This window comes from Danio rerio, chromosome 13 (genome assembly GCF_052040795.2).
Source record: "Danio rerio strain M-AB ecotype USA chromosome 13, GRCz13ab, whole genome shotgun sequence".
NCBI lineage: Eukaryota > Metazoa > Chordata > Actinopteri > Cypriniformes > Danionidae > Danio > Danio rerio.
This window is the reverse complement of record NC_141033.1, coordinates 22,067,920-22,140,008: the sequence shown is the minus strand read 5'-3', so window position 1 is coordinate 22,140,008 and position 72,089 is coordinate 22,067,920. Positions and strand designations below refer to the sequence as shown.

Genomic DNA, 72,089 nt, shown 5'->3' with positions numbered 1-72,089 from the left:
CATTCACACACATACACCACAGACAATTTAGCTTACCCAATTCACCTGTACCACATGTTTTTGCACTTGTGGGGGAAACGTTCGAGGTTACTAAAGTAACCCTTCGTTCCCCGAGGAGGGGAACGGAAGCACTATAAGTGGATTTGATTGTAAAATCCACGCATTGGGAGGTTCGGTTCAGAAGCTACTCGTCTGAAAGAGTATTGAACGGGCCAATTAAGAATGAATTGGCAGCGCAAGCCTGCGCAGGTGAGCGGCATAAGCAATCAACTGAGTATATAAGCTCACCTGGCGCCAGCAGACGCTATCCTTTTTAAGCTGAAGAGACTTTTAACAGCTAAGGGACAGTCATTATGGCGACGGAGTATAGTGCTTCCGTTCCCCTCCTCGGGGAACGAAGGGTTACTTTAGTAACCTCGAACGTTCCCCTTCGGGGGGAACTCCAGCACTATAAGTGGATTTGATTGTAAAATCCACGCATTGGGAGCCCATTGAAAGCGCCATAATGACTGCACCTTACCAACACCCACCATGAGAGAGCGGTCAGGCAAGCGTGACGCACCCAGATCACGAGAGGCGTGGTCCTCCAACGTGCCCTTGGCCCTAACTTATCCTACTTCAAAAGAAGTTTTACGGAATAGGTATCTTTTTTGGGAGTCGCTAGCGTCTAGATAATTCTAGGAATACACGACAGTACGTTGGGAAGCGTGCCATCCCAGTAGGGAGGACGCTGCGGAGACCATCCGCACCCAATAGGGGGAACAATGGAATTACATATGGACTAACCCTGAAAGGGGGAGTGCGCATAAGAAGGTGGTTAGCAGATAGGGAAAGCACGGGTCCGCCCAGGGGGGAACTTAACCGTGGCGGAAAAGCATATGGGGATCACCAGCGGGGATCGGTCATAGCAGGCACCTATACCCAAAACGCGGGCTGATCAGCGGGCAGACCTACTACGTAATGGGCCAGCAAGTGACTCCTCCGCTGAGTCAGTGCTGGGGGCCTCGGAGGAATCTGCAGGGCTCACCGAATGGGGAACTTTACTGACAGACAGGAGGGTGCACATCTCCCCGTGTTAGGGAAAAAAAGGCACCGCAAGCGTGTACAACACCTACCGAGTTGTTTCCTCAATCACCAAAGGTACCTAACACCCTTGAGGAAACCGGCTCCACTCGCAGATTATAAAATCTTGCAAATGTGTTGGGTGTCGCCCAGCCCGCAGCTCTACAAATGTCTGCTAAAGAGGCGCCACGCGCACACGCCCAAGAGGATGCAACGCTCCGAGTGGAGTGCGCATGCACTCCTGGGGGGCGCGGCTGGCCTCTGCTCAAATAAGCACAAGAAATGGCCTCCACAATCCAGTGGGATAAACGTTGTTTAGACACGGCACTTCCCTGCTGCCGTCCGCCATAACAGACAAAGAGCTGCTCAGAAGATCTAAAGTTCTGAGTACGGTCCACATAAATGCGCAGAGCGCGAACTGGACAAAGTAATGACAGGGCTGGGTCTGCCTCCTCCGGGGGCAGCGCTTGCAGGGTTACTACCTGATCTCTAAAAGGAGTGGTAGGAACTTTGGGCACATAACCCGGGCGGGGTCTCAGAATAACGTGAGAAAATCCCGGCCCGAATTCCAGGCACGAGTCACTGACCGAAAATGCCTCCAGGTCCCCGACCCTCTTAATGGAGGCCAACGCGACCAGCAGAGCTGTCTTCAGGGACAGAAATCTTAAAGATACTGTATCGAGTGGCTCGAAGGGATCAAATCGCAGGCTCGTAAGAACGAGGGCGAGATCCCAAGAGGGCGTGAGAGGGGGGCGAGTTGGATTAATTCGCCTAGCGCCTCTGAGGAACCGGATGATGAGGTTATGCTTTCCCACGGTGCTGCCAGCCACCGCGTCATGGTGAGCGGAGATGGCAGCAACATAAACCTTGAGAGTGGAGGGCGACAGCCTGCTGTCCAGCTTCTCTTGAAGGAAAGAGAGCACAACACTGATCTGGCAAGATCGGGGGTCTTCTCTGCGAGAGACACACCACTCAGTGAATAGACTCCACTTCAGGGCGTAGGCGCGCCTCGTGGAGGGGGCTCTAGCCTGAGTGATGGTATCAACCACCGCGGGCGGCAGGTTACCTAAGTCTTCCTCGCGTCTATGGACCACACGTGGAGGTTCCAGAGATCGGGACGAGGGTGCCAGACGGTGCCTTGTCCCTGAGAAAGTAGGTCCTCTCTCAAAGGGATCTGCCAAGGGAGGGCCGTCGCGAGGAGGGAGAGCTCTGATATCCAGGTTCGGTTGGGCCAGAGGGGCGCAACTAACAAAACCTGCTCCTCGTCCTCCCTGACCTTGCACATTAACTGCGCGATCCGGCTCACTGGGGGAAACGCATACTTGCGTATGCCCCGAGGCCAGCTGTGGGCCAGTGCATCCGTGCCGAGAGAGCCCTCGGTCAGGGAATAAAACAACTGGCAATGAGCGTTCTCGGGGGAAGCAAACAGATCGATCTGGGCCTCCCCGAATCGCGCCCATATCAGCTGGACAGACTCGGGGTGGAGTCTCCATTCTCCAGAGTGAATCTGCTGCCGTGAGAGCACATCGGCTGCACGGTTGAGCATACCTGGGATGTGAATGGCGCGCAGCGACTTCAGCCGCGGGTGACTCCAGAGGAGCAGACGGCGGGCGAGCTGAGACATGCGGCGAGAGCGCATACCCCCCATGCGGTTGATATACGCCGCCGCCGCCGTACTGTCCGTCCTGACCAGCACGTGTTGCTGCCCCAGCACCGGAGAAAAACGGCGGAGAGCAAGGAACACTGCCAACAGCTCTAGGCGATTGATGTGCCAATGCAGCTGGGCACCTACCCACAGGCCCGCAGCTGCATGCCCGCGACACACGGCTCCCCAGCCTGTGCTGGAAGCATCTGTCGAAACAACAACATGACTGGACGCCTGTCCCAGAGGCACACCGGCCTGCAGGAACGAGGGGTCGTTCCAGGGGCTGAGGGTGCGGCGACACAGCGCAGTAACAGAGACTCGGTGTGTGCCCGCATGCCATGCGCGTCTCGGAACTCGATCTTGAAGCCAGTGCTGAAGTGGTCTCATATGGAGCAATCCGAGCGGCGTGACGGCCGCAGCGGAAGCCATATGCCCCAGGAGCCTCTGAAAATATTTCAGTGGGACCACTAACTTGCTGTCGAGCTCCCTCAGACAGTTCAGCAGCAGGCGAGCGCGCTCTCCGGAGAGGCGCGCTACCATGGTGACCGAGTCCAGCTCCATCCCGAGAAAAGAGATCCTCTGCACCGGGGCGAGTTTGCTCTTTTCCCAGTTGACCTGCAACCCCAATAGGCGGAGATGCCGGAGCACCTCGTCTCTGTGCGCAGTCAATTGCTCCCGAGAGTGGGCTAAAATCAGCCAGTCGTCGAGATAATTGAGTACGCGGATGCCCGCAAGCCGCAGAGGCGCTAGGGCCCCCTCCGCGAGTTTGGTGAAGACCCGCGGAGACAGAGAGAGCCCGAAGGGGAGGACCTTGTACTGCCATGCTCGACCTTCGAACGCAAACCGCAGAAACTGACGGTGGCGTGGAAGAATGGAGACATGAAAATACGCGTCCTTCAGGTCTATGGCTGCAAACCAATCCTGAGGACGAACGCATCGGAGGATGCGCCTCTGCGTAAGCATTCTGAACGGCAGCTTGTGAAGGCAGCGATTCAAAACGCGAAGATCTAGGATTGGCCATGACCCACCGCTCTTTTTGGGTACGATGAAGTACGGGCTGTAAAACCCGCTCTCCATCTCGGCTGGAGGCACCGGCTCGATTGCACCCTTCGCCAGGAGGGCAGCAATCTCCTCTCACAAGACAGGGGCGGACAGGGGATTGACCCTGGTGAAATACACGCCCGTAAACCTGGGAGGCCGTTTGGAGAACTGTAGTTCGTAGCCGAGTCTGATCGTGCGTATGAGCCACCGCGAGGGGCTGGCCCGCGCTAACCAAGCAGGCAGAGCCCTCGCTAATGACGTCATCGCAGCAATCGTTGACGTACCCGCGGAGGGGCAGCAAGGAGCGGGTGTGCTGATCCGGGGAGCGCGAGGGTCCCACAGAAGAGCTGGAGGAGAGCGTTTCGCTCTGGCTCCGCACCCTGACTCCTGAGAGGGGGCTTGGGGGCTGGGAGAAGGGAGACCGTCCCCCCAGCGCCCGAGAGCCGCTGGCGGAGCATGCAAGCCCTGCGAGCTGAGAGGCAGCGCGTCCCAGACTGGCGGGGCTTGAGCTGTCACATCCGGGGAAGGGAGAAAATGCTCTTTGATCGAAACTTTGGTGGCACTGAAAAGTACCGTTGGATTTTGGGCCCCGCCCTCCAGCGGGGAAAGAGCAAGTCTCCTCTTCTCCGGATGGCCTGTCTCAGGGACGCTTCGCGGTCCGTTTACCGGACTTAGCGGCGCCCTGGGCAGGAGGGGCTACCGGCTTTCGGCGTGCTCGACGCGCTCGCTTCGCCGGAGGCGGAGGCGGGGGCGGGGCATCGGCCGTTGGCGGGCGCCCTCGGCGAGGAACAGCGGAGGTGGATGGCTCGGCCGGGGATGGAGCGGGCTTACGGCCCCGCCGATAGATGACTCTGCCCATCGCATCCGACTGCTCGCTCACCGCCTTGAACTCCTGGGTGAATTCACCGACGGTGTCGCCGAACAGGCCAGCCTGGGATATGGGCGCGTCAAGAAAGCGAACTTTGTCGACATCGCGCATATCTGCCAGGTTTAGCCAGAGGTGGCGTTCCTGGACCACAAGTGTGGACATCGTCCTCCCCAGTGCGCAGGCGGCGGACTTAGTGGTCCGGAGAGCATAGTCGGTCGCCGTACGCAGCTCGTGTAACAAGCCTGGGTTAGACCCACCCTCGTGCAGCTCAGCCAGCGCCTGCGCTTGGTAGCGCTGGTAGGTGGCCATCGCATGCAAGGCGGAAGCTGCCTGGCCCGCAGCCTTGTAAGCTCTAGCTCCGAGGGAGGCAGAAAACTTACAGGCTTTGGACGGGAGACGGGGCGGACCACGCAAAGCGGGGGCGCCACGCGGACAAAGATTGACCGCAATGGCGCGCTCCACCTGCGGGATCGCCTCATACCCCCTGGCAGCTCCACCATCCAGGGTGGTGAGGGCGGAGGCGGACGCAGCGCGGGCAGAGAAAGGTGCCCTCCAGGACTGCGTAAGCCTACTGTGCACTTCCGGGAAGAAGGGGACGAGAGGCTTCGAAGGCTTCGCCTTCTGATCCTCTACGTAACACCCATCTAGTCGGTCCGGCCGCAGGGCTGGGGGATAAACCATCGCCAACCCGACGGCCGAAGCAGCCCGAGAAAGCACGGCCAACATGTCCGCTTCAGGATCCGTTTTGACGGCGCTCGCTTGCCCAGAGGGGGCGAGCGGGTCCGGATCATCGTCGGACAATGAAAGCCCGCCCTCCGATGCCGCGGAGGACATCTGATCTCCGGTGTCAGCGAGCGTGAGAGCTACCATCTGATTAGACGGATCACTCTCAGTACCCGAAGCTTGGATGGAGCGCTTGGAGGAGCGAGAGGTCCGCGAGCCCGTGGGCGGCGGATTGTCTTTCGCTGAAGCCCTCAGATCTGCCCGAGCGCCCGCTGCAGAACAGGAGGCAACTGGGGTGGCTCGCTCTCTTACGAAAGCTAACCGCGATCTCAACTGCGCAACGGTCATGGCATCGCAGTGACGACATGAACCGCCCCCGAGCACCACATTAACATGCTGGACCGCCAAACATGTAATGCAGTGATCGTGTCCATCATCCGGAGCCAGGAAACCCCCGCAACCAGAAACGCACAGTCGGAGCGCCATCCTGAAAAGGACGTGCTGCACGACTGTGTTGCTCTTTTAGGATTTGCAACAATACGCACCGCTCTTGGAGGACCGGACCCAAAGGGACGCCAGGCAAGGGAGATACCCAGCTCGACCGTCTGCCGCTGCGTGGACTCGCTCTGGACCGGGATGAAAATCGTTCTCTCGAATGGCTGTAGATCAGCAGGAGGAACCCTCATAAGCTCGATCAGAAAAGGCTCTGAAGCGAAAAGGATAGCGTCTGCTGGCGCCAGGTGAGCTTATATACTCAGTTGATTGCTTATGCCGCTCACCTGCGCAGGCTTGCGCTGCCAATTCATTCTTAATTGGCCCGTTCAATACTCTTTCAGACGAGTAGCTTCTGAACCGAACCTCCCAATGCGTGGATTTTACAATCAAATCCACTTATAGTGCTGGAGTTCCCCCCGAAGGGGAACCGGAGCACCCGGAGAAAACCCACGCAAACATGGGAGTACATGCAAACTCCACACAGAAGTGCCACCTGACCCAGCCAGGGCTCGAACCAGTAACCTTCTTGCTGTGAGGCGAATCTGCTACCCACTTCACCACTGTGCTGCCCTACATCCCAATTTGTATAGAAAATAACACTAGTGTGTGTACAAAACAAATTAAATGTTCTTAAAGGGTCCATATTGCTACCTAAAGAATCCATACTGGTACTTTAAAACTATACATAATAGAAAAGACTGTAGAATACAGCCTTAAATGCGCTTTGATATTAGCTACAGGGGTCTTATTGTACCATAAAGGTACATATTATTACCTAAAAAAAAAAACAAAGTTTGAAAAGGTACCACCTTCATTTATAACAGTAAATGTATTACTGTATTCCTCCTCAACAGTGTGATAATCATACTGAAATAATCATAAATGATACTTTAAAATATACATAGTATGCATAAACGTACTTTAAAACTCTGTACATCTGTTTATAAGAGCAGCCATCATACATAACACTGCAAATAAGGTTATAACATCAAACTTAAAAAAAAGTAAACGTCATCATTCTGAAAAGGAGACACTGGTGCTGCTTAACGTGGGTAAATACTTTACTAATTGCATAATTTACAGTGTATTGCTAAATTATTTCATCCGTTGGTACTTTAGAGGTGTGTTCACGTTTCTACTGTGAAGCCAACACTAAGCTAATGCAAATGAAACTCGTCGAAAGTTTTCCGAGGTCTGCATATAATTTAGGATGGCATTTAAGCTTCTTACCCTCGATCTTATCTCTTAAATTAATTCATCAGGTAATATTTCCCATTATTCAAAGGCATTATTTTATGTCAAAGAAAGTAATGGCATGATTACAGAGCCATGCACACAAATTAGCAGTGGAACGTGAAGCTTTTCTCTTAGAAAATGATAGTTAGAACAGCCGGAAATTAATGCAGAGAAAAAAGAAGGGGGAATAAATCCTTTAAAAGATATTGAAAGTGAAATTCGACACAGTATATCTGGTCCAGAAGGCCAATTCAATTTGTGATTCTTTTTCATCTTTAATGATATATATACTCTTCTGTTCAGATTCGTTTCTCTACTGATGAAGAAAAGGGCTACGATTAACTATTCAAGTTTGGAGGCAAAATTGCGCCGGTGAAAAAAAAGAGGCAAAGAATGAGAGTTACCTGCTATCTCCCGCTTCATAATCAGGCATGTAAGTGAAGTTATGAATATGAGGTGTGTTTCATCTGGGCAGCCCCTCACGGGTGGGATGGACGATTCACTCTGATTAAATCTGCGCTCATCTGATTGGAGCGTGTAAGAGATTCTAACTGGGGTACATTTCACACTAATCTATAAGCCAGTGAAGCTGTCCAAAAGGCAAGGAAGTGTGATTAAAATAAAGAAACAGACAACAGATAAATGTGTTGGAAGTCCTGGACTAAAAAAAGGAATAAATGATTCAATTTAAATGTACGATTTTATCTGGGAATGGTCTGGTTGTGCAACTTTGTGCTTAAACTAATTACAGATGAATGGTGGCAAACTCAGCCTGCCTGAAAACCGTGTCTTTGACACAGCATGGAATTTGAAATCCATCACATTCATAAAATACACCGCACTGATTACACTACTGTACGTTCTGTAGCGTTTTTTGTTTTAGCAATAGAGTAAGTTTGGGTTTCAGTTTCAATGTAATGGCAAAAATCTAAATTAAAAACAGTTACAAATATTATATAAATACCATATATATTATTATATAAATAAATAAATTACAAATAATTTGTATATGCACATAACATATTTCACAGTTATAGAGCTGCACGATTCTGGCTAAAATGAGAATCACAATTTTTTTGCTTAAAATAAAGATCACGATTATCTCACGATTCTGTAGATGTAAAATAAAGGTATGGTAAAAACAAAAATATATGGCACAACATCAATAATAACATGTGTAGGTCTACTGGTTTCTATAAGTAGTTCTATTCTATATTAATCTATTCTTATAATTCTGATGCTGAATTATTATGTTTGAGATATATGCTTGCAATCTGTCATATTAGACAATTTAATTCACTAGTAAAATCAGACATTTGCCATTATCAGATTATATTCAACAATATATAGGCTAGAGTTATACTGACATTGTAAACAATTATTTTCATGCAAAACTGTGTGTTCGCTATGAAAGAAAAAAATATCAAATGCTTGTTGCATAACTCTAAAATGCGACATGATCATTTAAATGAAGTGGACACTTTCGATTTCATTTTGACTGCTAAGTGCTTGTTCATATTTTGCGCGCGGCTCCTAAACGATCACTCTGTGCCACAAACTGAATATTTTTTACAACTGTATTAGGCTACCTGTTACTCGCAACATACGCAGGTTCTGTTCACTAAAGTAGACGTGCGCGCGTCTATCACTAAGTAGAGCGCGCGCGCCCGCCCTCTCTGTGATAACAGCTCACGGTCAGCAGCTCACGTCACGTGTGATTTCCCGATCATCTAAACATCATTATATTAAGACAAAAATTACATTTTTAGGTGAATTATACCTTATAAATACAGTATGTGACTCATTCAACATCATTTGGAGGTGTCAATGTCACTGAGCAACGTGTGTGAAACAATGAAAAGACTCATGCAGCCGCCTTTTCTTCTCTCCTGAACTTGAAAATATGATTGGCAGAATCAAAGAAATGCTGGATTAAGGTCGTCTAGGGGGTCAAATCGAGATCACAATCTTTTAACGATTAGTTGTGCAGCTCTAGCCTGGTGATAAATGGTGTCTTGTTTTCTCCAAATGTAACGCCTGACATTCACTCCAAAGAGTTTAATTTTAGTTTCATCAGACTAGAAAATTTCAGGCGGGGAGTAGCTTCCATCTGACCACTCTACCATAGATTGCTGCACAGATGGTTGTCCTTCTGTAAGGTTCTCTGCTCTTCACAGAAGAATGCTGGAGCTCAGACAGAGTGACCATCAGGTTATTGATCACCTCCCTGACTAAGGACGTACTCACACTGTACAGTTGCCTTAAACTGAGCCAAAGCACGCTTGTCCCCCCCTACCGTTTCCCCTCAATGGCCCGCACTCACATTACATTTGGGCCTGGGCAAACTCATCGATGAGGCACTGGTCAGAAGCGCTCTCGCTCAGCACAGTGGAGATTTCTTTAGTTATGTCGTTTGATATGCAGTGACACGCAGTCAAATATTTCGCCAAACAGATCAGCTGGTTTTGACGCTCATAAACAATCATAAAGTCCTCATGCTGCAGGAATTAGGAGGTTTGCTGAAGGTGCGCAGCTTTCGTGCCAAGTGAGGGGTTTACGTCTTTAATAACCTACGACAGTTTGCATTCATTATACAGTAAGAATGATTAATAAATCCATATGAAACAGTCCCTCATAAGTCACGTCTCACTTTCAGTTTCGGGCTTAGGCGCATTTTGCACTCACATACAAGCGTACCGCGGCAAAGCCCAAGTGAAGCGCATTTAGGCACACCTCTTCCAACCGGACCAGGGCCGGCCAAGTTAACCATACCTGAGCCCGATTCAGCGCACTCACACTTCTCAAACGATCTGGGAAATGGGCCTAGGCATGGTTCGGATAGCATAGTGTGAGTAGGCCCTAAGGCCTTTCTCACCCGATCACTCAGCTTAGATGGCCAACCAGCTCTAGGAAGAGTCCTAGTGGCTCCAAACATCTTCCACTTACAGATAATGTAGGCCACTGTGCTCACTGGAACTTTCAGAGTAAGAGATTTTTTTCTATAACCTTCCCCAGCCTTGTGCCTCAAGGTCTACAGACAATTCTTTTGTCTTGATGCTTGGTTTGTGCTTTGACATGCACTGTCAACTCTGAGACCTTATATAGACTCATATAAATTAAAGGGTCATGAAACACCAAAACACGTTTTTTGAGCTGTTGACAGTCCTATATGTGTCCCACACTGCTAAAAACACTATTAGGACACCTATATTTCATTAAAAAGTGTAAATTGGTTGTTTTTGCGTTATTTCAAGCAAATTCGTACTTCCAGTTTAAAACGAATCTTTGAAGCTGCGTCACGGTCATGACATAATAGCGTTGTATTCCAGCGTGCAGACTGGACATCTGTGCCAGAGTGAGGCTTATTACGTCTCCGAGTGTGCTGCATTAATGCATGAGTAAGGCATGGTTCAAACCAATCAGTGCGCTCTATTGTGCAGCTTCATTAATATTCATTACTGTCACAGTGTTTAGACGACAGAGACACCACGTTGTATTGGCAAAACAAGCGTGAAGTGTTGCTTTTATAGTTTGCTGCAGTTAAGTTTTGTTTTCATTTTCTCTCTGTGAGAGCGCAGCTGGACTCACGTGTGGATTAACAGTGTACGCGACGCTCGACAACAATAACTTATGTGTGTAAGGAGGAACATTGTTTACCTGAAAGCTGTTCTCATCTGCAAACGCTGAAATCCGGATTCGCTTGTAGTCTCCTCTTAATAAAGTCGCGGCTCTAGTTGCTGGAGATTGTCCTGTCTCTACAGATTTGGTAAGTGAGCAACCAGTGCTCTTTGTTTATTCAGTTTGTTCTTATCGAACTAACTATTGCACCGAATGTAAACACATTAGCACCACAACCAAACTTTAACCTTGTGTAGGATTTTCACCGCATTTTGTGATCAGAATCAAGGCCGTGCAGTGACTGTCCAAAGGGCATGTGCAGGTAAAAATTTTTAAGGGGGGGTTGTTGTTGTTGTTGCAGTCGCGCACGTATTCAAGAGCGGTGTTGTTGTGCGCCTACTGAAGGGCAGTAGGGGGGAGGGGGGGTGTCGCGGGGGCACTTTTGATCATTTTGGAACGGCACTTTCTATCCAAGACTAAAAAGGGCATGTGCACTGCACAGGTTGAGCCCTATGTGTGCATGTGCCTAATCGGAAGAACACACGTGGCTTTCTGACGCTATACCTGCAGTGTGCATCTAAGTTTCCAGGAAATGCTGAGGTTTTTTTTCTCTCATACGCCATGCGGTATCAAGCATTGCATAAAAAATACACGCTTAGAGTAGTTCCTTGAATCAAATATCTGGTTTGTCGCGAGGGACATGAATGAATTCCCTGAATGAAAGAACCAATGCAGTTAAAGTCCACCATTTAATAATTTGGCAAATAATTCGACTACAGATGTCCATGTAAACACCATCACTTTCTCCCCTGTGTGTGTGTTTTGACTCTGAAAGTCAGCGCGCCCAAATAGACACTCTCACACCATCCCTCTTTTCTTCCTCCGACACTCCCCCTAAACAGAGCTGGACACGCCCACTTTTCTGACTTTTTCCAAAGTAGAGTTGTGAAAACACCCTGCTGAAACGAGTGGGTTTCATGGCCATTTAATTTAATCCATTTTGAAATAAGGCTGTGACATAAAAAAATGTGGAAAAGGTGAAGTGCTATGAATACTTTGCGTATACATTGTATGATAAAATAATAAAAGAAAAGTATAATACAGTACATATTAAAAAATGTATCATCATTATAAATTGTAATTTAAATGGTTAAACTTTCTAGCTGACAAATGGATAAAGTGGGTTGAAGGATAGTAGAACTTTGGGAAAGGGTTTGGCTGCAGACCAGATGCAGATGCAAGCTGAGACTGCATGCAATGCTTTTAATGCACACGCCTAACCCCACCCATAACCATATGCCTCACAGTAGAGATCTGCGCGGGACTAAATTTTGAATACTGCTCCCGCCCGCTCTGCCAGGTTTTAACCCGAACCCGACTGCTCTCACTTATATTCAGCATTTGTTGTCCCGCATCCCGATACAGAGTCTAGACAGCCTATAACAAGCTGTCTGTATAAACACACACACACACACACACACAGACAGCACAATGGTCTCTCTCATTCATGCGCGCACACACACATGCACACACACACACACACACACACACACACACACACACACACACACACACAGCAACAAAACAGCTAAACGAAGGATCCCGCTGTATCATTCACACACATACATACTCATTTTCGCTCGCTCGGGAGTCGGGAGCGATACTGCGAATGCAGACCTCAACCTCACAGTTATATCACTAGGTCAGACAATTCATCAAGGATCCACCACTGGACCCTCATCTCACTATATTTGTGAAACGTGATATTTAATTCATCCTGTCTCTATCAAACGACTCTTCTTTATTTTGAATCCATTACTTGTTTTCAGGTAACGTGTTTTGGCTGAGCTCAAAGATAAGTTAATATATTCATTTATGTATCCGCCCACACTGATTCTGCATTTGACTGATTGTTTGCCTTTATTTACTATAATGTATAAACTTATTGTATTTTTATTAAAACTGAGATTCAGCAATAGAGAGGGTGTGTGTTATATTTTTCAATGAAAATGAAAGGAGGCAGTAACGATATATATACTCCAATTTGGTATTAAAATGTACACAGTGAAGATGATGGTCATATTAACAGCTACACATACATTTTTGGTGTTTGTTAAGTTGTTAATATCAAAATAGGCAGTTCCTTATATCATGTTTTCATTTTATTGTTAAGATAGTGAAACAATGTAGCCAGGGTGATGTGAATGACGTTATAAAGTACTCTGACCCCTTTGAAGATTTACCCAACGTGCCCTCTGGAGTTTGTTTTCCATATCAAACTTGTGGAGTCTTAACTTAAAAGGAAAGGATGAAAGATTTTTGTGCACTTAATATTGAGGGAAAAGCCCCACGCCTCCATTTTCAGATATCTCCGTTTTCAAAATGCTTTGTTTTCAGCGCTCGAAAACTCCAGAGTAGTGTGGACGGAAGGCGTAGCCATAGCAAAACTTATGATTTTAAAAACTAAAACGAGTGTGAGCGGGGCCTGAGTCTCAGCTTGCACGTGCCAAGCTACATACAGATACTATTGGAGATTTCAAATATTTCTTCATTCATTCATTCTGCTTCGGCTTAGTTCCTTAGCCATTCCAGCTGCAACCCAGTACTGGGAAACATCCATACACACTCATTCACACACATATATTATGGCCAGTTTAGTTTATTCCCCTAAAGCACATGTCTTTGAACTGTGAGGGAAACCAGAACACCCAGGGGAAACCAATGCCAATATGGGGAGAACATGCAAACTCCACACAGAAATGCCAACTGGCCCAGCCAGGACTCGAACCAGCAACCTTCTTGCTGTGAGGCAACAGTACTAACCACTGAGCCACCGTGTCGCCTTCATATATTTAAAATGATGGATATTTTCTATTTAGGAGCTTAAATAGTATTTCAATGAGTCTTTAAAGTGATTTTTTTTTAAACAAGTCAATGCCTGAATTTTTTTTTTTATAAATTATGGATTTGCATAGAATGATAGTTCAGTGGGTAAATTTGGTAAATATAAGTGTATTTATAAGCACATAAACAAGCACATTTCCACTATGTGTAACACTTTGAGGGCAGATTAGATTTTTGTCATGTTACACTGGTTTTCAGAAATTGCCTTTGGGCAGTGAGGATTTGACACTGGAGAACTGATGAATCTCATCTGCTTAATGTGTTTATGCTAGCTTAGCCCCGTAAACCTTGTTTCTGTTCAATGGAGTGTTTAAAATGTACCTCTCTCTCTCTCTTACTTTGTCTTTGTCTCTCATCCCATCTCCCAGTCATCTTTTAACCATTGTTTGTCAACTCTCTAATGAATACTCCAATTGTTTCTTTATCTTTAGTATACAAATACTAAAGCTTGCACACTTCATGAGTTAGCAAAACATGAATATTAATCGCATGAATCCTTTGATATAAACCTTCTTCCCCACAGTATAATTACAGCTACATCTGAACAAAGAAAGTTCCATATACAGTATGTTACTTATTTTGTCATTTACTAGGGTATTCTGTGGGATAAGACGCACGTAAAAAAAAAAAAAAGTATGAATAATTTTTAGACAGCTTTCCCCCCCTGTATAGCCACACATAGTCGTGGATTAATGAAATATAATGTTGACAAATAAGAATTTTCTCCCTTTTGCCAACCTAGCGTCTACTTAAACCCCCTGTAGTGGCTGAAGTATTATCTTGCCAATCACATTAGTTTGTTTTAGCACTAACCGTCTAATCCCAGTAACACTGCCATCCTCTTCAAACTCTTTATATGAATTAAAATGTCAAGCAAGCGAATCATTAAAGCTTAATGGTTCAAATACAGCTCACTATTACTGCCGTAATAAGTAGTTCGAGGTGGCAGGTGAAACTAGGAAATAAAATAAATGAGAATGGCATGATCGAATTATCCGGTGCGAATATGTAACATTAAAATGTATGACGCACCAGGAGATGTCTCCCGCTGCACAATAACACATTAGGAGAACTGTCATATTTAGTGCAAAATGTAAGTTATAACCGTTCTGCGGTATCACTAGGATTATTTGAGCTACAGAACGACTGGGGGTCTCGTGAATGATTCCACTACTACAGTAAGCCTGGTTCACTTGGTCATTTTTTAACAAACAGCTTTTAGTGATGCAGAAGCTATTGTAAGCAGATTTTATACAAAATAAAGCATTTCGAGATGATAGCTTACTACTTCACGTTGCATGTCAACAGTTACATTTCCACTCCTGTCGACTTCGACAAACAAATCCATTAATTTACCGCGTAACGAAAATCGTGTGGGGTTCCTGCCAGTGCCAACTTAAACAAAGCCATAGCACTAAAGATACCCTAATATGGCTATCCTTGAATATTATATGAATAATAATGATTGCATATTATATTATATTATATTATATTATATTATATTATATTATATTATATTATATTATATTATATTATATTATATTGACAATTCTGATTCTGAAAACCTGTCAAATTTTAAAAAATTGAGATTCATACATGATCTTAAGAAAAGAAAATCCTCATTGATGTATGCATGTTAAGATAGGACAACATTTGACCAATATACAGCTATTTTAAAGTCTAGCATTTGTGGGTTTTAAAAATAGACTTAACATTTTGATTTAAATGTAAAAATTAAGCTCGTTACAATGCAATTTATTAATAAAAAATATTAAATATTGTATACTGTCAAATTAGAATTTGTTCATTATATAAAAAATATGATTTTATATATTTACAGTTGAAAATTTACAAAATAACTAATTTACCTTTACTTAATAACATTACCTTTACTTAATATCCTATTAATTTTTGACATTAAAGAAAAATCAATAGTATTGTATTTTTGGCTATTGCTTTTTTTACATAAGACTGGTTTAGAGGTCCAAGGTCATAATTGATAAGTTATGACATACACATACACCAATTGTTAATTGTTAGTATTTCAATAAAGATTTCAAAGTTTTGTCGAATTACCTCTTGTGTGAAATGGAATGATTCCAAAGGATATTTTACAGCTGAGGTCATGTAATCAGACTGTGTTGATCGATAGTGCCTAGCAATCTCCAATAATGGTGAAATCATATTTTAGTGATGAGGTTGCAGGGCAGCACCGATTAGATGTGTCTGAGTAAACTGATGACCCATTGTATTTCTGATGCAGCTCAAGCACTCTTTCCAACAGTATCAGGATGCAGCCTTTATAGGCTGACTTTGCATGTTGTCACTGTGAGAGGTAGGATTAGGGGTGCACTGTAAACCCTGCTGTTGTCATTGCCAAAGATTTAAGGTTAATATGACTTAACATTACTTAAAATACCAAGTTTGGCAGCAAAACTTAAACAGCTGTTTAGCTTACTTATTAGGCAGCAAAACATTTTTTTAAATTAACATTTTAAGTTCCCTGAAACTTTAAGTTTTTTTTAAATGATTAACTATTTCTCTGTCTAAAATGATTGGTTGCACTTGAAATTCTGCCTTGACAACCGTGCTGATTGGTCGATATATGTTATATGACAAATGAGGTGACTCATTTTAATTGTGATGCTCAATTTTGCTGAAACGCAGCAGGACAGAGGCACTACCTGAACCCATCTCACAAAAACGAGAAGTTAAATTAGTAAGTACATATTTAAATGCTTATATACATTTTTCTTAATTGATATACATGCAGAGACGACACGGTGGCGGAGTGGCTGTCGCCTCACAGCTAGATGGTCGCTGGTTCGAGCCCCGGCAGGTTCAGTTGGCATTTCTGTGTGGAGTTTTCTCCCCATGTTTGCATTGCTTTCCATTTGGTGCTCTGGCTTTCCCCACAGTCCAAAGACAAGTGCTATATGTGAATTGGGTAGGCTAATATGTCTGTACTATATGTGTGTATGTCCTGGTCCTCCAAGTGTGGGGTTGAGCTGTGGGCTAACAACCCACCTCATAAAAATTATATGTCACAAAACACTAACATGGTGCAGCTAAATATCAACTTGGATATAAACGGCCCTGAGAGTAAGTTTAAATCACATAAAAGCTGAAAGATTTGGAAGTTTGGTCTATTAGCCATTTTAAGTTATCTGTACTTAAACATTTAAGTTAGTTCAATGAAGAGACCACATTTGGTCAACTCAATTAATTGAGTTGTGGATTTCCCATGACTCAAACAAACTGAGGGAATTGCTTTTCTCAAATTATTTGAGTAGTCTCAACTTATTAGGGTTTACAGTGTGGGGTTAGGTGAGCCCATTAAAAAGCATTGCATGCAGCTCAGATTGCACAGCACCAAATCTGCAGCCAGACCCCTCTTGTTATTTCTGACGTGAAAGACAAATGGACTTATTTTGTTGCATCCAGTGTACCCTCTAACCACTGCAAGATGAGCAACAACAGTCACACATACGGTAGCACAAAAAAACTTCTGAATATGTAGAGCATTGTTATAAAATTCAGTACACTCCTCCATGCTATCATATAATCCTTCAAGCACAAATTATAACACACATATAAACATACAACTACAGTATAAACATGTATTCCAGCTATCACCTTCCCAATTTGTTTAAAAAACTGTCTCTCTAAAGTTTATTTTTCATTACATCCCATCCCACCAACAGCAGCTGAGCCTTGATATAAGACAAAGCCACTCTCTGCTTTCTCATTCACAGCGGAATTTAAAACAGAAAATGTGTTAAAACCATCATTAAAGGCGTCATTCTGGACGATGGACACAATGTGACATTCTGTCTGCGTAAATATGGTTTAATAAATGAATTAACTCCATAAATAATGGCTGTAATGACATTTTAGGGGACAATAAGCCTGAGCATTGTCAGAAAATAGTTGATGTATGAGTTTCATGCCTCAGCAGTTCCTCAAAATGAATCGGCACAGGAAGATAGCCGGGGCCTTGCAACTCGCCCATTTCCCAGAATTATCTACTTGTTGTCAATTTGCACAGTGGAATTACACATGCAAATTGCACTGCCTGCACAAACACCACTTGGAGATGATAAAAACAAATTAACAAAGGCTATAGAAGAAGGATTTATTTCACTGGCTCACCCAGGTCAAGCAATACATGTATTTGATGATTGTGTGTACCCAATTTTGGTGTAATTATATCTGCAAATTATTCTTTGTAATCTTATTTTTTTTTTCCCTTCAACCTTCTTCTTAAACTCATAATTAGCTTCCCTCGCTTCTCTCTCTCAAAAACAATTCAGCTGACTGCCCTGTCAGGCTAACAGTGAATAATCTCATCTGGTGTCACCCTTTCTTTTTCTCCTCCCTAGTGCGCCGCAACATTGGACGATTTTCATCGTTGGCTTGAAAACTGTAGACATGTAGGCGAAAAAGTCAAGGGTCATTAAATGTGAGAGCACAACATCATGCCAAATGCACAGGAAAACCAGCGGTCTAGAAGTCAAGCTATATGCATAATCGCCTCTTAACATGGTTTCTCATATTCAGAGCTAAATGAGGAATCCCTGGACCTCCGTGTTGGCTAGTATTAGATACCTCATTTACTTTGTACACACTCAGCTAATCTGCTCTAATGAATTCTGCCACCCCAAGCCAGATCCAGATGACTTTAAATTATTACTATTTCCTCAGACACACATTTGCTCGCTCATTTGAGGCTCAAATCGGCTGGCTTGAAAGAAAAAAAAAGAAAAAAAAGCAGCCTGTCACTGTAAGATACTAATAATTAAGGCTTTGAGATGATTAGTTTATCTCACCACACTTACCACCTCTTTTCTGTTGTAACCAAAACTAATAAGGGTTTCCAAGTTTTAAAAAACAAACTCTAAATAAGTAATAAATGACAGAAATAATGAACAATTGAACAAAATTGCTGGTGTAGGAGGATAAGTGTGTCTTTTGATGAAATAACGATCATCACGATTTTGACATTAGTAACTCGGCGTGCTGCTTAGTGATATATTACACCACTAAATTATACCTTTAAAAGTTCCAGTTGTCTTTGACATGGAGTTGTCACATATATAATTAAATTGGTATTAACTGTAGGGTGGGTGATATTGCTTTGCAGCGAAGAGGATGTGGGTGACGTTTAATATATCTTGGTGACTTAAGCCCAGTCATATCATATTTACTGAAAGTTATTGATGTTAGACGAAATTGATGTTTTTAGGACATCAAGAATTACAACATACTTAACTCTATAAAACCTACAGTATCATATGATACAGGCGTTTCCTAACTTATTATTATGAATAATACTTCTTGCACAAAATCATCTGGATTGTACTTGTAATTGTACTGTTGCTGGGAAATCATAAGACTAAACATACAGTTTAGCAGCATTCAGGTAATAACTGATCACATGTAAATAGTTTACAGAAGATTTCAAAAGTTTTGTTCTTGATTTAGTTAACAGTAAACTGTTCATAATTTATTGATTCTTTTTTATACTTAAATTTCTCTTTCAAAATGTCATTCTTTTATTTTTTAAATTGTGCTGTGTGCTATCATTTAGCTTTAAATATTCACAATATAGAAGGGCCTTGTAAATATCAGGGAACTTCTCAGTTAGTTGACATAAGTACTGTGCATGTTATCACTGGTGATGGCAATGTCATTGCTGTTTTCATGTTTATTCTGAATTAATTCATTAAATTGTCATAAACAAATAAGGCCAAAAGAAACCTAAAGGCAACCCAACAGTAGTAATATAAAATCATCTATTAATAGATAACATTGTAATTTATAATGTTTTGTGTATGGTGATATACTGACATTTTTACTGACAGTTACATAATTTGTCTTGGTATTCTCCTGTCCAGAAGAGCAGATGAAATTTAGCTCAGTAGCTAATTATATTGCAGTTTTCCATAGTCAAAAAACTAATAATAACATCAATACTAATACTACTACTGCAACTACTACTACTACTACTACAACAACTACTTCTACTACTACTACTACTACAACTACAACAACAACAACAACAACAACTACTACTACTACTACTACTACTACTACTACTACAACTACAACAACAACAACAACAACAACAACTACAACAACAACAACAACTACTACTACTACTACTACTACTACTAATACAACAACAACAACAACAACAACAACTAACACTACTACTATTACTACTACTACTAATACAACAACAATTACTACAACTACTACTACTACTACTACTAATAATAATAATAATAATAAAAATATTAATATTGGGCAGCACGGTGGCGCAGTGGGTAGCACAATGATCACACAGCAAGAAGGTTGCTGGTTTGAGCTCCGGCTGGGTCAGTTGGCATTTCTGTGTGGAGTTGTTGTTCATGTTCTTCCCATGTTTGCGTGAGTTGCCTCTTGGTGCTCCAGTTTCCCCCACAGTCCATGTGGTATAGGTGAATTGGGTGTGTGTATGGTATAGTGTGTATGGATGTTTCCCAGTGATGGGTTGCAGCTGGAATGGCATCCCCTGCGTAAAACATATGCTGGATAAGTTGGTGGTTCATTCTACTGTGTCGACCCCTGATTAATAAAGAGATTATGATGAGTTCAGACTGCATGATCAAAGTAGTCATTCACAGATGTTTTCACACTGCATGACTATCTGGGCTAGCGTTTTGTTGCTGCTTTGTTTACACTGCAAGATGGATTGGCGACAGGGGCTTTCACATTGCATGACTTTACAATTTGAAGAATCGCTGACAACTTCATCCAAACTACGTCCAACAGCCAAAAATACGTATATCTTTTGTTATTAACTACATAACGAGAAAGGAGCCTTTAATGGGGAGAAAATGTACATATTTGCTCACCTGAAGGGAATTAGCCATTTCTCCTCAACTTTCCTTTTTAACTTTCTGTATGAAACATCAAACAGACACGGGTGCTCCTGTCAAACCTCAACTCCACTTTCCTGGGTCTAAATAAACCGAAAATGAGCGATTTTAACTTCTCCCTCAACCTCCCGCCGGCCTATAGGTAAACACACACACACACACACACACACACACACACACACACACACACACAAGTGGATGCTGCTCTCTCATTGGCTGTAAGCGATCGCCTATGTTATTTTAAGTTAAAACTCATTTCACATGGCATGATTTAAATCGCAGACAGCTCCAGATATTTAGCATGCCAAATATCTCACAGGCACTGGCGACTCATCAGCTATTCTCTCAGGCTTTGGTAGTTCACACTGTGTGATTGTCACTCATGTGCACAAGCACTGATTTGCCTGTGATTTCAGACATTTGTCGGCAATTTCTCAAAACCTGTCGGCGAATCAAAATTGGGGCTAAAATCATGCAGTCTGAACTCTGAACTGTGTGGAGTTTGCAGGTTTTCCCCATGTTTGTGCGGGTTTCCTCCGTGTGCTCCAGTTTCCCCCACTAGTCCAAAGATATGCTATAGGTGAACTTAATATACTAAATTGGTTGTAGTGAATGTGTGTAAATGATTGTGTTTGGGGGTTTCCCAGTGATAGGTTGCAGCTGGTAGGGCATCAGCTGCGTAAAACATATGCTGGAAAAGTTGGTGGTTCGTTCCGCTCTGGAGACCCATGATTAATAAAGAGACTAAGAAGAAAAAAAATAGCATTACAGACAACAATTCCACATGCAAGTTGTAATCAGTGACAAGCTACATTTTGTAATCTACCCGGTTTGATTTGTAAAAAATATTAAAATGTACTGGATTAAAGCAATTTAGATTTTTCTTGATTATCCATGTACAGTATCAGTTTTAGATGAATGTGACAATGTAAACATCTCAGAATAATAATTGTTTTGTATTGCATCTTAAATGATCAACTTATTTAGCTATACTGTATTGGGCTTATTGATTTACTTAAACTATTAGAACTTCATTTTACATTTTGGCCATAGAAATAACGTCTGCACAAAATATAGTTGCTCAGTTTGGACCTTTGAATATATTGTAGGTGGGTTTTTTTCATTGAGTATGAGCACATCATTTCACAGCCCACTAAAGCTTGGTGTATCAAATATGTACAAAAATATTCTCATATAGCAGTTTTTAAAGGGTTATAAAGGCAAAGAAGGTCAATATACACTTAATAAAGGTCAATGCAAAAAAAATCTCAATTAAAAGGGCAGAGAACATTAACATTATTCGCTCACTACAGCTAACAGAACTACAAATTGAGAGAGAGAGAGAGAGAGAGAGAGAGAGAGAGGGAGCAAATGAGAAAAAGCCAGAGAGATAAATTGCTGAGCACATTCAGTACTAGTGGCACCCCCGCTGGAGGCATAATAAGCAGAAATTATATTGATGAAATTTCCTGACATTATGACAATACAAATGAGCTTGTTGCCTCAGAATCTGTGCACACTAAATAAATCATTTAAGTAAATAGGTGGTTTTGCAATTAGGCACAAAGCCCACCCCTATTTAGCAACAAAACAGAAAACTGATGTTATTTGATATAAATAAGCAATTTAGGCATCAGTGTTTCTCGTCTGCCAGTGCCACAGGCTAAACAAGATTAGCATGCTAATCATTTGAATGATAATGTGGTGATGCCCTCAGCTGTTGGAATAAATTGGGAGACATTGCTCATATAAGAGCATTCTTATCACCCTGGAAAACATGAGCAATTGTGTTTTAGTTTGCCATTTGTAAAAGAAAAAAAAAAAAAAAGAATGGAACTGCCATGCAATAATGTTTGAATAAGTTTGCTCATTCTAACCTTGGTACTCTATGTAAAGTATCAAAGTATCAGAGTCTCAAAATCTTTTTGACCATAATATTTGTTAAGTTACCTTATTCGGACTTGACACCATATTTTAAAATAATTAGTTATAGAAGTTCAGTCCATTTAATAGGTTGTGTTTATTTCAATTTTTTAAAAATAAATGTAAATATTAAAAAAAAAGTTTTTAACAAAATAAGGTATAACAAAGACGGGTACTTTATACAGTATTTATAGTGCTCACAAAATAAGGAACGGTTCATTCTATTTTTTGAGCAACAATAGTTTATTTTCTAATTATTCATTCATTCATTTTCTTTTCAACTTAATCCCTTTATTTATTGACGTTGCCACAGCGGACTGAACCGCCAACTTATCCAGCATATGTTTTACGCAGTGGATGCCTTCCAGTCACAACTCAACACTGGGAAACAAACATACACATTCTTTCACACACATACACTACAGCCAATTGAGCTTATTCAATTCACTTATGCCACGTCTTTGGACTGGAGCACCCAAAGGAAACACATACGGACATGTGGTGAACATGCAAACTCCATACAGAAATGCCCCAGAATGCTAACCACTGTGCCACCGTTTTTACTTTAAACAATCTGTATTATAATAATAATAATAATAATAATAATAATGTATTAATAAAATAAATTACATAAATATACATCACATTATTATTAATATTATTATTGTTATTAAAATTTTTGTTGTTGTTATTATTATTATTATTAGTATTAGTAGTAGTAGTAGTAGTAGTTGTTGTATTTTACTTTAAATATTCTGTATTATTTTAATGATAATAAGAATGATAACAAAAAAACAACAACAACAATGATAATAATAATATTAATAATAATAATAATATATTAATAAAGATACATTAAATTAATATACATATTATTATTATTATTATTATTATTACATTTACATTTACATTTAGTCATTTAGCAGACGCTTTTATCCAAAGCGACTTACAAATGAGGACAAGGAAGCAACTTACACAACTATAAGAGCAACAATGAATAAGTGCTATAGGTAAGTTTCACGTCTGTAAAGTCTAAGAAGGGAAGTATTAGTAGTATTAGTATTTTTTATTTTTTTTGGGGGTACAGTTGGTGTGATATTCAGAGAGGCAATTGCAGATTAGGAAGTGAAGTGGAGACTAAATAGTTGAGTTTTTAGTCGTTTCTTGAAAATAGCGAGTGACTCTGCTGTTCTGATGCAGTTAGGGAGTTCATTCCACCAACTGGGCAAATTGAGCGTGAGCGTGAGCGAAAGTGATTTCTTCCCTCTTTGGGATGGAACCACGAGGCGACGTTCATTCACAGAACGCAAGTTTCTGGAGGGCACATAGATCTGCAGAAGTGAGAGCAGATAAGAAGGAGCAATGCCAGAAGTCATTTGTAAGCAAACATCAGAGCTTTGAATTTGATGCGAGCAGCAACTGGCAGCCAGTGCAAACGGACTAGCAGCGGAGTGATATGTGCTCGTTTAGGTTCATTGAAGACCACTCGTGCTGCTGCGTTCTGGAGCAGTTGAAGAGGCTTGACAGAGTTAGCTAGAAGCCCAGCTAGTAGAGAGTTGCAGTAATCCAGTTTGGAGAGAACAAGAGCTTGAACAAGGAGTTGAGCTGCATGTTCAGATAAGAAGGGTCGGATCTTTCTGATGTTATAGAGTGCGAATCTGCATGATCGAGCAGTTCTAGAAATGTGGTCAGAGAAGTTTAGTTGGTCATCAATCGTTACTCCAAGGCTTTTCACCATTTTGGATGCAGTAATGGTTGCCCCGTCCATCTGGATTGAAAAGTTATGGTGTAGAGTCGGGTTGGCAGAAACTACAAGCATTTCCGTTTTTGCGAGGTTCAGCTGAAGATGATGATCTTTCATCCAGTGTGAAATATCCAACAGGCAGATTATTATTATTATTATTATTATTATTATTATTATTATTATTATTATTATTAGTAGTAGTAGTAGTAGTAGTAGTAGTAGTAGTTGTTGTTGATATTATTAGCAGTAGTAGTTGTTGTATTTTACTTTAAACATTTTGTATAATATTAATAATAATCATTTATTAATAAAGATATATTACAGTAAAATACATTACATTATTATTAATATTATTATTATTATTATTATTATTATTATTATTATTGTTGTTGTTGTTGTTAGCAGCAGCAGCAGCAGCAGTAGTAGCAGTAGTAGTAGAATTTGTTGTTGTAATTTATTTAAGCATTGTTTTAATAATAATAATAATAATAATAATAATAATAACAATAATAATAATTTAGTAATAACGATACATTATAGTAAAATACACAATAATAATAATAATAATAATAATAATAATTATTATTATTATTATTATTATTATTATTATTATTATTATTATTATTATAATTACTACTACTACTACTGAACAAATTGGTTATTTAAATACACGGTCATGTAAATTATACAAATTTGTTATTCACTACACAGAGCAGCCTCTGCTATTTTGTAAAAGGGCAGAGTCCCATTTCTTTCTCTAATTAAATTGACCAATCGGTGTTTCTGTTACCACCGAAGTGGCTTCGTCGACCCAATAATGAGGCTCTATGTTCAAAATGCGGAAATGCAGAAGACAACGCAGTACCGTCATGCTTTCACTTGTTTTGTTCGCTAAAATAATAGTTTTTCCAATGTCGTCCGTCGCGTCTTACGATATGTTGCTTTAAGCTTTTATATTGTGGCAGAGAATTATGCGGTCCGCCAGAATCGCGATTTTGTTGACTGACTAACGTTAGCTTTAATATGTACAGTGGACTTCTGCCGTCGGGTCTCACCGAGGCTGATCTGAGCTCTGATGATGCTGATGAAGGAGAAACAGCAGAAAAGACAGACGAACACCAGACGCATCAGTCAGGCACCGAGCCTCATTCAGCTTCTGCACAGGTTGAATGTAATAACCGGAAATCTGACGTTCATGATGATGCATTAGAGGAAGATTGTCTTCCTGGAGTCTCCTTGGATATGTGGAAAGTACGTTAACTGACTAACGTTAGTATACCTAGTATAATCACAAAAAAAGCAAGTCACCACTTATATTTTATTATCATTATTTATGCCAACAACACTGCTGACAGCTGTGTGTGCGTTTGTGTTTATCACCACAGAAGTTCAAAGATCTCCAAAGAGCAAAACATGACCAGAGTTTGAGGCCACCACAAATCAAACGGCAAAGGAAAAGGCGCCATAAGAAAGGTGATTATAGCAGGGTTTCTTCTTACTACCCGCTAATGTTCTTCTTTTATACTATTTTTATTTCACTGTTGTTTCATTCAGTCCTTTCATATTCTTGTCGGCTTAGTCCTTTTATTAAACTGGGGTCGCCACAGCGGAATGAACCGCCAACTTATCCAGAATATGTTTTACGCAGGGATGCCCTTCCAGCTACAACCCATCACTGGGAAATACCTACATACTCATTCTCACAATCACTATGGACAATTTTAGCATACCCAATTAACCTATACCACATGTCTTTGGACATGTGGGGGAAACCAGAGCACCTGCACTCTCAGAAGGTACGCTGTACGCGAGCTGTCACTGGGATGGTACCTTTTCAAAAGGTACACATTTGTATCTAAAAGGTCTTAATACATCAAGGGCACATATCTGTACCTAAAAAGTACAAAAGTGTTCCTCTTAAAATTTTTAGGTACTAATATATAGTTTTGAGGTACCATTTTGGATACAAATATGTACCTTTTGAAAAGGTACCATCCTAGTGACAGCTCGCGTACCTTTATTTCTGAGAGTGGGAAGGAAACCCACGCGATCACGGGGAAAACATGCAATCTCCACACAGAAATGCAAACTGACCCAGCCGAGGCTCGAACCACCCACCTTCTAGCTGTGAGGCTATCGTGCTGCCCACTGCACCACCCCGTCACCTCACTGTTGTTCATAGTTTTCAGGTTTTGAAACATTTACATTCAAGAATAACGTCTTAATAGAAGTGTGTTAATTTGTATTGCACATACACTCAGTGATGCCAAATATGTACCATGATTGTCCAGATTAAGGGTAAAGTTGTTTTTTTTATTCGCACATTCGTTCAATGTCAACTAGTGACATGCTCTTTATATTGTTTATTGTGTACTTTGAATATTCAAACTGAAATCACGTGTAAATATGACTTCGAAACAACATGAGTGCTATTTAATTGACTTTAAACAATGTTGTTCTTTGATAGCTGTTTGTTGCTAATATAATTGCACTATTAGAAATTTGCAAACAATACTACTTTTCTGAAATTATATTATCAAGGAGAAAGTCTGAATGAAAATAAAACCCCTGTTACCTCAATGCTGTTTAGTAGTCTTTATAACAGTACTAACATCGTCAACATACAGTGCTATTACTTTTGAAGAACAACATGATTTTACTCTGTCAGATATAAAGTAATGCCTATGCATGTGTTCTTAGAAACATTGTTTTGATATATTTTGTTTTCATGTCTCTAACAGGTGGGACAGAGAATTGCAGCTCTGAACAGAAAAGGTATGATGTTCAATGAGGATTTCCAAACCAGAGCAGTCATTTAGATAATCACCAATTATTCAGAAGTTCATATGAGAGAGAGAATGAAATGTATTACTCTAAACAGCCTTTAGAAAATGGTATCCATTATTTCAGCACTGATGTGAATTGACTGAAATCTTCATATTGATGTCAGGACATTCAATTCTCTGTACATTTTAGCCTATACAAAATGTACAGGCTAAAGATGATCTCAGGTGTTTTCAGTCTTTAGATCCTATGAACCCTCAAACAGAATCATACTTGTTTAAAGATCCTTGTTCTAAAATGTAAAGTATCTTACAAAAAGCTTCAGTTTACTATGAATATACATGTTTTTATTGATTTACACATTTATTGTTATTTTATTTTATCTTTTCATTTTATTTTATTTCATTTATTTCATTAAATCTAATTTGTTTGTTTATTGTAATTACATTTTACATTATTTATTTATTAGATTTGTTTTATAATTATACATTTATCACAATTATGACTTTATTTAAATACATTTTTTTATTCCTATTGATTATTCCTATTATTTAAGTTTTATTTGAAAATTTTTTTAAAGCTTTTTTTTTCTCCAAACATTTCCATTGATAAACTTGCACTTAGCTCCGTGGGGTTTTCTTGGGGACCCTTGTTTTAAAAATAGCATTATATATTTTATTCTAATGATTTGTTTAAAGTGACTTTTTTATTTAAAGGATCTTTGAATCATTATTTGATGATTTGATTTGTTCTGAAATGTAATTATATACTTTTTCTAGTTTGATCTGTTGCACAATCTGTTGTTTGTTTTGTTGAACTGTTGTATAAAATAAAGATCACATTAGAGATCACATGCACATGCAGACTTTTTAGTTGTTGTTTGTGTATGTGTGTGGTATAACATACGTTTGTTTTATAGTCTGAGTCTGATAGGCTGTAATTTCCAACACAGTGAGTGACATTTACAATATCACCATAGAATATTATCATATTATCATCAGAACAGCTTGAAATATCTAGTAGTATGGGATCTTTATTTCCTTCCTTTTGCAAAAAAGTTCATTAAAGTTGCTTACACAACGTACAAACTTTTTAATTTATCTTGAACTGCTGTAACTTTTTATTTTTTAAAAATTGTTATATAAAATAAACATCACATTAGGGATCGCATTCACATGCACATGCGTTCAATGTAACTTAAATATTCATTCATTTATTCATTCATTTTCTTTTCAGCTTAGTCCTTTTATTAATCAGGGTTCCCCACAGCGGTATGAGCTGCCAACTTATCCAGCATATGTTTTACGCAGTGCATGCCCTTCCATCTGCAACCCATCACTGAGAAACACCCATAGACTCTTGCATTCACATCCACACATACACTACGGCCAATTTAGCTTATTCAGTTCACCTGTAGTGCAGGTTTTTGGACTTTGGGGAAAACCCATGCAAACATGAGGACAACATGCAAACTCCACACAGAAATGCCAACTGACTTAACCGGGACTCGAATCAGTGGCCTTCTTGCTGTGAGGCGACATCGCTAATCACTGTGTCACTGTGTCGCTATACCTTAAATATGTCTATATATAAAATATGAGTGAGTGAGAGGCAATCTCAGCAATGTCAAATCACATATTATTTGAACAACATTTTCAATATTACCACAGACACTCAAATATTGCACACTCCTAGTTTGTAATTGCTTGAGATTTGGCACCGGTATATGATTCTGACGGTATGAAAATATCACGGTATGATGATGTTGTGATTACTGCTCTAAAATATATCATTTTAAAATGTCTGGGTAAAAAACAAAAACTTTTGTACCCCTTTAAACACAATGTATTTTATTTTGAGAAATTTTTAAAATATTTTGGAGCAATAAACATATCAGGCTCAATAATTCAAATGAATTATTGACTTTTGCTGTGTTTCAAACAGCACTTTTGGATAGCTTTTCTGCTGGAGATACTGTTATGCTATAAAGAACAACAAATCTTACACATACCTTAGGAATGGTATAGCAAATAATTTAGACAGTTCTAAAATTTTGATTTTCCAAACCGCTGTATACCTTGAAAACGGTTATTGTCCCATGCCTAATTAAAATATTTGGTATGGTGTGATCTGTAGTTTTGTCTTACTGTATGATATTTTTCTTATATACAAAGTTCACAACTATATGTTGCTAAGTGTTTTAGTTTTTAATTTAAATGTTGGATTGTAAAAATCCTGTATTCCAGAACAAATAGAACATGTTGAGTACCAGAGTCTTCATATTCGACACCTCCTGCCTACCTATTTCACTAAGCACACATATACTGTATATACTGTTTCCATAATCCACCTGTTCTAGCAAAAAGGATGTGTACAGAAATAATTGAATCTCCCAAAGTATACATGGTATGCGTTCGAGTGAATGGTAATAATAAACAGAAGGACTTGTCATTCTGTGTCTTTGCCCAGGGAGCCTGAAGAGAAACGGAAGGAGCACTGGAAGGAGCTCACGCAGTATTTTGGCATCAGTGATAGATTCAAGCCGCCTTCATGTAGCAAACCTCCTCTCATGGTAACAATGATTTCCACCATCTTCCTCTGCCACTCTGTGGGTGTCCTAATTCCACTCAGATGCTGAACGTGTTTTTATCCCACTGCCTCTCTCTCTTTTTCTTTCTGTGTTCTCTGACTACTGTATGTGTAACTCGTAATTGTTTCCTCTATCAAATGTGGAAGACAGAGTGAGGAGGCGTCTTTTCTTCTGCGTGACACTGAGCATAACAGAATAGATCATATTATATTTAATGATGAGATTACCTTAATCTTGACATGAGGATGTAGCTGCTCTGTCTGTTCTGGTTGGTGTTTAATATCTCTTATGTGAGGTGGATTTTTCTGCATTGAAAGCCACAGCACAATGGACTCCAGAGCTCTCTGTAATGCTGTAATTCAGTGATAGGGAGGGGAATGTTCGCAAATCAAATACACCGGACAGCTTGTGTAACAAATATGACATTAGGATTTTTTATCCCACTCAGAAGCTGAAAAGGCATGGTGTAAACAGTGTAATGAACAGCATATGCCTTTATTTGTCTTTTGTAAATGGACCTGCTTTTTATGATTTAATGTTAACTTCTTTTTAGATTCACATTTTGATGGAGATGTTGCCGTACAATTATGGTTATGTGGACTTGTTTGTTTAATAGTGCTGGCTTTGTTATAAATGAATACATCATTTAATGTTAGTTTTTGAATATTCAACTTTTTCTAACTGTGCTTAAGCATTTATCCTATTAGATGTAAAAATAGATGTAAAAATGTGATCATTTTTAACAAGGTTAACTTATGTTTAATGACCACTTAAATTTATGAATTATAGTTAAGTAAAACATCAATTTTGTTTAATTTTTTGAAATGCCACTGACATTTCTTTCTATTCCTTCTATTAAGTGCCATGCTTTCAGTAGGGCTGGGCGATTTGGCCTAAAATCAAAATCTTGATTAATTGAACATTTTAACTCGATTACGATTATTGAATGATTAGTTTATTTATTTTGCCTTCCCAGTTCACTGATAAGTTTTGTACAGAAAATATGCTCTCATAGTAAAAGTGAGTTTTTTGAATGAAAGTTGCATTACTTGATTTTAAAATAATTGAAGGAAACGCACACTATCATACACCCGGTGCAATAAGGTGTAAGACCTGTGCAACCCTAATTTTCCCATTTTCCACAACGTTGTTTAAATAGCAAATCCATTTGCGCCACTCTGTGGATTTATGGGTGTTCAGGGGTCCGTTCTTCGTACGTGGATTACTCAGTTAGCTGGACTTGGATATTGAAGATTTGACACGATCCAGGATTGTTTCGTTCTTCAAAGCTGATCCGAGAGTTGTTGTCATAGCAACAGTTCTGCTAGGTCAAACCTGATCGGCAGGTTCAATTCATATAAACAGGATTAGATCGGCTTAGTTCAAGCAAAGATAATACAGAAAGTATGTTCCGAATTCTGATATTTTCTTACAGTAGTAGTTATATACACTTGGGAAAATGGTACATATTTTTTTACTATATATATAAAGTTATAGTCATTAATAAAATAAATAAAGTTATACATATTAATAAAACTTCTGCAATCTGCACCCTCAAAATGAAAGTACAAAGACTGCCACCTGGTGGTGCAAAGAGAAAACTTATTGATATGAACTTTTTAGATCGCTTTAGTACAAATTGTGTATAATAGAAATGCACAATATGTGACTTTTTTTTTAAAAGCAATAATACATTTATGCAGTCATAAACATGTTTTGATAGGTAATATGCCAGAGATTTGATGCTTCACAAAAGTTGCAGACGCCATTACCAATATGAAAATGCTTTTGTAAACAACCAGTTATTCTTTACACCGATTAAAAAACTGTACTATAATAAAGAAAATCTTTTCTATATGTAGATCTAAATACATTGATTTGCATTGAAATACATGATGAATACTTTTGACACATGAAAGTGTAAAGCCTGCAGCTCACAACAAATGTGGAAGGTTATTGCGTGTCATATTTAACAAACCGTTTACTGCTAATTTGCTAATTTTGCTCACATGGATAATTGAATATTAATCAGATGATGTCATTACGCTGCTGTGCCGTCAGCCAATCGTTGCATTGCTGATCATGATTTTGAGGATCGATAGATCTGTCCTTCACAACACATGCAGCGATCTCAGATCAGTATATCCAGACATTCTAATCTGATTCGCGAACTTGTTTAAAGAACCAAATTAGTGACAGATCAGTTATCAAGATTTAAAGATCCAGGATCTGCCAAATAATCTTAGATCATTTAAGCGAGGTACGAAGAACAGATCCCAGGTCTAGAAGGGAGGTGTGTTAAGGGGCATTGTTGGCATTGCTATTTTGAGGAACTAAAATAGATTGTGCAATAAACCAGCTGAAAGTAGGTTTAAAGTCCATCGCAGAGCGATTTAGTTGTGCGCCTCACTTACATATTGCTTAATGCATACAGTATGTACAGCAATACATAAATACATTTACAAATGAAAAAGAAATAAAGGATTCGAATAATACAAAAATGATTATTTTTTTCAAAAATCACTGTCTTCATGCCTTCTTCATCTCGGGGGGGTTTTTCAGTTTATTCACAACAACTTGCTTTTGTGTCATGTTGTTATTATTATTATTATTATTATTATTATTATTATTATTATTATTATTATTATTATTATTAGCAGTATTACTTATTATATGCATATTTATACTAATATTAAAAACAAGCTTAGATTTGTCCACCTGTCAGGTTTTGGACCAAATGGGGCATAGGACGTGTGTTTATAAGTTTTATAAGTTTTATAAGTTTATAAATTTATTCATTTGTTGGAAATAAGAACTGAATTTAGAAATAGTTTTGAAGTAATGTAATTAATGTAATTAAAAAAAAACATAGCTGAAAAAAAATAGTTGATAGTTTTTAGACATGTTTATATGCATTTTTAAACAACACAATACATGTTTTAAAGATGTACTTTAATAAGATATTGTTAAGAAAAAAACAATAATAAATAATTCCAGGAATTCTAGGGATTTTTCAGTTGAGGGTAATTTGTCCCACAGTTGTATATACTGTATTATAGACCTTATTTCTTTGCATTAAATGTTTACTGTGCATTTATAATGGCTTCATTTTGCTGGAACATTTGCAGTGTTGCATTTTTCCCATCTGCATGATAAGATATTTGTACACACAGGTTTGTGGTGATTTGGTGTATGTGGAGATTTGTATGAGGTGTGCACAGGTTGGCTTGCATATTTCATCATGTTTTATTTTATACAGTAATACGTCTTTTTACACTATTTGATATCTGAGTTGAGAGCAGAGTATATGGGAGAGTACAAAACGATTCGGAAAAGCTGACTTTGTACATTGCTTCATAATTTAATTTGGTCATGCAGGAAATTCCTGATTAAATTTCCTATAAATAAGTCTCTTTAAGTGCAAAGCTTTGTAAACAGAACTAATTCATTTGTAACTTGAAGCCATTTTTGCACTAATGCCTATTACTTATCATTCAGCAGCATAAACTCAAAACACTTTCTGCAGTTATTTTAATTTGTAAATTGTCATGTAAGCAGAATGTCGGCAAATGCAATTTGTTTAAAGTAGGAAAACTAATTCAATTGTCTGTATCGTTTAACGTTGAGCTCAAATAATTTTGCATTAGCAAGTTAAAATATTGGGTTATTGAGTTAAAATAGTGTTTTGATTATATATATCCGGTTGTCCTGCTAATTTAGACAGCTTCGCTGCTCCGTTCCCCCCCTCATTTTCAAAAGCTGTATCTCTTTTGGATTAAACATTATTAAAGAGCTGAGCATATGCTGTGAAAATACATTTTAATAGAGTTGTGAGGGCGGCTGATTGGAACGGGTTCTCTGAAATGTTTACCTAAGCAGAATGAGTATTATATGACTGTTATGGAATATAAATGATGTCAGGTTGTTCTTCTTCAATGTAGTGTTAGGTACTTCAATGTTTTGTTGGCCATAAGGATCACTCAAAAATGAAAATACTCACATTTTACTCTAAATGTAGTTCTGAGTTTTTTTTTTTTTGTGATGAACGAAATGTAAATTTGAATACACTACCGGTCAATAGTTTGGGGTGTTTTTTTTTTTTTATTTGTATTTTTTTAATTAATTTTATTTAATAATTTAAATAAAAATATTCTGTTCAAGGCAGAATTTATTAAATGTAAAAAAAGTAAATTGTTAAATACTTAATTATTAAATATTTATTTATTACTTATTGTTTATATTGTTTTGTTCAAATAAAATTATTACTCCAGTCATTATTGCTTTTATTACAATTTTGATTATTATTTTTAAATATAATAATAATAATATTAATATTAATAATAATAATAATAATAATAATAATAATAACAACAACAACAACAACAACAACAACAACAACAACAACAACAACAACAATATTTATATTTAGATTAGAGGGATTTTTGAAGGGTCTTGTGACTAAAGACTGGAGGAATGAAGCTGAAAATTCATCATTAAAATCACTGGAATAAATTATTAAATTACATGATAAACTACTTTTAAACTACTTTTATTTTATAGTGCAATAACATTTTAAAAATTGTTACAATTTGTACTGTATTTTTTTGATGAAAAATATGCAGCCTTGGTGAGCAGGATAAGCTTATTTAAAAATCCTATTAAGCCCAAACCTTTGACTGGTAGTGTATATTGTAAAGAATGGTGGTAGCCATTGACTTACACATACACAGTAATGTTTTCCCACTATGGGTGTTAGTGGCTACTGGTTTATGTTCAACATAAAAAAGCAATTCAGTCAGGTTTGGAACAAGTGGAGTAAATGACAAAGAAAACCCCTATCCTTTTAAACAAAACCGGTATAAAGAATGCGTTGGTATAATATTTGTTTTGGGATTTGCCTTCTGAAGATCCGCAGTACAGCAGACAGAGAGCTCTTCTCCACCAGCTCTGCTTCTTTGATGGAAATATCTAATTAAACACCAACATTTATGTTTGGTAACCTCCTGTGGCTAGACAGATTTTTTGCCTAATATTTAATCAACGGACGATTTTCATTTATGAGAAGAAATCTACATATTTGTTGTAATGGCAATCATATTAAAAAGAATGCCCGAGGGAGTTTTTAAGTTACTCTTTGATTTTTTTCCCTCCTTTTTCTATTTGAAAATCACTTCATTTATTTCCCTCCTTCTCATCTTCAGTCAGGCCTGGAAAAGAGCATAGAGAGTGCCATCGCTGAAGGGGACTATGGGAAGGCGGAAGAACTGAGTGACAGCCTTGCTACTCGAGAGGTATGTTGCCCAGATAAGCCATCTCGCGGGGCGCTCCGACTGTGACAAATTGAGCTAATGGGTCTGCGGACATTTTGCCTGCAAAGACACAGAGGCTACAAACACACTCGCTCACACACATTTCGTCGGAATTAGGCGGAAAGTCTTGCAACCCTTTTACACTGAAGTTAATGGAAAGCCCTCCCCCAGTTTGAAGTACGGCAGTGTCTATAGAACTTTCGGTTCTGCCTTTTAATGAAGGCTACAATGCTTTCAACCCGAGTGCTAAAACATTTTCAAGGTGCCAGTTTTACACCTTTGAAGTGGGCTCATACCTAAATACAGTGCCTGCAGTTTTAAAAAGACACGTTTTAGGAGTGCACGTAGGATCAAGCGTTTCCAAGCTAATTTGGCAGAAAATATAACATTCGCACAGCTGTAATTGCAGTTAAAAAGACATTCAACTTTTCTGAAGTTGGGGCAATCATAGCGGGCAATATTTTTCAGGCTCGCAACTTTGATTCAATGGAATCTGAAATGCATTCCGCTAAACTCCGGCCTAGGCTTTGATTCCAGCATTACTGCATGGAATTGATGTTCACTGGCGACCTTAAATAGTTTAATACTGAAAAGGTTTGGGTTTTTGCTTCCACTACACTTGCTTGTATATTTGCCGATTTAAAGCATTAAAACAAAATATTTAGCAAACATTGCATGTGTAATTTTTAAAGTTATTTTAGTATCATGTAACTTTAGTGCTTTTGAGTCATTTTTATCTTTGTTTAATGCTTTTTTTATTGGAATTAAGCTTTTATTACATTGATAGTGTGTTTATGTCCCTTTTAATAGCTTTTCACATTTTTATAGTACATTCTTGTCTAAAATTGATTATAGTGATCATCTATATGCATGTAGCTGCTACTTTATCAAGTAAACTTCTGTTTATCACGCAGCAATACGCATTTGTCACAGCTGCAGATTCACAGACGCATCACTGTATTTTGTACAATTCCTTACATCTTTATATCAAAGGTGAAAATTACATTTGTACTTATTTACTTTAAAGGCTCGATTTGGGTAAACTACCATCGCATCTTTCTAATTTGCTAACATTTCACATAAATAACCAATGCACTAGATTTGGTTCCTGTATTTGGTTAACAGTCCCAAGGGTATTGGCAAATGTGCTTTTTCCTTTTATGCTCCCATGGAGCTTGGAATGACCTCCACAATTGGCTTAATCTTGACACATTTCTGACTCTGAGTACATTTAAACATTTTCTATATAATGTCTTAAAGAATACCTGTAATTGTTTTTATGGTCTGATCTTATTTTTACGAATGGTGATTTTGTTATTTTGTTTTCTGTTCTATTTTTTTTTTTTTATGTGTGTGAAACTTTGTGCTGCTATCTTGCAGGTCTCACTAGAAGAAGAAATGGTAGTGTCTTAATGTGATCCCCTGGCTAATACATATGTATATGTATATAAGTATGTATATATTAGTGCTGTCAAAATTAGTGCGTTAACGCATGCGATTAATTTGAAATAATTAACGTGTTTAAAAAATTAATGCAATTAAGGCAGTTTTTTTTTTTTCCTGTTGTAGCTGTGGTTTGTTCAACATGCAAAGAAATATGGATAAGGCCCAGGAAGCACTTTTTTAAGGCAAGTTTCAGTATAAAATAATTAATGTCGCATTCAAGGCTCTCTAGCGTTTCCTCTAGAGTTTCATCTAATTTCGTATGTTTCATTTTTAACTTTCGACTTTTGTTTTAATGGAATTTGATACCCATGGCTAATGGAAAGAAAAATCTCCACATTTCGTGACTCATTGGTCCTTTAAGGTAATCAAAAATCGCTGTTTTTACATGGTAGACTCTTAATAAGAGTATTATCTTAATCATATTAAAAGCAGAGTATTGGTGTCCATGTAAATCAAGTGCCAGATGAAGTCGCAAGCTGTCAAAGTCAGCGCATTCCTCTGCCTTTCAGCATGCGCCCTCCAAGGTTTCATTGAGTTTGACGTGTTTCCCGCTTTAACGCAAATTTTGTAAATTGTCTACTTCACGTTGTTGTGTCAGAATCCTTGTGAAATACAGCCATACTTCAGGACGCTTAGTTTAAGCAAATTTGATAAACGCGATCATGCGGGTGGAATCTGAAGGGAGTCGCTCCGGCTGCGCTGTCCTGCGGTGTGTGTGTGTGCGCGCTTTGGTGTGACACAACGCGTACCTGTATGTGCCATTGATGTACCGCTTGATGCTTCTTACGTCCTTGTCGCAGCACCAGTGGCCACAAAATTAGGCACTGAAATGCATATGCTGATTCCGTAATCCTGCTTGTGATCCTACCTGTTCTCACTCTCAGCTCACATCATTCAAAACAAAAGGTCCACATTGTCCCTCGATAATGTCAACAGACTGGACTATCTTAGCAACTGTCTGAATGTAAAGGAACACTAAGAAAAATAGTTTCTAATTAATGTTCTCAACTCACAGCAATACAACTTTTCAATGAGTACAATTGTTTGTATTCAATACTTTATTATTATTATAATTTTCCATTTTCCATATTTGCAATGCCTGTATTTTGGCATTTTTGCAGTCCACTTAGAATCTACCTTGGAAATATTTTTTATTTTTTTTTATATTGGCATTGATTGTTTTGAAATTCAAATAGCACTAACATGCCTGTGTTTTTATTACTGTGTTTATTTATTTAAATCTGTGTTACAAGTTAAACAAAAAAAATAATAATGAATTATATTTTGAATTAAAAATGTTTTTGTCTTGTGTTTACATTAATTTTACATTTGAATAGCCAAAATGAGAAGTTGCAGTCTTTTTGATGTGAGTAATTGCGATTATATAAAAAAAGTGTGATTAATTAGTAATTTTTTTCAATCGATTGACAGCACTAATATATATTATATTATATAATATAATATATGTACTGTATGTATGTATGTATGTATGTGTGTGTGTGTGTGTGTGTGTGTGTGTGTGTGTGTGTGTGTGTGTGTGTGCGTGTGTGCGTATACTGTATGTATATATATATATATATATATATATATATATATATGCATACATACATGCATACATACATACATACATACATACATACATACATTTTGGCTGGAATACAAGCAGGTTTTAATTTTTTAAAACCATGTTAAGGTCAAAATTATTAGCCTCTTTTTTCGATAGTCTACAGAACAAACCATCATTATAGAATAACTTGCCTAATTACCCTATCCTATGTAATTAACCTAAAAAAAAGCCTTTAAATATCACTTTAAGCTGTATAGAAGTGTCTTGAAAAGTATCTAGTCAAATATTATTTACTTTCATCATGGCAAAGATAAAATAAATCAGTTATTAGAAATGAGTTAATAACTATTATGTTTAGAAATGTGTTAAAAAAATGTTCTCTACTTTAAATAGAAAATTGGGGAAAAATTGACAGGAGGGCTAATAATTTAGTGTTTATCATTGTGTGTATATATATAATTGATTCTGCAAATATTTTTCTTTCTTTCTGCATATGTTGTTGTTGTGTATATTTATAGCAATGAAGTAGCTTCATTATTTGATGATATATAGCATAAAGTGCTAATTAACCTTCTGTCATTAACTTTATATGTAGGCAACTAAATGGTTTGTATGACTCACTCTGTAAACCCCTTTATGTTGTTGTAATTGTCTTTTTACGGTTTATTGCTGTATACCGCAGCTGACGCTATTCCTGGCTTTGGTGTTTTGAAATGTGTTTTTCTCTTTCTGTGATAATTAATTTTCTATTAAGATTAATTTTATAGTTTTATTATGGATAAAACGGTCTCAGGTCATGGTTCGATAAAGCTCTCCCATCCATCTAATTGCGAGAAGCAGCATTAATCGTGTTAACCTCAAATATTTTAGTTTACGTAATCAATTACAGCTTCTGTTTCTCTTGGTGTAAATGCGTAAATGACACCATTTACTCCACACTAATGAAATCATATATCGATGCTGTTGATTGTTGATTTGAATCCGTTCAAAGCAGGTTGATAATCATGCTCATAACAAGCGTAGCACCAAGGGAACAAGCATTAAATAGCTCAGTAATGCCAACAACAGGCCCTCGGTTTAGCCAATTTTCTTTGGAGAGTCTTTTCGCTGTAATCCATACAGATGCCACTTACGCTTATCTCCGGAGTATCTGTGTGGTTTATCTTATTTCGGTCCCAGGTAGACGAGACGTAATAACAATTTCTTTGGAACCCTTCTCGGAAACATTGTACCATTACATGGGCTTCATTGTGATGCCGATTTGTCTTTGTTGTTTTGTTTGGATGAGAATAGCAGATTTAAGCATTCCTTTACAGACAGTTTATCTAGACTTCAAAAGCAGGTAAAGCAATTCTGAGATGCCATCATGCTGTCTAAATGCTTGCAAATTAAATCTTTAAGGTAAGACTCTACAGGTAAAATCATTGATTTTGAAACAGTTTTTCACTTTTCATAAAGTTTTAGTATTTCTATTAAAGGAAAAAAAATACGCTTGTAAATGTTTGCCAATTATTTTTTTTCTCCGGCACTGTGTAAGTGCTCTTGTAGTGAAGGTTTTTAACTTCACAGGTTTATTCATATCTATGTTCTGAAAGAACACTGTAAAAATTACTGTAGTTTCAACGTTAAAAAAAAAAAAAAAAAAAAAAAAAACGGTAAAAATACTACAGTGTCTCCTGGTTAACAATATTTAGTTTCTTTAATATAAACAGGTAATAACCGTAAATTGACTTTACCAGAATTTGCTGCATAAAACTTCACTTATATGCCTTTTTACTGACTTATCTGTGGTTCTTTTTAATTTTTTTTTTCTTATCAGTGATGTACATTAAAGTTTTATGTTAGATCTAATGCTGATAAGTCATGTTTATTGGATTTATTTAATTGTATGTGTGTTAACATGATGTCTTTAGTAGTTGTTTCATTGGCACTGAGCACCTACTGTATACAGTGCTCAGCATAATTGAGAACACCCTATTTTGAAAATGAATATTCTTATCCATTTCTCAGTGAATATAGGCAATGTATTTTTGTGCATTTAAACAAAACAGATTTATTAAACAGATATATTTATTAAAATAACATTTTTGTCACTTAACATATTTGGAAATTGAATGATAATACAATTAAATTTAATTTAGTACAATTAAATACAATTTATTAAATTACAAACTACAAATTTCAACAATTTTTTTTATTTTTTATTTTATTTATTTATTTTTTTTATTTATTTATTTATTTTATTTTTTGCTTTTCTTGATTTTTCCTCTCTTTTAAATTTGTATATAATATTTTTCTATAATTTGTAAGTACTAATTTTTGGACAGTTAGCGCAAGTTATTTTGTTAGATTAGCTCCAGATTTGGCTTCAGTACTGACTATTCTAATGTATATGCACAAATAAAATATTGTATAGCTTCCTATTAAAAATATGAATAAAAAAAAATATTTGTGAGGGGTGTACTTATATAAGCTGAGCACTGTACAGTTAATAACCATATAATAACTTTACTAAGTTGCTGCATAAAACTTAACTTTTATGCCTTTTTAATGACTTTACTGTGGATCTTTTTAGTTTTTTCTTATGATTGATGTACATTAGAGTTTTATGTTAGATCTGATGTTGATAAGTAATGCTTATTGGATTAATTTAATTGTATGTGTGTTAACATGATGGTGTTTGGTAGTTGTGTAAATGGCACTGACCACCTATACTGTATATTGGTTTGTTTCTCTGCTTGCTGGAAAATTGCTGGACACATTGCTTCATCATATGACTCCCACCTGCTTTTGGTTGCTGTTATCTGTGTAACAAAGGATATGATATGTATATGTGTAGATCGGTGTATATTATAATATAATAATATAAATTAGTGAAATAAAGTAGTTTACCATAAAATTTCGTTTTTTTTATTCCAGCCAAACTAAAATAAATAATGCTTGAGAAATATTTGAAAAATAATACAAATAAATAAAAGTTACAATAAAAATACTATTTTACAGGAAGGCTAATAATATTGCTCTCAACTGCATATATATTAAGTTGGACTGCATATAAACAAACCTTCATTCAATGTTTTTTAGTTTTTATGCTTGAAATTCATGCAAATCAGTGTATATTTAATTAAACTGTACCTAAATTGCATATTTGAACAAAACATTTTTGAAATTTTGTTATAAAAAAAATCTTATGCAAATGCAAGCTATCAACTGGCGATGTATAGTGATAATTTTTACTTTGCTTTAGTCTCGCCTTAAGGGTTTGCATCAAATAACTCTGGTTTGTTAACTGTAACAGTAACTGTAGCAGTCTGCATTAAATGTTTGCAGGTAAAAACACAAACACAAACTGCATGGCTTTCCTCTTTGATTGACTCACCAGGACCGTGTTTGTCACTGAAAGCTTCTTAGAGCATCAGTGGATTTGAGCAGACTTAGCATCCTCGAATCTCTCGCTCAGCCAGACAGATGAGGTTTGCCTCTGACAGAACACTGGCACTCGCTGTGCAGTAATGCCACTGTTAGCTGCTTTATTTGTTCTCTGCTAAATGCTGTACATTACAGTTTTCACCAGGTAATGTGCATTTGTCATCTGCTGGACATCTCTCTAATGCTTTAAAGATTGATTCAGTGTCCGTCAGAGAGGTTTCTGTGAATGGGCCAAGAAAAGACAATATTTGGGTGGGCTTTTTATACTAAGGTTTATTGGTCATTTAAATCGTAACATCGTTTCAGGCTTTGCAATGGTAGGAGAAGATTTTTTTTGTATTTATTTTTTTAATTTAAGTTATACTATTTTTAATTGTACAGATAAGTTTTTCTTGCATATTCATGGGTGCTAGTGTAACATGTCAAATATTAAAAGGATACATTAAAATGTGTTCTTACACATAATACTTTTCAACCAGGATTTTTTTGAAGATACTGACTGAAATGTCATTCGGTGTAATAGTTTATATACCAAATAATATTTTCTGGCATATTTTAGAACAATAATCATTTGATGGCATTAAAATACTTTTACTTAGTTTAATAAATTCTAATTTGCTTTAATTTCAAACCACTATATGGTTCAGCTAAATGTTAGCTAGTAGTATTTAATCAACTACAAAATACTACATTTTAATATAGTGACTTATTATTTTATATATTTATAAGTTCAGGTTGGTATAATTACTTTTTTTACTTGTTATACATTGGAGCAAGTATATATGTTACAATGAATAAAGATGGAATATTTTTAGTTTAAAACATTAGACACTTTCATTTAATATGTGTATAAAATCACATACATTTATAGATGCAATAAGCAATTTTTGCCAAAGGATGTTTTTTGGAAGCACCGAAACACCAATCAGACACTTTTTGATATCTCTGCTATCATTATCTTAATACAGTTAAACTGTCCTGGAAGATTGTAACATACTGTTACAATTAAAGTAAGTTAATATATTTTAAAATGCAATTTATTCCTGTGACGCAGCATAGTTATTTAACTCTTCAGTGGTTAAATGATACTCATAATTTTTATATTTATTTATTTTTTTATTTGTTTATGTATTTCACAACAAGGGACAGTGTACATTAATCAATGTTCTCCAAGAATGTAAATGTACCCAAATTAGCCCAAAGACTTGTTTTCATTGGTGGTCCCTTAGCGAGATGTTAAAGACCAAACCAATAAAACACAAATTCTATCTAAAAACAATACTCAAATGAACACAAAATACAACAACAATATCATATAGCCTAGTGTTCACAATGTTAATAACTGAGTGTACTGATTTTGTAATCAAAGATTTGTTTTAGTCTTCTCAAAAAATCTTTAAATTAGTTGTGATTCTTAATATTTTGGTAGAAACTGGCATTTTTTCAAACTTTCTTCAACTGACGTATAGTTATATAGCCTATAGTACAGTAAAGAACAGCATTTAGTTTAAACATTTTTGTAACATTTATGCATGTTTTTCTGTCAATGTTGATCAAATTAAAGCATCCCTGAAATTTCCTTGAAAACATCCTACAGTAACTAAATTTAGTTCAAAGATTCACAAAATAGGGCCTGCGAGCCAAAGTTGGCTCGTTGTAACATTTGATTTGGCCCACCATCTGAGAAAGGAGTATGAATGATGGGCTGGGTTGGGGCAAATGATTTTAACAAAGATTGTCTTTTTTAGTTTAAAATAATCTTGCTTGTTTATTTGTTTGTTTGTTTTACTGCTGAGTTACAAAAAAGCCAACTGAAATGAAATGATAATTTAAATAATTTAATGTTAATTTAAATACATAAACAAATAGTTTGTAAAAAGGTATTACGGTCACTCAACAGGACAATGCAGAAAACATCAGCGAGCAAATCAAGGCACAATCAAGTGCAGCTTGAATAGCGTAACCCATTCTGTTATAAATGAGATTGATTTTACTCCAATAAGTTCATTATGAAAACATTAAAAATGGTTACTACATTAGTTAATACAAAGTTAAACTAAAACAAAATTAAATATTATTAAATAAATTAAGAAGTACCCATGGGAGCTATATTTACCTTCGGCCCACTAGCCTCGATCTAGTTTGGTTTTTGACCCTTCATAGGAAAAAAAGTTTGGGCACCCCTGCTTTAGTTCATTCTTTGTTTGGCGTTTTATTACTTTCTTTTAGAATATATTAAGAGATAACGAGAAAGGGAAGAACAAAATGTGAAAATGTTGCAATCTAAACTTGAACCTTCATGTCCAATGTGAACATCAGAGCTCAACGTGCTAATATAGGTCACAGCTTTAAACTTTCAGTATAATCTCCTATTTTATTTTAAAAACGTAATCACTATGTACTATCATGCATCACTTCCAAGTGACCTAAATGCAAACTCTAGATAAATGTCGTCCTATTACAATGGTCCTTGGGGGCAATTTGGGTATTAGTGAAGCATTTTATGGGCTAATTTGTAATCCGGCTAGTGTTGATTATCACAGCGCTCCGTGCGGCCGCAGAGAGCTCTGCCCAGGATAAATGTTCATGCGGACACAGCTGTTTGAAATAATGCAATGAACAACTAAACAGTCAATAATCCCAACTGTGGTAAGCCTCAATTTCAAGGCTCTAATAATATTTGTGTCTACTGATATATGAAATGCCATACGTTCTGTAATATGTTTACATGCTAATATGGCGTTAAATTAAAGTGTTTAGAAGTGAACGAGAGTTATATACTAAAGGTCTTGCGATTATTGTTTTGAGCCTCTTGTTTTTGTCCTCAAATTATTTCTGGGCCATAAGTATTTCATTGGTCATTTATTCTTTTTTTTCTCCTGCTTCAAAAGTTTTTTGCTTTATATGTGTAAATCTCCTATTTGGGAACGTTTCAATGTAGAGGAATTATTGGTTGCTTTTTTTTTAATCACATGATTTTCCCCGGTTTCCTTTAATCTGCAAATTAAAGCAATTTGTTAAAACCTTCTTTCAAGTTATCCTAAAAAAGTGTGTGATATGTGGCCTTTCATCTTCGTCTAAGTGTTTAAACACAAATGCGGATAGTAAAGGTTTCTTTGAGATTTTCCTTACATGAAAGTGCATTCAAATGCTCTGTAGAAGGTTTAACTGTTCTTTTTTGTTTTTGATTGACAGTGTTTTATTCATTTGTGTGAAAGGTAAAGGCTTTTTAATTGATCAGAATTAAATACAGTATTATCGAATTCTTCACAGCATATCCCAAAAAAAAAGAAAAGATCCAGGTTACGGTTCAAAATGCCTTTTACAAAACTAATTGACTATTTCGGATTCAAGAAAGTATTACGCAATTTATTTTGCCATTGTAAATTTTCAAAAGGTCATTTAATTGAGTATTAATTGAGTGTACCAAAATGTAGCAAATTCCAGCGTTCTGGATGTGACATTTGCAGTAAAAACTCAAAACATGAACTCGCATAGGAAGTCTATGTTAACATTATATTGACACATCTGTTTATATTTTCCAAAACTACTAACCGCAGAGTCATGAGATCAGAAAACATATCAATCTGTCATCATTTTTTACATTTTAAATGAGGAAAATAAACATGCATTATGGATATGACCAAAACAGTCACCAAGTTTACAGTCTACATCATTCTTTGTAGGAATTCTGTAAATTAAACTGCACAAACCAAAAGAAACAATATAAACAAAAGAATAAGAGTTGGCTTACTATAGAACCAAAATTACTATTTTATTTGACATTTTAGCATTTGTGAGAAAAAAAGCTTTTTATGGTTATTTATGTGACACCTCTCCTTTATGAATGTGACAGATGTGAAATTGGCACTTGTGTGACTTTGGTAAGTGAAATAGAATTGTTTGAAAACTTTGACAGACGCCTTTTTAAATATGTTTAATACAAGTAAAATGCAAGGCGACAAAAAAAAAAAAAAATTCAAAAGATTAGCTATTTTGGTGAAAACATTTTTTTTTTTACATGGCATGGTTGACATTTGCATGGAATTGCTCTATTGCATGAAATTACATTTATTATTTTTACCCATAGATTTTATTTTGGGCCAAAATATATTTTAAATATTCACATGCTGAATATGGTGTCTATGCATTGATACTGCAATATTTTATCAAATAGTGTAATAACTGACAGTAAAAAGCACAATTATTATAAACAGCTACTAATATAAATATGCACATATATATAATGAATACAAATATACAGTTGAGGTCAGAATTATTAGCCTCCCTGAATTATTAGCCCCCCTTTTTTTCCAATTTCTGTTGAACGGAGAGAAGATTTTGTTCAACACATTTTTAAACATAATAATTTTAATAACTCATTTTTTAATAACCGATTTATTTTTGTCTTTGGCATGATGACAGTAAATAATATTTTACTAGATATTTTTCAAGACACTTCTATACAGCTTAAAGTGACATTTAAAGGCTTTATTAGGTTAATTTGGTTAACTACGCAGGATAGGGTAACCTGGCAAGTTATTGTATAACAATAACGTTTGTTCTGTAGACTATCGAGAAAAAAATATAGCTTAAAGGGGCTAATAATTATGACCGTAATTTTTTATTTTTTTTTAACTGCTGTTTTTCCAGCCGATATAAAACAAATAAGACTTTCTCCAGATGGAAAAAAAAAAAACTAACAGACATTAAGTTAAAATTTTCTTGCTCTGTTAAACATCATTTGGGAAATATTTATAAAAGAAAAAAAATTCAAAAGGGGGCTAATGATTCTGACTTAACCTGTAAATATATGAACTGTAAATATTTCCCCTTACTGAATACTCTGTGTTTCTAGCTTAAGTTGCCGCCATACCATGAAACGGTGAATTTAATTGACAATAAAAACCAATGGTCTTAAAGATATTACAGACCATCTAATGACTATTTTTTTTTACCATGTAATGCTGGCTAAATGACTTCAAACTAGTTGTATAATTTGGAAAAAAGTACCTTAAGAAGCAGCATTTAGATTTAGCCCTTTTCATGTAACCTTTGAACATTCTATGAAGCAAATATATGTTTTTTTTTAATTTTTAAACTGTATTTTGTATATTTACCTATAATTTAATAGTAACATCAAAGAACAGTTACAATAAATGGCAATTTTGTTTTCAGAGTAACATTATTCACTCATATTTTGATATGTTCTTTTAACAAAAGTTATTTGAAACCTTACAAACTCTCGAATATAATTCGATTTAGTTTACATATAAAAGATTACGCCAAAGCTGTAACTGTTTGAATGTATTGTTTATATAATTTCTTCTACTGTAGAGAATGAAATTACTTGCTTCAGCTAATTTTTAAGGGGTTTCGTTTAGCACACTTAAAATCAAGAGCCGAGTCTCAGTGGTAAAGACGAACTGAGCAAGACGAAACAAAGGACCGTCACACTTTATTATTTCCTACAGTTTCTCCTTTGCCCAGATCACAAATATTAGCTTCGCATTACCACTTCAAAAAATAGACTTCCTTGTCTAGAGCGGTGGGGGATCCTGCATCCATTTCAACTTCTCCAGGAGTCAGACAATATGAAAATGATTAAAAGACAGAGACAGCTTAAAAAGAAGTTGTTAGAGGGTGTGCAAAAAACATAGTCTTTTCAGTTAAATGCTTACATTTCCTTTGCATCATAGGCAAGATTAAAGGGGTCCTATTATGCTCTTTTACAATGTCTTAATTATGTTTGGGGGTATTTTTAAAATGCTCTTGTCCTTGGTGGTTCGGAAAACACATTGTTTTAAAAATTATTTACATTTTTACAATACCTTTCTTCTAAGACAGGTATAAACAGCTCAAATTGTTCTGGGTTTGATGATAGCCCACATTCTGAAAAACTAAATATGATGTCATTGGTTGACCAGATGGTTTTTCAGTGCTGCCAAATCCCTTGCCTAAACAGCACGTTCCTTCTGTTTTATTGAGGCTAGCAAAGAGTCAGAAATACCAATGTGTCAAAGATCAAAACATACCAGAGTTTTCGAATACATTGTTTTTGTTTTGGGATTCAGACATTTGAATACATGTATGTACTAGCAAAAACTTAATACTTGTGGTTTGATAATGACAAGATATACATGCATATGGCAGTGATAATAATTTTTACATATAATCTGATGATGTGTATAATACTGAACAGATGCACAAGGCACATTTATTTAATTTAATTTTAGTATAGGTTGATGAGTTTATGTGTTGTAAATCCAGCAGCTCTAATCTTTCCATAGACTAAAGTCACTTTTCCACTATCATGTCAAATAGTTCTGTCAGGTACTGTTTTAGTTGCGTTTCTGTTCGAGCATATTTTTGATTTGCAGTGATAAGTTATTCATTCCTATGTGCTAGTGTATCTACATACTGTATACATGTCAAATATAAAAAAGGGTACATTTCAATGTGTTCTGTTTACACACAATGCTCTTTTAACTATGATTTACTGAAGATGCCCACTGAATTGTCATTCAGTGAAATAGTTTATTTACCAAGTAATATCGTCAGGCATATTTATTTCTATCTGAGCCTGGTATGGTGTGGCACGATTACAAACTTGGCATGGAATTCTAGGCATGGTAAGACAACCATGCTGGGGTGCGTTTCTGGAAACCACGGTTAGCCAACTAAGGTTGCAAGTTCCGTCGTTACAAACATAGTTCATTGATTTGGCGTTTCCCAAATCCATCGTTCCAATGAACATTCGCAAACTGCGTCTTAAACTTATGCTTGGAACTACACCTCTGGAGCTGTAGTTATAAACTTAGTTCCTGTCTGTGTTCTATTCCCATTTAATCCCCCCTATGCCCTTTAGGTTGGAACATTTCTGTATTGGTTTGCATGTGACAAATTGTAAAAGTAGACTTTATAAAAAAACTTTATACAACAACATCCTACATAATAATAATCAGTATTATTATCATTATTATCATTATTATTATTATTATTATTATTATTAAAATAGGATTTGTTTTTTATTTCCTTATAAACATTCAATTTCATTTCTTAATAAATAGCATCAATATTAATTTTTTATATGATTTATATATGAGATAAGAATAGGTGTTAGCTTTTGTAAGCAATTTTGTTTTAGAATAGAATGTGGAATATTCTCAATAATATTTGTAAAGGAAACACAGTCCCTATATGTGCCTTTTACAAATATTTCAATTAATATGGAAAACGAGTGCATGTTTTTATCAACACTAATATTGGATTTATTTATTTTTAATGCGTGTGCTGTGCCTGTAAAACAATATAATTTGCACAAAGAAATTATGGGGATCTTCTCTGAAGAAGTTATTACCACCCCGTTTAGAGCATTATTATGGGCGTTTTATGTTATAACTAATGTGGTTCAAACGATAAATCTGCGACAGAGAAACTACAGGTTTTGGGAAACACTCATCAATACATCGTTCTTTTCCCAAACGATGCATCGTACTATGATAGTTCAAGCAGGAGTTACGTCGTTGTTTGGGAAACGCACCCCTGAACAGTGGTACAACATGATCTTATGGCCATTCGTAACTTTTTGATTCAGTGGCTAATTTGTATGAAATTTGTACACTTTAGTACGATTCGCTCATTTCCCAATGATGGTTGGGTTTAGGGGTGGGTTTAAGTGTCACGCCTCCTTTTTAAAATCATACATTTTCATGTACTGAACTCATATGAATTCATACAAATTAGCCACTTTGCTGTGTAAAGTAAAGTGTAAGGTGTAATGTAAAGTGTAATGTAAAGTACTTACGTTTTCTTGTGAGATGAGACTGGCTGGTCTGGTAGAGCATGTGTGCACATGACATGCTGTCTGACTGTTCTTTCCTTTGCTGGCCTAAAAGAATCAGGTTATTTTTTTATTTCCTTATGTATTGTTATTAATTTAAGTAAATATTAGAAAAAAGGGGACATATTTAAATATATGATCATGATCCATATCACTGTTTACATTATACTGGTGCTACCGAGGCAACAACTGCCGCATATGTATTACGTTCCAGAGAACTCCGTTATCAAGAATGGGATGAAAACAAATGAAATTGAGTCTTTGCGAACTGGCCCGGATGGGCAGAGAATGGAATGATTAAGCAAACAGAACCATTCAACCTTAAAGTGGAAAACGGCTTAAAATGGCTCAGCCCAAGAGCCATCATAGATCCACTAATATGGTCATTATTAAGACTATTAAAAATCGACATATATGTTCTTACACGTATTTGAGAATCTTGATATCAAATATTCCTTCATATAATCAATTTGAGCCAAGAAAATTGGTCAAGAATATTTTGCTGAACCTTGGCATGTACAGATATTGCTAGACAAATCAGAGTGGCAACATCTGTTGTGATATTGCAGCTTCCCATATCAATGACTTGAACTTCCATAATTAAGATTAGGGCTGTTTTATGACATCATAAAAACTGGAAAACAACGCTTGTAGTCTAAATGAGCCGTTCATCGTAGGCCTTGAAAATACTTTTTTTGAAGTAGACTTTGAGTTTCGTAACTTTGTACACTTTTTTTTTAGATCAAACTTACCCACTACACACTGACTAACATTCAAAAGGTGAAAAAGACTAATAGGACCCTTTTAAGCATTAGCATTGGCCTTGTTTTGATCCGTACACCTATTAAATGTGTTTCATTGCCATTTCCTTTATAAACCTTCATCTGTGACCAATCAGCTGGGGTTTTGTCCTGTAATGTGCATTTGAAAACCAGCATGTTTTAGTAGCTATGAACAGACTGATCTATAATGACAAAGTTTGCCTTGTGTGGTCTTTACAGGGGTCGCATAGTGTTTGAAGTGCCATTATTGCAGGTCAAACTCATTGGTAGACATCAGTCCAATTAAAATGTACTAGTTCCACCGCTTGAAAGAAGTTAGTTAGTTGGCTTTTGCTAAAAATATTGTGTTAAGCGTAATATACGTTCACTTAATAACTGTACTTGGTCTGATTATTAATCATCTTTATGTGTCTTTATGATTTAGAAAGAGTATGATTAGGTATTTTTAGCCCTTTCCTCCTTTTATAACAGGCAATCTCCTCAGAAACACAGGACTGTCTGTTCCTCCTGTGCGGCCGCCTCTGGCAACAAGAAAACCACTAAGAAAAACTCTCCTCTTTGTTCCATTTTCTTTCAGCATTAGCAATTTATCACAGAATGAACTTTTATTATATCTGCAGATGACTCGCATTAAATTTTTGCCCATTAATTTTGAAAATGGGTTTTGAAATGGGTCCTAAGCTTTTATCAAATGCTGTGGAATCTCATTTGGATTATTGTATTTCATTAATTACTTGATAGACAAAGCATACTTTTCAATGTAGATTTTTTTTGTGCTGTTTAATTAATTAGCATGTTTTCTCTTTTAATTAAAGCCATTTTTTCCGAATTAAAGCCCACAGCAAAACACATATATAATTTGTTTGTAATTAGCCCTTAATTGGTGGTAGTGGAAGCTTAGCACCCTCGTTTCCTTTTTTTTTCTCCTGATTGCCATTTTATTGCCAGTCAGTCATTAATTAAACTGTTTTTCTAATTAGCTTATAAAACTGTTGATGGCACATTATTGTAAGTGTGAGTTCAAAGCTTGCTAATAAGCCTTGCCTGCTCAGAAGAGGGAAGATAATGAAATGCGCACAAAGCCGGCGAACTTTCCGACTTTTTTTCCACTCCCTTGTTCCCTGAAGATGACAGTCTTATGTATCTGGAATCAGATTATTGGGGCTGAAACACAGAGAAGCGCATTATACCGACAGCTTTTCCGACTAGATCCCCCTCAGAGAGGCTGCTTCTCTGTATGTCTTGTAATGCTGTTTGTCAAGTTGGTGGCAAGATTACAGGAACTCCTTGTCTTATTTCCCCCACCACCCCCTTGAGACTGATAAGCTATGTTAACTGGATCTTTCACTGTATACAAGGAGATCGAGTGTAGGACTCTCAATATGTCACTTTTGTTGAGAGGATTTCGTCTCCTCCGCTTTAGTGTAGATGACACAGGGTATTGTCATGGGTGCGTGGCCTGTTTCCTTTCATTCAGGGAATGCAATGCTTTCTGTCACATTTCCCTTGGTGGTGTTTCAATGCGAGCCATAATTATACATCAGTTTAAAGAGAACGAACGTGTTTGGCATGACAAAATAGAATTACAGTAATGTTATTGTTGCTTTATTGGTTATTTTAGGATAGGCCCATACACAATAAGTCAGAATAGGCCTGGCTTTTTTCTATTTGTATGATTTATTTTTGAAAGTAGACTTCTGTAATAATTCTGAATGTAAATAAATTTGCAAAACTGTTCATTTACAAATTTAAAAAAAAGAAAGAAAATATTTTCTTCCTGCAAAAGTAACAATGGCCACCACTTCTAATTCTAAAATATTAGTTTATGTCATCATTACACAAACACAAAACACCATGACACTTAATACTGTAAACATTCATCAAACATGACGATTTATATGTATGCATATGACTGATATGTATAATTAATTCATTCAATTTTCTTCGGCTTAGTTCCTTTATTCATCAGGGGTCACCACAGCGGAATGAACCGCCAACTTATCCAACATATGTTTTACACAGTGGATGACCTTCCAGCTGCAACCCAGTACTGGAAAACATCCATACACACTCATTCACACTACGGCCAATTTATTTTATTCAATTCACCTTCAGCACATGTTTTTGGACTGTGGGGGAAACCAGAGCATCTGGAGAAAACCCACGCAAACATGGGGAGAACATGCAAACTCCACACAGAAATGCCAACTGACCCAGCTGGGACTCGAACCAGCAACTTTATTGTTGTAAGGCGACAGTGCTAACCACTGAGCCACTGTGTCGCTGTATGTAAAATTAATAAGAATAATAATTATTTAAAGGAAATTTACCATCAAGTGTAAAGTTAAGTATGCCAGTTTACAATTTTTAAATGGTAACTATATTTTATTGTAAAATTGCAGGACTTTTTTAATTCTTGTACATTTCTTTTGTATAATAGAATTACTGTTAACCAAATTCGGTGCATTTGCATAGATTTAAATTACAATACTTTTTCACAGTCTAATGAATTGTCATCATTTTATTTGTTTTTAAAAACTGGGAGGTCATGTTTTTTCATAGAAAATTGGCTTATGGTATATACACACTGATAGTATGCCAATGATTTAAATGAATTAGATAAAAAAAAAAAACATAAAAAAACAATAGCAATAAAAAAGCACACCGCAAAGCTGTAAAGAATTATTACTGAACGTTTAAAATTTCATGACAGACTAAAAAGTGCTGTTATTTTCTCTTTAAAAAAAAAAAAAAAACATTTACTCTCTGTCGTTTTGAGTTGACTCCTAAAATTAAATCTCTACATTATTATTTTCATTTGATATATTTTCTGAATATATGTTCAACTCGTTTTACTAACGAATTTGCTTTATATTTAAGCCACTAACCACATCACACGTGCTGCTTTTGGGATATAACTTTCTTTAATGGCTTTACAAGTTTTTAATAAAAGTACTATTATTTGAATCATGCTGTACTCCAAATTCAACTTTTTTTTTTTCTTTTTGCCAGCACTATCGCCCAGCAGTATGTGAGAAAATGTAACTAGTTCTCAATAACTTTAAAAATAAGTGTTCTCTGTGCTTCCAAAAATGTACTCCTTATATAAGGTTTTGTGTTATTTGAATGCAAGTGTAACCCATACATTAGCCAACCATTGGTCATACCCATATTATATGAATGCTTAGAAGGAAATATATCTTAGTAAGTATTGTCTGACCATCACTAATCTAGAAAACATAACTCTTACAAAAGTCTTAAATCTGAAACCCATCACCGTCTCATATATAATTTAACTCATCCATGTTATGTGTAAAAACTAGTGTAAGCCAAGAAAACTATATTGTAATCAATAATATCATATAGAAACATATTATGTATCATATCATATATCTTTATCAAATTTTGAACAATAATACATACAAAAATGCAGGTTATAGTCTAATGCTTCGAATTACTTTTTTGAAAATAAAATTGCTAAAAATTGTTGATGTAATTTTATATATTTAGTGTAAGTAATGTAAACAACTAATTTTGATCTGAGCTTATTAAAATATGTAAATAATTATACATTATTCAATTGTATGATATTTTAAGTGATTAAAAGCATCTTGCTGACAAATGGGTAAAACCTAGTGGTTAGAGGTAAAAATGTTAAATCACTATTAATATGTTGTGGTCTAATATGGAGTCTTCAGATGTCATCAAATCAAAATGAGGCTGACAAGATTTTTGGGTATTTAAACTATTCTTAAACTGAATTATATTTTAGTGGGCGTCTGCTTTAAATCAGTTTATAAATGTTTGAAAATAATAATAATAATAATAATAATAATAATAATAATAAAACAACACAGTTTTAATTAGGTTTTTCTTGTTTTAATTCCTGAAACCTCGTTTTAAATCTTTGACTTAAGGATTTATCTATATTTTAGACCTATTACTTTGCATTGTAATATATCTCTGTGGAAGCTCAAAAAATCTAAATAAAATAATTTAAAAGTGCTTTGCCATCAGGTGACAGAATACATCAACACTGTAAGTGTATATATATATTCAACATAATGTTTTTTTTTTTCTAACTTACAATATCCACTCTGAGCTAAACATCAGCAAGTGGGGGACTGAACCACTGTGGTCTTAACCCACCTAGTGGCTCCTCGCTGCAGTTACAAGGCTGAGCTGAATCAATTCACCCCTCACAGACCTTTCAAAGGTCACGTCATTAATGGTGCTAAATAAACCCTGCACTGAATAAGGCTCTGCCGAGAACTGGCGTAAATGGCACACAAAGCCTCTAAAGAGGAGAGAAGAGAGGTAAACCACAATGGAAACGCACTGAATGTAATTCTTCCGGAAATATGGGAAGGTTTAGTGTGACTACCTAGAACAAAGAGCACAAGCGCTTTTTGTTGTGTATGTTATCCCCAACACCAACCCACCCCCCAGCCCCCCCCCCCCCTTTTTTTTTTTTTGGATTGTGATTTTCATTCCTTTTTTTCCTGCCCTGCATTTTTCCTCTGTGCCCGCATTTGATGTGAAAGGATTTGGCACTAAGTCACAAGAGAGGGAAAAGGAGGGGGGATAAGGATGAAAAAGGAGGGAAAATCATGAAAAGTGGATCAAAAAAGTAAATGAAAAATAATGTCATATTACGGAAAATATGAGAGGCTAATTTGCGCCGACTTTTTGCTAATTTTGTTCTTGCCACAGAAAGAAGTGCTGTCACCTGCTCTGCGCTACACTGATGACAGTGCCAGTGATCCATGAAATAAGCTGCCGCCGGCTTTGTTCTGATAAGAATGAACAAATCTGCACAATGTACTGCGCTCCGAATCTCATTTTCATACTTGCATGCAGGCTAAAAGAAATAAGCTGTTTGCAAGGCTTGATTAATCAGACATTTGAGAGCTTTTTTTTTTTTTTCCTTTTTGTCTCTTTGATCTGCTGTGTCTCCTAGGTAACTTGCTTGACATTAATGTTGAGACAATATTGGGTTGTAGACTGGACTGATTAAAATAAAAATAATAAGAAGAAAAAATTTAATGCTTTGAATAAAGTAATGTGTGTAAAACAAACAAACAAACATTTGGGGAGAGAGTGAACGGGGGCTTTATTTTAGTAGCACAGGCTAATGAATCCTAAGATTTGCCATCATCTTGTTTTGTTGTCTGGGTTGCAGCAGACATTATTATTTATTTATTTTTTGTCTAGCTTTAGCCCCTATACTTAAATGCCCATCTCCCAAAAAAAAAAAAAAACACCCTGGTGTGAATTATCTGCAAACAGATCTGCGCTTAACACGAGCATGATCGCCCATTATAACTTCCCTCTCTGCGCTGTCTTGCTAGAAAACATGATTTATGGCTCTTAAAACCTCGAAAAAAAATGGCAAGGATTTAAAAAAACTGTCATAGTGTGTTAGCTTCAGGTTATGCAGACGCCTTTACAAATCTTCCAAGTGCCTGTATAGATGAATGCCTCGAGGGCCCAGCCGGAACCCCGCTCTCTCAGCCTGCTAAAGGCCTTATCTTAAATCCAAGCAAAGTACCATTAATCTTTTTGAAAGACCTTTATGGCTTTTAATGTATCCCAAATTAGAACATTTTACACCCTTGGTTCCTGAAATATGGCGATAAAAAGCCTTTAGAGTTTAATTTCTCCTTCCTGCTCGCTCTGACCTGCCTAATCCCAGCATGCATTAGGAGATATTTTAGTTTCAGTCTTTCTAATAAAGTTTATCCCACTTAATTATAATTGAAACATTTTTTTTCCACTCTCTTGCTCTCTCCAGGTTTTTTCAAGCCTACAAATGGTGGCACATTTCCTCATTACCAATTGAGTTTTGTGTGTGTGTGTGTGTGTGTGTGTGTTCTTCCACTGTTCTAAAGAATTACCCTCATATCCCCTCCCCTAAAAATAGAAAAAATGCGACGAGAGAAAGGCGGAAAAGGGTTTGCGATTTGTTCCAAGTGTTTATCAAAGTTTCTTGCGGTCCAATAATAAACCCATCCCAGGAGTGATGAAAGAAGCCTGGACTCTTCCTTTGTTTTCAGAGTCCTCTGTGTCATTCTGGCTAGTGGAATTAATCTAGCCACACCACACACATTTTCATTGCCGACATGTGCCTCTCGCCCTCCTCCATTCATTTCGCCATCCTAAGTGCGTGCACTGCAATTTTCAGAATTAAAGGTCCTCTTTAGATGAACAGATTAAGTATATGAGATAATAACATTAATTATGCACATCCATGCTGAGTGGAGGAACCGAGGGCTGGGTGTCCTAATTCTATCTATGAACTGCATATTCATTTTCTGAAATTTGAGCATAAGTGCGGGACGCGGCGTAGATACAGTATGCGTTCTTGGAGCACTATCGTTGGTGAGGTTTGCCAGGCAGACTGATTTTCTCCAGCTAATGGAGCTTGTCTCTGTCTCCTTCTCAATAGCTGGCCGTGAAAATCGCACAAGCCGCCGATTGCCGTGACTTCTCCCGCACCAAACAGGAAGCGGAGGCTTCCCGGGCAGCCCAAAAAAGGAGGAAGCAAATCGCTTGGGGGTTTGTTGTCTGTTTTTTTTTCTTCTCTCCGTCCCCTGTGCTGATACCCTGCAGTTTCATTAAGTCACTCTGCATTTCACACTTTTAAATGTCCCCTGTTTCCTGGACATGCCACTGTGTGTTAACTCATGTGTATTCACTTGAGCTTTCTAATGAGTATGCGAATGCTGCTTATCTTTTTGGTCAGTCAGTCTCTTTAGAGGGTCTCTGAATGCTTTTTGTGAAATTTAAATATTCTAGTTTTATTCTAGTTTCAGCATTTTCCTGAGGATTTTTGTGTGTGTGTGTGTGTGTGTGTGTGTGTGTGTGTGTGTATATATATATATATATATATATATATATATATATATATATATAAACGCTAACGGTTAAAGGTTTGAGGTCAGTTTTTTTTTCAGGCTTTCTTATTGTATGTAGTTTCAAATGAAATTTTTACTCCAGTCATAATTACTTTTATCACTATTACCATTAATAATAATAATAATAATAATAGTTTTCCCAGTGTGTGGTTGCGCTGGAAAGGCACCTGCTGTGTAAAACATTTGCTGTATGAGTTGGCGGTTCATTCCGCTGTGGTGACCCTTGATTTAATAAAGGGACTAAGTCAAAAAGAAAATGAATTAATAAATGAATAATAATAATAATAATAATAATAATAATAATAATAATAATAAAAATAATATTTATTGTCCCAGTGTTGGGTTGTGGCTGGAAGGGCATCCGCTGCTTAAAACATATGCTGTATAAATTGGTGGTTCATTCTGCTGTTTCAATGGCTGATTAATAATGGGACTTAACCAAATAGAAAGTGAATGAATGAATGAATAATAATAATAATACAAATAAAAAAATATAATAATAACAATAATAATTTCCCAGTGTTGGGTTTAATGTTAATAATTAATATTGAAGAAAAAAAATCTTTAAAATCAATGAAATAAATTGTTAAATGACATTATAAATAAACTACTTGAATTTTTGAGCAGTTATACTATAGTGCAATAACATTTCACATTTTTATCATTTGTTCTGTAATTTTTGATTAAATAAATGCAGCCTTGGTGATCAGGATAATCGTACTGACCCAAAACTTTTGACTGGTAGTGTGTATGAAAGTATGTGTGTGTGTATATATATATATATTTTTTTATTCAGCACTCATTTGCCACTTTTAATGCATTTTGTTTGTTTTGTTGATTTTAGGTTTGAAGCAAAGAAACGATGGGAAACCAAAAGCAATATGGGGTTCATGTGACTTTCACATTTCTGAAGAGTACAGATTGAAAATTGTCTATAGAGGTAATCTTTCCATAATGCAGTATTATTGCTTTTAGATATCTTTGTTCGTCGTTCCATATTTGGTTCTCTTTGAATCAGTATTTTGATTGTTCAGATTTGTGGGTAATTTTATATAGTGAAATAAATTCCCTAAGCATACCATTATTGTTAGCTTGGTCGTTATTGTGTGTATTTTCGTTCTTTTACTCGTAATTAAATCTGACGTGTCCAACCGCGCTCGCTATTTATTTACTGCCGTAAGTGGGTTAATCAGGAGCCGCTTTTTTTCTTCCACGGAGGTATGGAGCGAGGGAAGAGAAAGGAGAGATTAGGGGCCTAATGCAATGTACAGGATAATATGCAATAGGATTTGCCTGGGCAAAATGAAATTTGTCGGCTGTAAGGAGGTTTGAGCAGTCATAAACCAGGAGTTTAGTCGGGTTCGAGTGTAAGATGACTGTGTGAGGGAGAAAGCGAATGAGATGGAGAACGGCATGTTTGACACTGGACTCAACCCCATAGAGAGGATTCATGTGGGCAGTGCACATTTTTAGAAGCCTGCCTATTAAATAAAATATAGTTGATTGCACTTTTTAAATTGGAAATTAGCTTATTGCTGTATTGATGATGTAATATTACAGTACATGCGTTAATATCTATTCATTTCTTTAGGAATAATTCACCTACATTCTTTTAATTCTGCAATCAGTTCAAAAACAAAACACTTGGGTTGCTTGCTTCTGTCATAGATAAAAGAAGAATCTTTAAAAAATGTTCATGATGCCCTTTTCCAGAAATTGAAAGGCTACAGCAACTCTTCATTTTGCAAAGATACAAGGATCTGGTTCCCATCAACATGGTCATGGGCCAGTGTCGTCAGATTTACAGACTGTAAATTCACACTAACTCATTTTTGTTTTTTTGAAGGAAAATGACTGTACCAAATACACTATTAAAATGATCAAACATGGTAACACTGCTCTGAAGAAACAAACACGGAAGAAATGTGAATTAACAATGTGCAACAAATTCAATCAAGAGAATGTAATTTATTTGTAATGTTAAGAGATTTTTAATTAGATGCTATGATAAATTGGTGGTTAAAATATATTAAATAAAATGACAGTAAATGATAATTGACAGATTGACAAACATTAAGCTCAGTCTCTCATTATGCATTGCAGGCTCTTTCTGGTTGTAATAAGAATAATAATTGTGCACATACACTGCTGGTAAAAACATCGAATCAAAACATTTTATGTTTATGAAAGAAGTCAGTTATGCTCACAAGGCTGCATTCGTTTGATCAAACAATTTATATATTTGATTAATACAAATCCTGTAACAGCAAATGCACATTTTCAGCATCAGTATGGATCCCCTATAGGGATACCTCTGTGCGCATATACTTTATGTAATGTATAATTGATCAATTTAATGCATCCATCTTGAAAAGAATTGCTGTTTGTATTAATCGTTTTTATTAGTAATGCTGAATAATAAAGTGAAGGTTTTCAAATTGACTCCATAATCATTATCGGCCAGTGCTGCTTCCTGCAATCAGCAAAATACTGATTAGAGCATCCTTGAAAAATAGACATCTATTACATTTCATGGGTGTTTTGAGATATTATAATCAAAGATTTCTGACTATATATATCAGAAATTTCAGATTTCTGATATATATATATATATATATATATATATATATACACATACATATATATTAGAGGTGTGAACCTGGTCTCACGGTTCGGTTCGGTTACGATTATCATGCCATTCGGTTCAATTCGATATCTACCGAGAAGATTGACGATGCTTTCCATACACAGTGTTTTGGGGTGGCAATAACAAGCTGTCTGTATAAACACACATGGACACACAGCACCACACTGTCTCTTATTCACACACATACACAAACATAGACAGCACCAAACAAGCGCACACACACACACACACACACACACACACACACACACACACACACACACACACGCGTGTGCGCTTTCTTACTCGCTCGGGAGCGATATTGTGAGACCGCCCACTCCTGTTCAAATTACACCAGAGTTACTGACCGCTCCCGCGCTTTATTCAGAAATTTATTCCCGCACTGAATGAAATCTGGCCAGGTCCTGCGACAACGCACAGGTACAGCCATGGGAATGCAGACCTATATCCAGAAGTATCGTTGTAACAGCCAAGAAGAAAAGAGAGGGAAAGAAAAATCACGCCAGCAGCCGAGAGGAAAAGTCACACCAGCAGGTGAAATGGGCCACAGTGAGAGAGAGAGAAATGGAGTTCACTTTCAGTCCCTCAATCGCAGAGAAATAGGGGCTTCTGCTAGAAGGGTCAGTGAAAGACTGTCCAGAAAACACATACAGTGAAATTGTGCACAGTTTCTGAGTTTTTAAGTAGTTGGCACCTGGAGTGTTGTAAATACCTGCGCTCGCCTCCCTCACGACAGAGCGCATATGAGGCAAACGACGTCAGTACATAATAACCAGTTATGATTATTACTGAACTGATACTGAGTTGTCCGCGTCTGCATCACTGTGCACTGAAGAAACAATTAATTTTATATATTAATTGCATTTATTTATTTATTTATTTACGCACACACACACACACACACACACATATATATATATATATATATATATATATGTGTGTGTGTGTGTGTGTGTAAATACACACACAAAGCTAGTTAATTAAGATAACTTTATCCATCTCTTGCTGTCTCGTGAGATCATTAGCGTGAATGTGGAGACGCGTTCTTTTGATTTATGCACTGTTGGCCTGAGGTAGAGACATCTGTAATTTAGGGGCTTTGACAAGCCCATTCTGACAACAGCCAACTGACAACTCCAACACGAATGTGTCAGTTCTGCCTTTAGGCGAGGGGTGTGGTTTCAGTTCTGCCAGTGAATAGAGACACCAAAAAAAATAAATCATCCATCATAAGTCAGACACTTACATCACTAGTGAATTAGTGAATGAAGTTTTAGAAGATTGCAGCTCACTGATTTTGATTATATATTTTATTTATTATAGAGAATCAGCTCCAGATGTAAATATATTGTAAGAAAGTGGTTCCTAATTCATTTTTTTAAACTCTCTGTGCTTGTTTTTCCATAACATTTATGCCAACTGTTATATAATTGCAATAACGCATTTGCACCACTGCAGGATGATCGTATATCAGCACTGGTGTGATTACCAATGGCATTGAACCATGCTCATATAAAGTGCTAGGAATGTGAAATGGCATTTATACAACAGATCAACATTATATATGGTGTATAGATAAAATACTAAAACAACCACAGAGAGTTTAAAAAAATTTTGAAAATGTTTTCAATTTATCTCAGATTTCCTGTATTTACAAATATTTATGGGCTATGGTGATGCAAAATCTAGAAAAAAACTGGCTTGTTAAACTAACCTAAAAATGTAAAAAAGAAAAAAAAAAAAACTAACAAAGCAATACTGTGCTGAATCACTATTTTGTAGTATCTGTCATTTCAATGGCAGATAGCAGCAAAATTCATATGTAGTCAAATTATAAAATTGTTTTATTATTGTCTTTCCTGCATACACAACCACCTTTATGTGAATGTATATTCACATTCCTTTTGCTATATTTTTGTGTAGCACTAAACATTAGACTAACATCAACAGGTGTATACCTTCTGTCTGACAGAAAATATGATTATTGCAAATAGAATATGCACATTTAGAAAAGGAGAGGTTGCATATTCTGCAGTTATATAGTCACAGTTTAAATTCCACTGAGTAAAGAGGTGATTTCAGAATTCCAAAGTTTGTTACAATTTGATCTCTGTCACCAGCTGATGGGGGGACAATGTAGATAATGTGAACACTCACTTACTTGCTTTCCTTTCGACTCATCTAGTGCTTTGTCAGCAGATTGCACTGCGAAAATATGAACAATGTACTACAAACAAGCATGCAATACCAAGTACAGAAATCATCGTAATAGGATAAAGAAACATAACTTATTACTATATTTCTTCATGTGTTTGTGGAAATCATGTTGTAGCATTAATAAAATAAGGAATATATATATATATATATATATATATATATATATATATATATATATATATATATATATATATATATATATATATATATATCAAGGACACATACATTTACTATTATAAATTGTTGGTTTCTCAAAAATTTATAAAAGAACAAATATTTTAGACCATCAGATCATCATAATACTATTGCAATTAAGACTATAGTAAAAATTTTTAAAATTTTAGCTTTACCACAGGCATACAAAGGATTTGAACATTTTCAAAAAAAAAAAAAAAAAGTCTTGTCCTGATATTTATAAAAATGAAGGTAATGTGATGTGTAGAATGGTGACCCATACTCAAAATGCATTTGAGTGCACACACGCATACACATTACTGAACACACTTACCCGAAGCAGTGAGCAACCATTGCTTCAGTGACTTGTGCATGGAACTCACCTCAGTCTTGAGCGTAGAAGAGAGTTGCTGGGACTCAAACCTGTGACATTTGGATCACAAATGCAACTCTGTGATTATTAGGCCACTTTGTAATTACTGATCATTTCATCTTCTGTATCTAAACATTCTTAATCCCTCAAGCTTAATCCCTTTATTAGTCTGGGGTCGCCACAGCGGAATGAACTGCCAACTTATCCAGCACGTTTTTACGCAGTGAATGCCCTTCCAGCCGCAACCCATCTCTGGGAAACATCCACACACACACCTATTTACACTCATACACTACGGACAATTTAGCCTACCCAATTCACCTGTACCACATGTCTTTGGGGGAAACCACTGTGGGGGAAACCAAAGCACCCGGAGGAAACCCACGCGAACCGAGGGAGAACATGCAAACTCCACACAGAAACGCCAACCGACCCAGCCGAGGCTCGAACCAGTGACCTTCTTGCTGTGAGGCAACAGCACTACCTACTGCGCCACTGCGTCGCCCCTTTATCTAAACAGTCATAAATTATGTATTTAAAATTCTGTAATCAGATGCTCTGTAAAACACTACAAGATCTCTAATGAAACTTTAATTTATGCATGTTTCCGTATGTGTTCAGAACAGCACATCTCATCAGATCACCATTAGTCATCCTGGGCTTTGTGTCTTTAGGATAGCACATTTCATCACCTATGAGCTGCTAATTACACTCATTCCGTGGAAAGCTTCACACTGAACATCTCATCTGCTGAAAGACAACATCTTTCCACTCTACTGTACGTCACTGGGCTGAAAATCACACACATGTTACAGTAGGAAAGATTGGATGTATATGCGCAGGCTTGTGCAAAATATTTTTATTGTTGCATGACACAACAGCCTGAAGAATGTTTCCAGCTGTGTTCAGAGACGTAATTATTAGATATAAAACACATCACCAGTCAGTTTTTGTCTGGAAGTGGTAAGTGATGTTTAAACCAAATAAAATTGATATTATACAGTAGGCAACCGTATGTCCTACATTATTTGTTACAAATAAAACACTGCAGTTAAAATTTGCCGTATTTAGTAAACACTGAATGCATAAATCAAGAGGAGAATGATTATCATAGCATTTATTGGACATAAGAGCAAATATTATCACAACATATTCCAATTTACACTATGTATCAGGAAATCAAGTGGCATATACACTCACTGGCCATTTATGAGATACACCTGGCCAACTGCTTGTTTATGCAAATTTCTAATCAGCCATTCACCTAGCAGCAACTCAATGTATTTATGCACGTAGACATGGTCAAGACGATCTGCTGCAGTTTAAACTGAGCATCAGAATGGGGAAGAAAGGTGATTTAAAAGACTTTGAACATGCATAGTTGTTGGTGACAGATGCTGGTCTGAGTATTTCAGAATCTGCTGATCTTCTGGGATTTTCATGCATGAATAACTACTCGTTACAACCGAGGTATGCAGAAGAGCATCTCTGAATGCACAACATGTCCATCTTTATGACGGATGGGCTAGCAGCAGAAGACCGCACCAGGTGCCTCTCCTGTCAGCTAAGAACAGGAAACAGGCTACACAGTTCGCAGTTGGTCTGATGAGTCTCAATTTCTGCTGCAACATTCGGATGGTAGAGTCAGAATTTGTCATCAACAACATGAAAGCATAGATCCATCCTGCCTTGAAGCAACAGTTCAGGTTGCTGCTGGTGGTATAATTTGTTGGCACTCTTTGGGCCCATTAATACCAATTGAGCATTGGGTCAGCACCATGGCCTACCTGACTATTGTTACTCACCATGTCTATTCCTTTATGATCACTGTGTATCCATCTTCTGATTGCTACTTTCAGCAGGATAACGCATTATGTCATAAGGCATGAATCATCAGACTGGTTACTTGAACATGACAATGAGTTTACTGCTCAAATGGCCTCCACAGTCAACAGATCTCAATCCAATAGAGAACCTTTGGGATGAGGTTAAACAGAAGATTCGCGTCATGTATGTGCAGCTGCCAAATCTGCAGCAACTGGGTTATGCTATCATGTCAATATAAACCAAAATGAGGAATATTTTCGAGTACCTTGTTGAATCTATGTCATGAAGGATTGAGGCAGTTCTAAAGGCAAAATGAAGTCAAACCTACTCGTGTACCTAATAAAGTGACAGGTGAGTGTATTATAAATGCTGAATATCCATTTGAGACCAACTATATGGCGATATATACATAAAAATAAATGTCAATCAGAAAAAGATTAGTGTTTAAGAAACAAAAAATGTCATTTACATATTGTTAACAGTTGCGTTCAAGTCATTTATTTAAGATTAAACATTCATTCTCATGTTGGAGAAAAATCACTAAAGTGTTTATCCTGTCAAAACCCACTGTCCTTTAAACATATTTTATTAAACTGCAATGATTATACCCATGTGGATCATTCTTTTGATTCTTCTGGAAAAAAGTTTGACATTCTTTGAAAACTAATTCTACACAGCAGAAAAAAAAGGTTTAAGGGTTTTCTCATAAAATATCAGAACAATGCTGCAAGTATTAGAAATGAGTAAGTTAGTAAAGTTTTTTTATAAAGCACATTTAACTTCACTTTGGCACTGACAAAAGTGCTGAACAAAACAACAGCACACATTCTAAAACCATAAAATAACAATAAAAGTAATAATAAGATTAATAGTATGACAGCAACAATGCACAATAAAGATGAAAAGCCTGCGAAAGCAATAGAATAAAAATGTGTCTAAGTCTGGACTTAAAAAAGCACTCGTATTGTCCGGTGGCAGGTGGTTTCACAAACGTGGAGCAGCGACTGCAAAGGCTCTATCTCTTTTCAGTTTAAGTCGTGACCAAGGAATTTGAAGTAAGGTTTTATTTGACAACCTAAGGGACCGAGAAGTTTAATGTAGGTTAATAAGTTCAGATATATAAGAAGGTGCTTGCCCATTCAGTGCTTTTACAAACAGTAAGTAAAATATTGCACTGAATTAAATCCTAAAATTAAGAGGAAGCTAATGAAGGGATGCTAAAACTGGTGAAATATGAGCATTTTTTATTTTTTTTTTTTGGTACCTGTTAAAAGTCTTGCTGCCACATTTTGAACCAACTGCAACCTTGCCAATGAATATTGAGGAAGACCAGTATATAAGGAATTGCAATAGTTTAGGTGAGATGTGATAAAAGAATGGATGACTTTTTCCAGATCTTGAAAGGAATGAATGGATTTGAGTCTGGAGATGATCCTCAGCTGATAGTAACTGTTCTTAACCACTGAGCTAATGTGTTTTTCTAGACAAAGCTCTGAATCAAAGATAACTCCTAGATTTTTTACATGAGATTTAACATATGGTGTAAGACTTCGCAAGCCCCCAATATAAGACATTCTTGTTTTTGAGGGACAGAAGAGAATAACCTCAGTTTTGTCGTTATTAAGTTGAAGGAAGCTTTTTTCTATCCAACATTTAATATTCTCAAGACAATTAATGTCTAAGACTGCAGACAGTTCTGAGATTTTAAAAGAACATACAGCTGAGAATTATCTGCATAAAAATGAAAATATGTTGTTTCCTTATAATATTACCAAGATGAAGCATATAGAATACAAGACCCATCATGGAAGCCTGGGGGACAACACACAGAAGAGGGGCAGATGTTGACATAATTTGACCAGACACTGAAAAAGACCTTGATTTCAGATGTGACTGAAACCAATGAAGTGCTAAACCCTTTATGCCCACCCAGTGTCCCAGACGTGACAGAAGGATGATATGATCGACTATATGAAATGCAGAGCTCAGATCCAATAAAACCAAAACTGCATTGTTGCCAGAATCTACAGACCAGTTTTGGTAAGTATATACAATAAGTGGAAGCAAACTTAATTTTAAGAATAACAGCAATTATTTTAATATATTTTCAAGTGTTTTTTTTTTTTCTATCTGTGACACTTTATGTTTAATGGCATGACACAATACAAACTTTGAAATAAAACTTAGATCAAATATCTGATCATGTACCAAACAACATCATGTAATAATCTGTTATATTTATAATTTTCTTGAAATGTTTAGCATTTAATTTTTTTGGTCCAACAAAGTTGTTCTGTCATGGTGACAATCTAGTTTTTTTACTCCAGTACCTCACTTGCAAAGCTAATGTCAAAAATATCAAAATAGGACAGATGAAATTATTTGTTCCGGTTAAAGCATATAAAAAAAACCTGAGCAATGATTTATGTGAGCAGAACCTGATCCTCACTCCTCATCCTTTTGAAAATAACCTGTACATCATTTCCAGTAATCCCATGTCCTGAAGGAGTCCGGAAGAAACAATCATCTGCCGAAAAGCCAGTCTTCTTCAACGTACATAAAGCATTTCAGCTTGAGCCGACGTTCAAGAGAAAACATGACCATCCTTCCGCTTAAAGGCCTCGCTTGACGGCTCTCTTCCCTATCGAAAGCATCTCAGCCTATTAATCTCTTTGAACGTGGCACAAAGCCTTGAGCTGTGTGTTTGTAGCATTTAAAAGCAGGACAATCGGCTTTTCGATGTCTTGGTGCAGCTTGGGTTTCTTTACTCCAGGCCAGATTTGCACCCTGACCCGTGTTGATTTGTTGTGAAAAACTCTTGATGCACATGTTGAAGCACTTAAGGGGGGAAAACGGTTATTGTTCGGCAAAGAATAACATAAGAAAGTCTGTGACATCCAATCCTATTAGATGCTTGAACGTGGCCGTGATGCGTTGAAATCCAGGTTTTTTGCCGTGAAGGAAACACACGGACATCATAATCCCTCTTTTACTTAAAACCTGCAACACTTGAGGAAAACAACATGTAAACAGAAATACTACAAGTGCAACCTTGAGGACAAAATCGTGGCTTAGATTCCCAAGATAAGCTGTTTAGCATGTCGAACGGTGCGATTAACACACCAATTGGGAGACGTTGAGTTAAATTGAGCTCGTTTTTTTTTTCACTGTAAGAGGAGCATGTTGACATTTTCCGTGGCTGATTTAACGACCTGCTTAATTCCGGCGTATTCGCGGCCCTCGCAGATGTTTTGCAGTTTTAATTAGTGTAATCATCGCTCTTGAGAGAGGGTCTGTAGGTCACTCGGCGGGCCTTGTTTGTCAAGATGCTCAGAATAATAACACAAAAGACGTGTCATTTATTCTGTCGCTGCGTTCATTAAATAATTATATGTGTCAAGACAAAAGATCTTAATCAGTCAGGAGAAGGAGAAAAAAATACAGGCTCGTAACAGAGTCAAGAAAATGAGTCAGACTGTTTGTGTTACTGGTAGTATTGTAAAGGCGTCAGAGGTACATCCTGGTTGATGAGGGTATATATATATATATATATATATATATATATATATATATATATATATATATATATTCAGGGTTCGAAAGACCCAACCCACCCCCCACCCAACTGACAAAGGTCCAGTATTTGTCCCATACATGAGCTCTTTGTCCTATTTTCACTGTTGTGCCATCATTCATTCATTCATTTATTTTCTTTTTGGTTTAGTCCCTTTATTAATACAGGGTCGCCACAGTGGAATGAACCGGCAACTTATTCAACGCATGTTTTACGCAGAGGATGCCCTTCTAGCTGCAACTTATCTCTGGGAAAGATCCATACACACTCATTCACACAGACAATTTAGTCTACCCAATTCACCTGTACTGCATGTCTTTGGACTTGGGGGGGAAACCGGAGCACTCGGAGGAAACCCACGCGAACGTGGGGAGAACATGCAATCTCCACACAAAAACGCCAACTTACCCAGCCGAGACTCGAACCAGCGACCTTCTTGCTCTGAGGCGACTGCACCACCTCTTGCGCCTTAGCGTTGAATGTTATGCCATCTTAAGTTATCAAAATAACCCATCAGAAAAGGCTTTAAGTTAACTTTCACTGTATTGTTGTTATAGAGAAAACATTTTATCAATAACTTTTATTCTAAGTCTTGGACTTTAATCTTGAAAGATAAAATGACCAATAAAAAGTTGTGAAGCATCAAAAGTGGCCCATATTAATACTTATTAGACTATTGTTATCCATGAATTTTGAAAAGTTTTTTTTTTTTTTTTTTAAACAGCTACAGGCTCCCTGGACAAAAACAAGTAGACTGAGGAACAGGTTTTTCCCCAAAGCTGTCTCCCTCTTGAACTCTGCACCCACTGACTCTTTGCTGCTATTGCACTGCTGGATAGACCTAAACTGCATTTCGTTGCATTGTACTTGTACATGTGTAATTACAATAAAGTTTAATCTAATCTAAATGACAATAGGCAGATTTTTAAATGTAAAATCTGAACAAATTGCTTTTTCTCCCCCTAGTGATATATCACAAAGTAGCCTAAAATAAGTAGCCTCTTCATAATTTTTTCATCTAAATCTTTTGAAAACGTTTTTGACATTTCTGTTTATGGCAAGCTAATTCATCAAAAAAGTGCATAAAATGTCTCTAAAATGCAGTATTTAAACCTCATAATTAAACAGAAAATGAGTCAAACAACTGCAAAAAGGTCCACTTGTTTTTAGAAAAAAGAACCACCCCTTTCACTAGGCAGGCTACGAGCCTCTATACTGTATATTTGCAAATTTTTGACTTTTATAAACTTTTACCTGAAATTACAGAAGACACCAACTAAAATGTCATATAGTGCACTGTAGCTAGTTTATTTTCCAGACAATCTTGTCAGACATATTTAGAACAGTCATTTGGTGACATTAAAATAATGTATTTAAGAATCAAGCTACTAATTAATTGTCATTTAAATCCTTGCCGCTCTCCTTTAAACAAATAGGGGTTGCCTATTTGTCAAGAAGATTTAGTTATTTAAACATATAATTTTTGTAATTTTCACATATTGTTTTATATATTTTTGTTAGTACAGGTTACAACAAGCCTGTTAATCTTTAAATAATACGAGTTTCACTCGTATGTTGATGTTTTGTTTTATTTTATTTCATTTTTATTTAAACCAAATTAGACACTCTCAATATAGTGTTCGGTATATATGAGTAAACACCTCACAAATCTCTCATTTAGATTAATAGTTTCTTGCTTTACAACATTATATTCATACATATTCATTTATGTGTATATGTGTTGGGAAAAAAATAAATGAAATTTTTAAAAAGAGCAAAAATCAAGAGAAACAACAAATATATAAAATTCTGTTGTTTGTATTTTTCCCCCTAATATTTCACATGAATTTAAAAGTATTGTCTTTATATTTCTTAAGATGTTAGCCTAAATATTATTATTTTATTAAATAAATCTGTTTAATAAATCTGTATTGTTTAAATGCACCAAAATATATGACCTATATTCACTAAGACATGGTTAAAAATGTTAATTTTTAAAATGGGGTGTACTCAATTTTGCTGAGCACTGCACTTTAATAGTATATAAAATCACTTTTGGCAATTTAATTTGATGTAGACACGATGAAGATGTCACATTCTTAAAAATATATATATATATAATTGTTAGACAATAAATGACAACACTTGTTACAGTTTTCAGTCACATACAAAAACTCACTTTCAGTTTGTAATTTGGCTCATGAACAATAAACTAAAAAGACTGTTGAGGCCACATTATCAACATTTGTTACTTGAGATTTATTTAAAGTGCTTAAATTGGTAAAGACTTGTTCACTGCAGTTTGCAAAAGTGACATAGTTATTATATTTGAAAATGTATATTAACCATCTAGATTTCTCTGGCAACGAGGACAAAAGAAGAAAACATACACTAGACTGATAAAAAAGTATAAATGTAATTTCTATATAATTAAACTAAGCTGTACTTTGGCTGGATATGGATATGGGAACCCTTGAAAACAGAAAATTATATTTTCCTTTGAAAGCTTAATAAATGTACTTATTATCTAAAAATAACTCTTGAAACAAAATGGAAAATGAGCTTCCAATTAAAATCATGGTATCTTTAAATGAAATAAATGTTCTCTAGAACAAATATGCTGAATGCGCAGACATAATGCTCTCTCATCATTGAAAAATAATGACACATTGCTTGTTATCTGAATGAATTATTAATTGATCTTCATGAAAATTACATTCTTTTTAGTGAAATGACTCAATGCACAGAAACGTAAGAATCAGTGCTAAAATACAGCATTTCTGTATCTTCTGAAGCCCTAGCTGACCCCTTATTGAACAAAAACTCATTTTGCAGATGAGTTGCACTTTAAGGTTTTCACATGCATTTGCTGCAGTTTAGAATTGAAGCTCATTCTGCATTAAAACTATGTGAAAAGGTTCTCTTCCAGCCTGTATAAACACACCTGCAGTGAATGATTCACCTTCACCCTCGGGCTCTGACACCACTGACCGAACCAGAAAAATGCCCCTGTCTTACAAATGGACACTAAGCACTCGCAGAAGCCTTCAGGGGATCTGCCCAAATCAACTTAAGTGACGTAATTACCATTAGCTTGATTTGTCATTGTAGCTGCTCTGGTGAAGTGAGTGCTGCTGTGGAGGTCGAATGAAAACTTCATGATTTTTTTATGGGGACTCTACGCTGTGACCAAAAGATACAGGGAAATAGATGCAACATAACATAACAACATAAAAGATGTTTATGTTGATGAATGTTTTCTAGGCATTTTGGATAATGTAAATGTTTTGAATGGTTTAGTTTCTTTATTTGTAATAACAAAAGGAAACATGCTTGTTGAGGAGAATGACTGATAATCAATAATGAAAACCCATAACTGATTCTACTGTAGACAGTTTATACTTATTAAAGCAACTTAAAATAATGTGAACAAAATAAAGATTGAAGTTGTAGTGTGCAGATCAAAGGGTAATCTTGAAACCACCACATCGTCTGACAAAAATCAGCCCTGACTTACTTAAAATAAGTGGCTCATACTACATTTTTGTAAAATCTGAAATGCGTTGCTCCGGGTAGGTTTCGTTGCATATTTTAGATGACAAATCCACAAATGCTCTATCAGACATGCACACTTTTAATGTGTACACCTATCCCTGCCCCCAACCCTATCCCTCACAGTGACATCAGTCTATGTCTCAGCATGCATGTGCAAGTCTGCAGAGATACTATTGACATTTTTGTGAATCCAAAATGCATAGCTTACAATATATTTTGGCCCCGTTTACACTAATGCGTTTTCATTTTAAAAGCATAAGTGTTGCTATGGTTATGCCATCCGTCCACACTACGCCGGAGTTTTCGAACGCCAAAAACGTAGCGTTTCAAAAACGCTGGAGAGGCCATTTTCATTCTAAAACACTGCTGCTCCGTCTCAGTGTGGATGGGGGAAACGGAGACATCTGAAAAAAGAGGCAGGGCTGCCGACATTCGCCTCTCTGATTGGGGCTTTTCCTCAATATTAAGTAGCTTACACACACAGTTCAGTCTCGCATCCTCTCCCTGTAAGTTCAGACTTCGCAAGTTTGATATGGAAAACAGACCCTCGAGGACATGTCAGGTAAATCTTCAAAGGGAACAGTGTACTTTATAACCCTAATCACATCATCCTGGCTACGTTGTTTCACTTTATCAACAATAAAATGAAAACATGATTTAAGGAACTGCCTATTTTCATTTTGATATTAAAAACTTAACAGACAGCAGAAATGCTGAGGCGTCGTGCTGAATCTTCACTGTATGCATATTTATAATAAAACAGAGCCTATATAACATCACTGCCTCCTTTCATTTTCATTGAAAATACCAAACTTATCCTCTGCTTTGCTAAATGTCAGTTTTAATTAACAATAATGACCATTATGAAAGTAT

At 36.7% G+C, this 72,089-nt stretch overlaps 1 protein-coding gene across 4 annotated transcripts; it reads left to right on the top strand.

Moving 5' to 3' along the window:
* The first annotated feature begins 25,015 nt into the window (after positions 1–25,015).
* On the top strand, positions 25,016–59,287 carry fam204a (family with sequence similarity 204 member A). Of its 4 annotated transcripts, none has more exons than XM_087277792.1 (8): positions 25,016–25,433; positions 25,568–25,655; positions 26,924–26,957; positions 29,436–29,538; positions 34,758–34,847; positions 56,381–56,490; positions 57,694–57,789; positions 58,563–59,287. In XM_087277792.1, exons 1-7 carry the CDS (start codon positions 25,206–25,208, stop codon positions 57,743–57,745), a joined length of 705 nt encoding a protein of 234 aa, XP_087133918.1. In that variant the 5' UTR covers positions 25,016–25,205; the 3' UTR covers positions 57,746–57,789; positions 58,563–59,287.
* Positions 59,288–72,089: the final 12,802 nt, after the last annotated feature.

What these genes read in the sequence shown, in the direction of transcription:
- fam204a (XM_087277792.1), top strand. Translation starts at nt 25,206, where the DNA reads ATGTACAGTGGACTTCTGCCGTCGGGTCTCACCGAGGCTGATCTGAGC. An exon ending in TCTCCTTGGATATGTGGAAA is followed by an intron (nt 25,434 to 25,567) that starts GTACGTTAACTG and finishes TTATCACCACAG; the next exon opens with AAGTTCAAAGATCTCCAAAG. An exon ending in GAAAAGGCGCCATAAGAAAG is followed by an intron (nt 25,656 to 26,923) that starts GTGATTATAGCA and finishes TGTCTCTAACAG; the next exon opens with GTGGGACAGAGAATTGCAGC.